This window comes from Saccoglossus kowalevskii, chromosome 22 (genome assembly GCF_978046115.1).
Source record: "Saccoglossus kowalevskii chromosome 22, keSacKowa6.1, whole genome shotgun sequence".
NCBI classification, from domain to species: Eukaryota; Metazoa; Hemichordata; class Enteropneusta; family Harrimaniidae; genus Saccoglossus; species Saccoglossus kowalevskii.
In genome coordinates, this window is record NC_140662.1 from 8511023 (window position 1) to 8583111 (window position 72089).

The following is a 72089-nucleotide window of genomic DNA, read 5'->3' on the forward strand; positions in this document are numbered from 1 at the left end:
TTACAAAAAGAATTTTGATATCCCGGCTTCATCATGATTCGGGGTTTGCTTTCTGGCAAATATCTGGTTAGCTTGACGAAGTCGCGGGAGTTGCGCCCTCCGATGTGCTCCAAACCCAACACGGTTAGTGAGGTATGATGCCGTTCGGCCGGCGAGGGTCTACTCACGCCTACATGTCTGGCAAATATCTGGTTCACACGTAACATTTACGCCGTTGTAGCACCGCCGTAAATTTAACGACGGTGTTCTTTTTACCGTGTGACCAGTTTACGCCGGTGTAAAAATGGCGGATTTTACACCGGCGAAAATTGTTTGACCAGTGTCCGCGATCGGACCTAAATTCTGAACAAAACACGTTGAAATAGCTGCACGCAACTGAATTCTGTGTACAATATATTTTACACGCCTTGTATCTTCGGGGGCGGACCCACGTCACAGACGTTCCGCGTTGCTAAGACGCGCACCACTGTACCATGCATTTCTATGGGCTCTGTGCGCGCTGCTGTAGAACGCCGGTCGAGCCGGTGAAAATTTGAGAAAACAACACAAACTCAACTTTGAAGTAATCCTGAACAACCAAATTTATATATGTTACACACGTAGGACTAATCTTGTTACACTGTTCAGGGGAGTCTCAACAACCATCCCCAAGTACCGTTTTCTGCGAGTTTTTGGCCTTTGTTTTCACCGTGAGGGTTGCCAGGCGGTGAAAATGCCCGGATGTCCGCCCCCTAGAATACAACGCACGAGATGGGAGTTTTGGGAAACCAAGTAAAATCTCGAGCAGCCATTATTTTATGTTTGATAAAATTATGGGTTCATCCGGAATTTGAACCCGAGACCTCTCGCACCCAAAGCGAGAATCATACCCCTAGACCAACGAGCCGATTTTGACTAATGAGTTAGGCGAGAAATTAAAAAAAATCAGTTTAATTCTCAGGCTGTTTTGCGACTGATTTGACAGGTTTTGAAATAGCATTTAGCAAATCTCTATTTAATTCCATTTCAGGGTAAAGATTCAGCAAACGAAATCAAGAGCTTATCTTCAAACTTTCGAGTATAATAGCAGTCCAAGAGACTGACCATAATGACATGTAAATCTCAATTGCAATGGCGTTATCGTTTATATCCCGCAATATCCCGTATGATTACGACAGTTTCTACTATTGTTTTTTCTTATTGTTTTTTCAATCGAATTTTTTAACTTGAATTAAAAAGCAGGCATAATACTTGCAATGTTTGACAAAAAATATGGGCTCGTCCGGAATTTGAATCAAAGACTTCTCGCACTCAAAACGAGAATCCCTAGACCAACGAGCTGATTTCGGAACTTGAAGCAAATGGGAATTCTTTGCGTGGCTGATCACTAAACCTATGACCGTATGACTATGTTTATTTCAAGGTAATGAAAACAAATACTCACAAGAATGTCGAAGCTATAGAATTAATCATTATCAATTCAGTTTTGCGACTCGTTTTACAAGTTACATGTCCAGCCTTAGAGTTGGAGACATGCGCAGACAACTCAGGTAAATTTATGCAAGGGCTAATCTTATTTCGAGGATTTTTGGGAAGTGTTCGGAACATGTGAAATGTTTCGCTCAATGCAAGCGGTAATTGTGTCAGAAGAAATATTTTTAATTTTTCAACACTTCGTAGAAACACTTTGAACACTTTTGAACAGCGATTGTTTCAGAGTGACAATAGCATAATTGATAGTTGTATAAACAGTGATTTATTATTAAGGTCAAGTTTTTTGCGTAAATATAGACGCCTTCTTTATAAATAATGCTATTTTTAAGACCTTTGAGTCTGAAAAAAGTATAATAATAATAATAATAATAATAATAATAATAATAATAATAATAATAATAAACATGTGTTGGAATGATTCAGTGGGTCTTGCAGCGCCCACAAGAGGAAACACGTTTCGTCAAATCTTAAAGGGCGGTAGTTGCATGCGCGAGATATATTGGTCTCATATAAACAAAGATGGCGACTTTGACTATTTCGCAGATCAACGAGTAAAAACTGGGACGTTTCCATGCTTTAATTAGGTATTTCTAGGTGATTGGAAGGTATCGAAGGAGTCACCGGCGGTATTCAGTGCAAGTCGCGCCCAGGTCAAACTCGCTTCATACTTGTGATTTCCATTTGGAGAGCGCATTCGATTGTAAGAAAATCAATGTTTATCAACACAAATTTCGCACATGCGCAGCGCGACGACCACCGCGCTTTAAGCTCGATCTACAGTCACGTGGGAGTTTCAAGGGTCAAATGTGTGTCTCTGTGTACCAATCAGATTGTAGTTAACATCACAGGCGGTATCTGCGGATATGCAGTAGTTGTATCAAAGTTTCTGATTCGATGTCCGTTTTGTTTTTGTGAATAATAGGGTCACTCACCAGGTGACATGATACAATTGATATTTGTTGTGTTACTCTTCAAGTAAAATCCCTTCGTTATGCATTACCCAAAACACTGTAATATGACGTCACCATATAATAATTTTGAATTATGCTTATGGCAAGATTGAAATTAATTAACATCAAACATATACACAAAATGGTCTAAAGGGTTACTATGGGCTAAATTGATATTCACAATGACGCAATAATAAAAATGCGATGCACGAGGTGATGTAACTATGGCGACGTCGACCCAACCCACCACCTCACTTCGACATGTAGTGCAAACTCAATGCTTTAAGGTGCTCTGCAGAATTCAGTTAAACTCTAAATGCTGTTACCTATCCACAAGTAAAAAGTGGTCGTGTTTTGGATGGCAACTACTTAGTGTGTCGCCATCCCCGAAATTGATCTAGATAGGGTAGCATAGCACGATCGCTTAAGCACCAAAGTGTTAACATATTTGTCATAGATAAAAGATTATCTTCTCATCTTGATATGAATCCCCCAGGTGAAATCAGATGCTGCTTTTGTGGATGTTGTTGGTTCATGCAAGTCCAAATCCCAACTACAATTCCTGGCCTTAGACGAAAATGGTCGCTGCGATCTCGTTGAGAGACGGCCACGAGACTTAGACGAGACCCGGGTGCACGGAACAGTAACCTCTGGACGAATCCAGGTTAGCTCTACAGGGAATATACCTCGGACAGACTTAGCTAATGAGACAAGATTAATTAACAGCATTTGGACATCAAAATATTAAATATATTGCGACTCAGATACCTGTATATTGTATGTTACCGACAGGGAAATCAATATGTAGATACGGTGTCACAGTGGAGAAGTAAGGATTATGAGTTTTCCCAGTGACTTTTTAGCTTCAGAGGCGGTGGCACGAAATATTACATGGAATGGCGAGGTCTGCTCGCCAACCTCGCGCCTTACTAAGGGGTCCGGTGGCATTCTCCCCACTAAAAAAATGAAATCTAGACCCTCTGAAACGCTATTTCCTGCATTTTGAGGGGATAATGTTGCTGACACCAAAGTTTTCAGCTTGATTTGGGAGGGACGATCCCCCATTTTTTTTTCGAGTGGCGGACCCCCCCCCCTCCTGTGCCGCCGCCACTGAGCTTAAAATGTCAACGATTATTATATGTTCCCACCCTACCCGGTCCGAGGTTTTATTAAATTATCGTATAGCTCGCAGCCCGCACAATGTAACAAACAAAATATGCGGATTTATCCGCTATGTTTTCAAGCCACCCATAATTCAATTCGTTTGTGTGATTACAGTCTAGTTCAATCGACCTTAGCACTCACTCTGGACATACCGTCGATTGTACGCTGCTTGCGGTCATATTCAGCATGGAAACGCTACACACAGTCACCTTCACTCAGCCGAGATTTTTCGTCGATGGCTGGCGGAGAATTTACCAGGCATTCGGTGAGAATGAATTTTTACTAAACACTGTCGGTAAGTGATATGTCAATCGTTTTTATTTTATTTATGTACATTTTTATGATAATACATGTATTGGAAACCACCTCTCACATAACCAAGTATTATATATACGCAGAAATCAGCACGATGGGAAAAACAGTCCCAAATAAATTGCTATGACAACATTGAGTATAGTTAATAGAGTATATAGTTATGGCTTGCATCCCCACCAGTATATTGACGTGCACGCTTTTGATGATTAAATAAATGTCACACAAAGGTCACATTCAAATGACGGGCCTTGTTTATTTCGTGCCCATGGTATGGTGTAATAATGAATCGTGTATTCGAGGTCTACCGCTTACCGTTTATTGCCGTCGCGATTGTTTCTGTGGGCACAATAACTCAACAATTTTCGTTCAATTTTTGTAAAAATTAAAATATATCAATGAGTCTGAAACTTAAGAACTCAACTATTTCCAATCATGGAGATGGCTGGAAAATTTGGAATCCAGGTATTGCAGGAAAAAATGTTGCCACTTTCAAGAAAAAATAAAATGTACTGACAAGACTGCGCAAAAAACAAAAAACAAAACAAAACAAAACAACAACCTGCATTGGTTGCACTCACAGTCAGCTGGCGCTCACGTGATAATAAAATAAATATGATATTTACTACATGGGGCCGCCATCTTGAATGACACATAAAACTAAATAAGAGACAAGTTGTGAAACGCGTTTTTCAGATTCCTACAAATCAGGACAAAAATACCAATCTTTCACAAAAATACGGTCCGTTGGGGTTATATTAAGCCAACCCATAACAAAATTCGGCCTAATTCGTCTTTTTTGTGTGGAAAAATCCCTTGCATACGAACACCTAATTACGCGAAGAACCTAGAACACTTTCCTGGGGTATTTAAAACTAAAAATTTGCATTCCAGCTCAGCGGCCAATCAGCGACGGCCTAACGCTTAGATGACAATTTCGGTTTCAAATACCCCGGCTTAGTGTTCCAGGTTCTTCGCGTAATTAGGTGTTCGTATGCAAGGGATTTTTGCACACAAAAACGACGAATTCGGCCGAATTTTGTTATCGGTTGGCTTAATATAACCCCAACGGACCGTATTTTTGTGAAAGATTTGTATTTTTGTCCTGATTTGTAGGAATCTGAAAAACGCGTTTCACAACTTGTCTCTTATTTAGTTTTATGCGTCATTCAAGATGGCGGCCCCCATGTAGTAAATATCGTATTTATTTTATTATCACGTGTGCGCCAGCTGACTGTGGTTGCACTCATCCACCCTACCCCATTGTAAATTCTTGAACCAATGTTTGAAGTACAACGGTTACACAGACAATAACTTGAATAGATGATACGGGGGTTCACATTTCCTTTTTTTCTTCTCTCAATTACTTTACGTTTTGCATGTTGTGCCATGAATGAGATATCCGCCCACCCATGAACATATTCTATAACCTAATACGATGTTGAAGCAAAAATTAGTAACAGTGCATACGACTAACTTAATATGTAATGAACATCATATACATTCTGGAAGATACTCGAAATACTTGATTTACTCATTACTTTATATAATACCCTTTGTTACAATGTTAACATACTTAGTCAATATTACATCATGTTGAATTCTTTAACTTTTTCTATAGGTACAGTATTGGTGATCAATATTACCTACTGGACCGTAGGGTTACTCTTGCTCTACATCGATTTGACAAGAAAACCAGCATTTCTATGGAAGTATAAAGTCCAGCCAGATAAAAACGCCCCGGTCAGCATTACGTTTCATTATGCATACCTTCAGACAGTCGGATATTGCCTACCATACTGCAAATGCGGTTCACGTTGAGATAAATCGAATGTTAGATTTCTTGGACACACAAAACAGCAATCACTCCGACGTCCTTCTTGGAGTCGAGTGAAATCATTTCATATTTTCGTAATGTGGACTACACATGTGTAATACTTTTTATAGATGATTTTCCGTTCATCTCCGAGTCGGGATCTCGCTTATGCGTGAAAAGCACGGATCAAACGTCTGCAACAAAGATCGAACAATTTGATACTGAATTTATGTTTCTTTTTTATAGCTCAGTGTCGTAATGGCGATCCTTGTCTATCATCAAATGTGTACAGCACATTATTAAGCATGGAAATGTCCCCAAAACATATTTTCGCGTTTGACGAACCCCACGCGATGTTCGGAAGCCCCTACGACGCTATGACCTTTGTTTGTCCTGTTTTTCCGTTCGATTTCATGCATAACGGGGATCTCGCAGCCAACGGAAACTTATCCATTGCGTAGTTTGTTATTATGTACTGCGCATGGCAAAACGTTACCTAGTGTATATGTCCGATGTCACAAATGCTGGCGATGTGTAACTTAATTGTCTTACTACTCCTCAGCTGGACCCATCAGTACTTCCTGGTGTCTTCAGGACAACTATTTTCAACATGGTAGTGGTATTTTATTTGTGTTCTGTGTTCTTCTACAAAGCCGGCCAATGGCGGGGTTATACTAGTAGTTGTTCGGTTGAAGATGTGCCAACAATACCCAGAATTCTCTTCGATTTGATAGTTGCCGTCGTTGGGGAAGAAGTGGTTTTCTATTACACACACCGGTAAATTGTGCATTAGTTTTATTGTTGATATCTTGGGGTCACATATCGTGGTACTTTCTAGAGGTGCATGAGTAAAACAATAAAGGCTTGGGTTATTTTCGCTTTTGTAGAGAACCCATACCTGGGTGCCCAAATTACAGATGTACGTTGGACCAATCAAATTTGACTAGAGTTTCTACCTACGTCGGATTTTAATCAGATTGGTGACACGCATTTTTTAATTTATGCCACAGAAATTACCAGGACGTATGTCCCAGAGGAGTCACGAATAAAACATATTTCATCCACCTGATCTAACCATAGACTATATATAGAGTATATTGAACCATATACTTTTTTCGCAATCGCCTCGAGATATCATTGAGAGCGAGACTCATACGACATGATCTTTGCCCCCAAAAGTGTTCCAATCTTTACTACCACCACACCCACTGTTCAAAATAGTAAGTTATCTCACACGGAAAATCGCAAATTTCGGAATTAAGTATGACTACCAGTATTCAAATAATATAATTAATATGCAAGTCTCGTGGTTTATCTCGCTTTCAACGAGGTCTCGACAGCCATTCACGAATAAGGTTCATTTTACAGTTTGACACCAGAATGATTAGGTTATAATGTTTAATCGCTTAAATGTTCATGGTTTTCAGGTTATTTCATCATCCGTATTTGTATAAAAGATTCCACAAGAAGCATCACGAATGGACGGCGCCGATTGGTTTAATTGCTCTTTACGCACATCCGCTTGAACACGCGCTGAATAACGCATTAGCAGCCGTTGCCGGGGCTTTCGTTGTCCAATCACATCTGCTGTCAATATGGATCTGGTTGGTGATAGCGGTGTATTCCACACAGATCACGCATTCTGGATACCACTTTCCTTTTACACTGTCACCACAATTCCACGATTTCCACCATGCAAAGTAAGTTATCTGATATTAATAAACATTGGTTATAAGTCATATTTTACAAAATTAGTTTTATTATCTTAACAAGATGATGAAGAGAAAGTGGCAACGTGAAGATCTTGTTTGCGCATCTTTAATTTATTTAATTAAAACAGGATATGATCCAGTTTATCGCGAGATAAATACGCCTCGAAATGCATATACATATATGTTAATATCCAAATTATTAGAGTATGCGCTGTCATGTTTTTCTTTACTTTTATTTCATTGAACATACTGTAAAATCATTTATTTTGACATTTTGAGCATATTCACTGGGTTTTAAGCTCAACGAATTTGTCAGAAAAACAATAAATTATATTGCCACTTTACACGTTCACATGGATTTAATTTAGTGCATTTTACCGCATTTGACACTGAATCATACACTGATATTTATTTATATGGTGCAATCATTTTGGAAAAGTGGCTCATCGTGACTAAGGAGCTTTAGATCGTATTCGCAAATGGTCGCCAAGATCTTGTTGGGGCGAGATCAACGCGACTTGAGTTTTGCAGCCATTTTCTCCCGTCATCGCGTCCTCACTGTCGCAAACTACGCCCTCTTTCGGCAAGAAGAGTTGGGCGGAAAAAATACTCTAGCGGGCGAGAATGCGCGTTCTTGGTTTTCTTGACACTTCCCTGTATTTTGATCAGTGAATGCAGTGGCGGTAGGAAACGGGACCTTATTTGGGAGGCGGTGGGCAAAAAACAACTGAAGTCACGGGATTCTCTAGCACACAGATCTCAGTGGTTATTTGCAAATAAGGTCTATTCCTACCAAGATGAAATTTATCCATATCGCCTTTTTGAAAAAAAATTGCTAATTTGTACAATGAATATTGTTTAAAGCGGGGGAGTCGTCACCTGCGCATGCGCCAGATGGCCATAGCGTGTCAATGTTTACAAACAAGCGTCTACCCATGAGCTTTTGCGTTTTCAGCGTGTGTTGTTATCGTCGCTTGGGTCTCAATTACCGCGCGTGCGCAGGTGACGACCCTCCCGCTTTAACTGGTCTAAATATGCTTCCGTAAAAATGGAAAGCTATGCCGTCACTTCTCGAATGTAACAAAAACGACGAGACAGTTGAACCGATTGATACTCATATTAAACTTCAAGTTCTGAGATTAAACTTAAAGGGCGTTGGTAATCAACGCGCGGCATTATACACGCCTGCATACGTCTTTAGGATTTTCATCTGTTCTGGTATTTCGACGTTCACTAAATTCCCGCGCGTGCGCAGGTGACGACCCTCCCGCTTTAAAAATACTGTGGTGTTTCAGGCAGTACAAGTATTTTTGTATGTTGTGTATAAGAGTGACAGGCATGATAATCTCGTTATGCTTTCACTGTTGTTTCGTTTTGTATCTTCCTGTAGGTTCAACTATTGTTACGGGGCGATTGGTGTTTTAGATTATCTCCATGGAACTGATACATTGTACCGAAAGAGCATATCCCACAGACGACATAAAACTATCTTTAATTTGACGCCGATACATGAGAGCATCCCAATTGACAATTTCAAAAAATATTGATGCAAATGTGAAGTAATATTTAATGCCCAGTATGACGCGGTGCTATTGGTTTCTGAATGTTCACTTTATTTTTGAACTTTTATCGTCCATATTTTTCAATATGCCGTGAATGGGTTGACCACTACGGGTGTCACGACGTCTCGCAAATTGCGAGTTCACACGTAATTTGCATGACGATGACAGGATATACTGTAAAATGACTAAATTTCACGGGGTTTAAATTTCACTAATTTAGCATTTCAGACATATTCAATGGGTTATAAATTCACGGTTTTATCATTTATATAATGTCAGTGTTCTATGCTCAATTTTACATATTCACTGGGTTTTTATTTAGCACATTTTCCAGTTAGCGAAATAAGCAAAATTAAACCATTTACAGTAGGATCTTTAGTTTCGCATACCCCCCCCCCAAGAATTGATTCTTCTTGAATTCAACGATTTCATGAGAACGTTTTCAATAGTGATTATTGATTCATATACTAACAATATATGAAAAGTGGTGATTCGTCCCCGAATTTGTTTCTCTGTCTCCCCTATCTCAAATACAGTCATTACATTATAACAGCTTGTTGTTTTGAAGTAGATTAGAACATACTAGTATTAGATTTAGCAGGGAAACATGATGGGTGCACTAATCAGTGCTATTTCGAAATACTTACACTAATTTTATGGCATGGCTTTTTTACCCGTTAATCATTACCTTGCTGGGCCATGAACTACAGGACATATTTACATTCCCAATTTGAGAACATATTATTAAACTGATTAAAGGGCGGTAATCGTCACGCTGCGCATGTGTGACATCTGTGTTTATAAACATTGGTTTTCCCACAATCCAATGCGCTCTTCTAATGTAAATCACGAGTATGAGGTTTGACCTGGGCAAAACTTACACTAATTACCGCCGGTGACTCTTTCGATACATTCCAATGACCTAAAAATTACCTAATTAAAGCTTGGTAACGTCTCAGTTTTTACTCGTTCAAATTGATCTGCGCCACAGTCAAAGTCGCCATCTTTTTTATATGAGACCCATATATCTTGCGCATGCGTGGCGCGACAACAGCCGCTTTTTAAATATGTAACTGTCAGTGGTCCCTTGAATCGTGGAAGGTCCGTTTGGGTCTCATGCCACTAATCAACCAATTTTCTAATCTTGGTGTTTTCCAGTGATTTCTCTAGGGGCAATCCAAATACAGTAGGTGTGTCTTGCTTTACCTGAGATTTGCAAGAGTTTGAGCTGGCCAACATGTGGTTGATTACTAGCATATTGATTTCCCATTTCCCCATGTTTTCAACTTTGTTTATCATTTTCCTATAGCAATCTCGTCATATGTTAACATTGTCGTCTATGGAAATTCAATTAGTGGTATGAGCCCTTAGTGCCTTCCATGCTTGAATGTTGCTTATTGGCATGACGCCAAAATCTCACGCACTGCATAGCGAGTCATATATCTCCATTCTGCTTATTCGTATTCACCGAATGATCTGATTACAAATCCTTATTTCGAGTCGTCACTCTAACTAAGTTAATAGTATTAACCACCACAACAATTACGAGAACAAATTATGGACGTGACTTTTGGTGAGGAAGATGCGCACACAGTGTGACAGAGCCACGCGCACTCTAATTAACATCAATATTCATAATTTAAAAAACCAGAACTAATTCCGGAAGCACGAGGCTACAAATGTCAGCGTTGACATTGACAGATAGGATATTAGATTTCAACTAACACGCACATAATTGAGATTTCTTTTTAAATAATTGCGACAATTACCTGCTGTTTAATACAATGCACACCATTTGTGTGGCAAAGTGTAATTGTTGGTTATTTTGAATTTTCGGGGTGCGCATCAGGAAGATGATTGGTGTAGCGTCCATTTATACACATATATAGCGTCCAGATTTTATCTTCTCACGCCAATATTTCTAGTAAATTCACCAATATTTTAATAGATTTGATGATCAAATGATCGACCAAATTTCGCCCGGGGAAAACAACTTGCCCATCATGGTCGTCGATATTTATTGGGTACACACCGGCGGATCACTCGAATACAAACTATAGTTGGTGAGGACGCAATAACTATCACCGACCCCCGGGTTCACCGACTATGTCCGACAAGAAAACAATTTTAATATGATCAAACCGGGATGTCATTTCAAAAGCTTGAAGTTGGTCACGTGATATTAGCCTATTATTAGATATTAATGGCTTCCGCCGGAGAAATGTATGGTCAAGCGCTTGAACCTGGGAAAACAGCATTAAAACCGATAGTTCTCCTGCTGGTGGGTGATCGTCGCGCCACACATGTGCTTCTTTAGGTATTAGAAGGTAATTAGTGCACGTCTCTCTCAGGTCAGAACTCATACCTGTAAATTCTATTAGAAGAGCGCATTGAACTGTGGAAAAATCAATGTTTATCAACACAAATGTCGAACATGCGCGGCGCGACGATCTTTCATGGATATTTTTTTTGCAATACACTAGTGTCACACGTTTGTGGACGAAGCTTGAATTCTACGAGTGGAACCATAGTTTTCATGTGTCAACAAAATCATAATATCTGAAAATATCAACTTTAAAGACACCAAATGTACCAGAAGAGACTAAATACCGCTCACGGCTAATGAAAGGAAAAACAAAACAGATTATTACACCCAATGACAATCGTAAAATACAGATAAAACACACATATTGCAATATAGAAGAACAACATCATAAATGCAGCAAAAGTACAGGACGTAATCACCACAACTATCACAGTGGTCATCAGACTCAGTTCTAAATGACGTTGCGTTCATCCATCCCCACAAAAAAAGAACATTGTCGCCAGAGAGCGCAATATGATGTTGGGAAACAAACTGAAAACACATTACCTCAGGAACAAGTAATGGAAATCGAGTATAATGAATATGATACGTTAAAGGGTCGCGGTCGTCTCATGCCGACGTACACAGCACGTGTAAAATACATTGTTTGTTTACGTGGAATTCCGGTGGGATTATACGAGTAGTGGTGTGTTTATGACTGTAAACAAACACTTTTGGTCAGTATAAAGTGTTACGAGGCCATTTTATTAAATACTCCAGAAAAAACAAGCCTTAATGTGCGAGTAGAATTTTAATATTAATGTAGAGATGCAGGTTGGGAGACTATATTTCTAATTGGCTCTGATTACTGTAATTACACGAGTAATATATAACTTTTACCCATTAAGTTATATATCATTTGAAATAGCTTAATTTAAACTTTCGAGTTGTATGGTTTACAATAATGTACTATGATACCATACTAAGTGGTGTTGATTTTGGGTTAAAATCATGCATTTTAGGTGAAAGTGCACTTAAAACTAAACTTTTGAATGCATACCCTGATTTTGATTTAAAAACACTTATTTAAAACTTCGGTTTACCAGGAACATAATGGCTTATTTCCAATTTATTAAACACAAACACATCTGTTTATGCCGTTTCCCAGATTGAATACGAAGCCAGAAGAGTTTTGATTCAATTTGAATGGAAATCAAAAGACAAATCGAGAGTGCAAACAACCCAAGCGATAATTTTTGAATAATATATTAAATATTATTATGTGACTTTCATCCTGGAAATCATCACCATTTTTTCAATAATTATGAGTGATTACCTTCTAACCTATCGGAACTGGGAGTTCTGCGTTGATATTTTTTTTTAATTCTAATTAGTGACTCGGTAAATTATGGAATAATAGGACGAGGTATGAACCACTAAGATCACAACTGTCTATGGTAAAAGAGACATTTCATGAGACATTGGCGACATAATGTGTGTAAGGGTTTACCAGTCGTTTTCTCATACATACACAAAAAAGAAAAAACTGTTGGAAAAAACTGTCATTTGTTCATTTCAATCCCACGTGAGCTTATTACTACATTTTGTGTTAACAATACGTTCCCACGTGTTGGGTAGAAGTTTCTCTTTTCCACATTACTAAAACAAAGTGACAATTGAAAACGGACAGGTTTCAAGAAAAATGACATCTATGCAAACAAGATTTTTATTTTAAATACACTAATCCACAAATATTTACAGAACAGATGAGTTCGACGTTATAGTGTTTCCATCGACATTGAAAAGGGCATGACATGATAAATAAAACTGCGATATTCCATAAAATGGGTAAGGCAGACATGAGGGGTGAAAAGTTTAAAATGATTTATAATCTTTTGTAATCTATACCTAAATAACGTGTCAACAGAATAACTAAAGAAAGTTCAACACATTACAATAACGCAAACGCGGATTCATATTAGATATGGCACGTGACTGATCAGGTGACCAGATACTGAGCTTTGTCGACATAAACACGACTAAACTCTGGTAAATACATGTAGTACGGTCGATCGCTGAATTTTGTTGTTAAAAATCTTCGCAATGGACGTTATTAACGGAGTAAACTTAACCCAGCCAAGCTTTGTTGTTGCTGGTTGGCAGAGAGTGTACCAGTTGTTTGGTGAGCAAGAGTTCTTGCTATTCACCGTCGGTAAGTACTACAGACTTTGCTACGGTAATGCTACCCGAGTGAGCCATTCATGATTTGATCCCGCCGTCAAGCTCGATAAACAGCGAGGAACGTACTGTTAATTTTAGTGTAATAATTTTTGTGAAGAAGCTGTTTATGCGTATTGTACGGGAATTACACCCGCGGCTAGCGCGATCCCATGCTCGGAGTCAATCTTATTCAACCGGCGCGCGAACTTTGTCAACTCCGAATATTCAGAGACGAGAACAAATTGAACACACGGAGGGTCTCGCACCCGCAATATAAACAGCCTCATACAAATAAAATGGACAGATTACCTAATTTAAATATCACTTCTAAAAAGCAGTGTATTTCGATGACGATATTAATTCCTACGTTTATGAAAGGTTCACGAGAGGTCATATAACGGTCAACGTCATTAGCCTACACATCTGCAGTTGGTGTAGCGTTCAAAACAAGATAATATCAAAGTTCAAAACGTTAATGTGATATTGACAATGTCCGGTAGATAGACTGGAATCCACGTCGATCATCTTGTAGAGGTCATCGAATATCAGGAATTTAACTAGGTCAAGTTCAAGTTAACCTTGACCATACAAAAGAAGTTTCAGTTTCTGGTGTATAAAGTGCATACAAATCAACGCATTTCATATTTGAAAATGTTTATATTTTAGAAATAAAATAACAATATGTTGACATATTTCCAAATGCACGTTGTATAGTGTATATTTATACAGATTAAGGGATGGCCATTAGACACTATTGGGGGGTGGTGGTGGTGGTAGGGAACTGTTTTTAAAAATATAAATCTATGCCCACAATAAATTTGAAAAAAAAGTATTACAGAAGAAAAACAAAAAAAAATGTCACAGCAGCATTATCCTGTGAAAAAATCACTATTACACTGAATAATTCCATATATTACACTGAATATTGCCTTACAAAGGGCAATACAAGTGGCCAATATTACACTGAATAATGCCATATATTACACTGAATAATGCCATACAAGAGGCAATACAAGTGACCAATATTACACTGAATAATGCCATACAAGGGGCAATACAAGTGGCCATTATTACACTGAATAATGTCATGTACATGTATTACACTCAATAATGCCATACAAGGGGCAATACAAGTGACCATTATTACATTGAATAATGCCATATATTACACTGAATAATGCCATACATGAGGCAATACAAGTGGCCAATATTACACTCAATAATGCCATATATTACACTCAATAATGCCATATAAGGGCGATACAAATTACCAATATTACACTGAAAAATGCCATATATTACACTGAATAATGCCATACAAGGGGCAATACAAGTGACCAATATTACACTGAATAATGCCATATATTACACTGAATAATGCCATACAAGGGGGCGATACAAATTACCAATATTACACTGAATAATGCCATACAAGGGGCAATACAAGTGGCCAATATTACACTGAATAATGTCATATATTACACTCAATAATGCCATATAAGGGGTGATACAAATTACCAATATTACACTGAATAATGCCATATATTACACTGAATAATGCCATATAAGGGGCAATACAAGTGGCCAATATTACACTGAATAATGCCATATATTACACTGAATAATGCCATACAAGGAGCAATATAAGTGACCAATATTACACTGAATAATGCCATACAAGAGGCAATACAAGTGAACAATATTACACTGAATAATGTCATATATTACACCCAATAATGCCATATAAGGGGTGATACAAATTACCAATATTACACTGAATAATGCCATATATTACACTGAATAATGCCATATATTACACTCAATAATGCCATACAAGGATCAATACAAGTGACCAATATTACACTGAATAATGCCATACAAGAGGCAATACAAGTGACCAATATTACACTGAATAATGTCATATATTACACTCAATAATGTCATATATTACACTCAATAATGCCATATAATGGGTGATACAAATTACCAATATTACACTGAATAATGCCATATATTACACTGAATAATGCCATATATTACACTGAATAATGCCATATATTACACTGAATAATGCCATACAAGGGGTAATACAAGTGGCCAATATTACACTCAATAATGCCATATATTACATTGAATAATGCCATATATTACACTGAATAATGCCATACAAGGGGCAATACAAGTGGCCAATATTACACTCAATAATGCCATATATTACATTGAATAATGCCATATATTACACTGAATAATGCCATACAAGGGGCAATACAAGTGGCCAATATTACACTGAATAATGTCATGTATTACACTGAATAATGCCTTACAAGGGGCAATACAAGTGACCAATATCACACTGAATAAAGTCATATATTACACTCAATAATGCCTTACAAGGGACAATACAAGTGACCAATATTTCAGTGAATAATACCATACAAGGGGCAGTACAAGTGGCCAACATTACACTCAATAATGGCATATATGGTATTATCAATTTCAATATTGCACTCTATAGTGCCAAACAAGGGGCATTACAAGTGGCCAATATTACACTCAATAATGTCATATATTACACTCAATAATGCCATACAAGGAGCAATACAAGTGACCAATATTACACTGAATAATGCCATATATTACACTGAATAATGCCATATATTACACTCAATAATGCCATACAAGGAGCAATACAAGTGACCAATATTACACTGAATAATGCCATACAAGAGGCAATACAAGTGACCAATATTACACTGAATAATGTGATATATTACACTCAATAATGTCATATATTACACTCAATAATGCCATATAATGGGTGATACAAATTACCAATATTACACTGAATAATGCCATATATTACACTGAATAATGCCATACATGAGGCAATACAAGTGACCATTATTACACTGAATAATGCCATATATTACACTGAATAATGCCATACAAGGGGCAATACAAGTGGCCAATATTACACTCAATAATGCCACATATTACATTGAATAATGCCATATATTACACTGAATAATGCCATACAAGGGGCAATACAAGTGGCCAATATTACACTGAATAATGTCATATATTACACTCAATAATGCCATATAAGGGGTGATACAAATTACCAATATTACACTGAATAATGCCATATATTACACTGAATAATGCCATATATTACACTCAATAATGCCATACAAGGAGCTATACAAGTGACCAATATTACACTGAAAAATGCCATATCTTACACTGCCATAATGCCATACAAGAGGCAATACAAGTGACCAATATTACACTGAATAATGTCATATATTACACTCAATAATGCCATATAATGGGTGATACAAATTACCAATATTACACTGAATAATGCCATATATTACACTGAATAATGCCATATATTACACTGAATAATGCCATACAAGGGGCAATACAAGTGGCCAATATTACATTGAATAATGCCATATATTACATTGAATAATGCCATATATTACACTGAATAATGCCATACAAAGGGCAATACAAGTGGCCAATATTACACTGAATAATGTCATGTATTACACTGAATAATGCCTTACAAGGGGCAATACAAGTGACCAATATCACACTGAATAAAGTCATATATTACACTCAATAATGCCTTACAAGGGACAATACAAGTGACCAATATTTCAGTGAATAATACCATACAAGGGGCAGTACAAGTGGCCAATATTACACTCAATAATGGCATATAGGGTATTATCAATTTCAATATTGCACTCTATAATGCCAAACAAGGGGCATTACAAGTGGCCAATATTACACTCAATAATGTCATATATTACACTCAATAATGCCATACAAGGGGCAATACAAGTGTCCAATATTACACTCAATAATGCCATATAGGGTATTATCAATTTCAATAATGCACTCTATAATGCCAAACAAGGGGCATTACAAGTGGCCAGTATTACACTAAATAATGGCATATAGGGTATTATCAATTTCAATATTGCACTCTATAATGCCATACAAGAGGCAATACAAGTGTCCAATATTACACTAAATAATGCCATATACGGTATTATAAATTTCAATATTGCACTCTATAATGCCATACAAGGGGAATTACAAGTGGCCAATATTACATTCAATAATGCCTTCCATTACACTCAATATCATCTATTGCAGGGTAGTATCAATGTCAAATTTTGCACTTAAAAATGCCATACAAGAGGCAATACAAGTGGCCAGTATTACACTCTATAATGCCATATTTTACCACATTATATATATACTAGTATATCACACTAAATGATGTCACTTATCACATAGCCATTATTAGAGGTCATTGATTATTGTTGCTTTTTGTTACAGGAACTGGGTTAGTTATTAATATTACTTATTGGACATTTGGTTTGTTGCTGCTATTTATGGATTTAACGACAAAACCAAAATTTCTTTGGAAATATAAAATCCAGCAAGACAAAAATGCTCCTGTAAGTATATTGAAGAGAGTTTAAGTGACTTGGTCAAAACACAAATATATACAAGTATTTGAACTATATTTATTAGTGACACTGAATATGTCTAGCAATGGTCCCAGCTTATGAAAAATTATAATACAAATTCCCACCATGCATTGCATTTGTAACAAACTTAAAATGATGACAACACTTTTTCGTCGTAATTTCGGAAAATTGTATTAACCCATAAACTTTTTGTCACCCATGAACACATTTGCAGTTACAAGGACTTGCTTAGATGTCTTAAACTTAGGGGGCTGTTTTACTCATCTCCTCAAGACTCCACTTGCCGCCATTTTGTTTTTAAAATAAAAGAACTTTAAAATAATTATTATTGATCAACAGAAAGTCTAGATGTTATCAGCATACGACTCTGGACTTTTTTATTTTATCCATCTTTGTAGTTGGACCCAGCACGGCTTCCTGGGCTATTCAAGACTACAATTTTCAATATGGTAGCATTGTTCCCGGTTATCTCTATGATTCTATATACTGGCGGTCAATTCCGTGGGAGCAGCTGCTCTGTTGAAGATTTACCATCCCTTCCCAGATTCCTGCTTGATTTTGTAGCTGCAGTCCTTGGGGAGGAAGTCTTCTTTTATTACTCACATCGGTAAGTCCAGCAAAAAAATCTCTTTTCTAATTTCTGCCTATTTGTTTTCAGTAGAAAAAACAAGTGAAATTACATTTGGCCACACGAGGGCGCAATTTATCTATCTACTTTCAGCAATTGGGTAAAATTTCAGTCCTATTTGCTTGCTGAAAGTTGTTCATAACATTTGTTCTACCAGCTCTTTATGAATTTAGCAGATTTGTGTTTTTATTGTGGTTGCATCTGCGTGGCCATAATCTAACCCAACTTCTGGTTTTAGTGAGAACTACAAGTTTCATGTAAGAAAGATAATAAAAACATGTTTGTGGGTAATTTTCAAATGTGTTTGAATACATAATTTAAAAATAATGTTTTAGTGTCAAGGGACAGATGAATGTTACTGTTGTTTCTGCTGACTTTTTATGCATAAGTGCAGACCCAACAAACTGCATTACCACGGTATATCGTTTAAAGAGCAGTTGTCATTGCATATCGATTGTTTAAATTTTGTATCAGCTAAGAGTAAAACGATGGGATCATCATCTATACATGCTTGAGAATTGAGTCCCATGCAATGATAACAACGCACGCTAAAACGCAAAGGCTTATGGGTAGATGCCTGTTTGTAAACAAAAACACACTATGGCCGTCTGCCATATGATGCAGGACTGAGAACTGAATGACAGAATTTGAGTCAATGAGAAAAAATTCTTACTTATGTGGGTTGAACATTAGATACTTGGTGGAGGAGATGGTGGATTCTGAAGAAAAAAAATCAGCAATTTAAAAAAAAATATAAAGGTATGAAAAAACTTGACACAAAAAATAAAAAAAGCCATAAAATATTCACACCAATATCATCATAAAATATTGCTCAAATAATGGTGTATTGTACAAACAAGTGAAATAAAAAGACAAGTCAAGTTCTGTCAATTCCATAGAAACTGTGTGTCAAAACATTCCAATTTTGTCTGTGTGGGGTGGGGGCTGGGGGGGAGGGGGGTGCGCTGCATAAAAGATTGATAGCTCATCAGAATGTCAGAAAGCAGGAAACCCCGTGGGTAGTTTGCGTGAGCTGGAAATCAATCCCATTCCCACACCAACAATCCATTGTTGTTTCAACACTTTTTCTGTCACCTTTACATATATCTCAGTATTTATTTTATCCACAATGCATTCTTATATCATATTCAGGTTGTTCCATAATCCGTATTTCTACAAAAGATTCCACAAAAAACATCATGAATGGACAGCACCTATTGGTTTAGTTGCAATCTATGCACATCCAGTGGAACACCTACTCAGTAATACATTACCTCTTTTTGCTGGACCTTTCATCATGGGATCCCATCTGTTGTCCGTATGGGTATGGGTGATTGTTGCTCTGATAACGACCACGATAACTCACTCTGGATACCACTTTCCATTCATGGCTTCTCCCCAATTCCATGATTTCCACCATGCGAAGTAAGTATACTCAATTTAATATATATGTATTTAAATATACTTCAAGGGTGGATAAATACAAGGGCAATGTAGTAGGTACACACTAGTGTTGTTTTCTTGTATCACATCTTAAGGATTCAATGACTTCCACCGAGCGAAGTAAGTATACTCAATTCAATATACATGTATATGTATTTAAATATATTTCAAGAGTGGATAAAAACAAGAGAAATATACCATGCACCATGTACTTAAGATAAATATTAAATGTGCAATCTCATTTTATGGTAACCACAATTCTATGACTTTTTTTATGTGATAAAGAAAGCCAATGCAATAAATGTACTTACTAATCAAGGATGGATAAATACAAGGGCATAGTGTCTGCCTAATTTCATGATTTTTCCCAGTGCAGTGTATGAGCTTAAAGGGTAAGTAAGTGATACACACTTAAATTAAAAAAAAAAATGTTCGCAGACATCAAATTGCTAAAAAATTCACTCATTTTATATTTGCAGGTTCAACTACTGTTTTGGCGTACTTGGAATATGTGATTATATCCATGGAACGGATTCATTGTTTCGTAAGAGCAAAGCGTCAGAACGAAATATGACATTCTTTAGTTTGAAACCGATCCATGAAAGAATTCCTGATGATAATGCTTTAAAAAAAGACTGAGATTTCAATTTACAGGTGGATGATGTTTTGAGACTGAGAATTGAAAGACGCTTAAAGATGAATGCGGCTGAAACTTTTACCGCACGAATTTCGAAAAATGTTCAACTTGCTTCTTGTGACTGCCTAATTCAAATCCAAAGCAACAACTTGGGATTATCGGTAACAGTTTTTGCATAATGAAACTCAATTGCATGTAATTTGACTCATTTGCAATTCAAAATGGCTACCTGATTCAAGGTAGAAGCCTAGTCATAATTTTTGACAAAATTGGTCATAAATCGCATGACAATGTTCTTTAGTTTATTATGTACAATTATGAAGCTAATGTCCCATGGTACAATTAAATAGCATTATTTTGTGTGTCACAGTTATGGTTTTTGAGAAACGTGTCCTACTATGTTTGAAAATTGCTATTTTTAGAACAATTCCATAGAACACAATGTTGAAGAAAAATTGCATTTTTTGACACTTTTTAAAACCCAGATTTTTAAAATAATCCAGAACAACAAAAAGTACTCCATCATTAACAATATATGATTTTTTCAACCTATGTCACCAGGCTAGATTTTGAGATATTGCATAATATCTCTGCCATAGGAACCTGTGGTAAAAATGTTATAATAGTGTCAAAATGGCGATTGCAAACGGGCAATCAGGACTCATTCACAGTTGCACATTTGGAAGATTTGAATAATCAAATATATCAATATATCCTTCTGACCATCAAAGTATTTGTAGATTATCTGATCATTCTTGTCAATCCAAACCAAACACTGAAAATTAACAATTAGGGATGGACCATTAGAAACCCAGGAGCGATTGCAGAATTGAAAAAAAAAATGGTCAGATAAAAATCATGGAAAAGGGATCCATAATAAAAAACAAATCTGCCTTTCTTATGGAAAAAATAATACAGAGGAAATTGCAGCGAATGTTGTAACAATAATAATTTTTGTCACTAAAATTATGGTGCACCATTATGAGCCTTTTTATGTAGTTTTTTACAATTCCTTTTTATTTTCGCTATTTTCACTAAAGTGAAAATAAAATCCAGTGAATATACTCCTTTTGCTATATTTTACATCCAACTTGTCAAAAATCAGTGAAAATAAATTTCATACAAAATATCAAAAAAGTCATTTCAGTGAAAATGAATTCCAGTTAAAATATAAAGTATTTTATAGTAACACAAAACTAAGAGAAAAAATAATTTGTATAGTTTTTTGGCATCACCCCTGGGTTCCTAATGGTCCACCCCTTAACTGGAAATGAGTGCCTGATATTATTGCAGTTGATGATGACTATTATTTACATTAATAACATTTTTCGTTGCTTTTTCATAGATAAAACATGAAATATATTTTTAGCATTGAAATTAAAGACTGTGTAGTGTAGAAATTCTTGAAATGTATGGAGACTTTTCAGGAAGTGTGTTGTTAACATGTATCATTTGATCAACTTTCAGTGTGTTAAAGTACTTGAATTACGGATATTGTACAATAATTGTATTGAAGTTTTTATAAATATGAATATAATATATTGTAATGATATTTACCAAAGTTTTTAAATTTTGAAAAAGATCAAATGAAGAATGAAAGAAATTTGCACTCATCAATGCACAGTATGTTTGTACGGACAACAAATTTTTTGAGAATATAGTCCTGTTCACTTGAATGAAATACATTTACAATATTATATGAAAAATAGATGATTTATTTTATGATTATTATAAGATTACTACCGGTAATATCTTTTTTTCAAACCATTCAGAAAATTGACATTTTTAATTTGGTTATTTTTGAAATAAATTTATTAATGAAAATAGATACAAATATTTACTGGTATAGATGTGTAAATAGATGATATTGAAAAGTGCAAGGATTTTTTTGTTTCAAATAATGTCAAAGAGTTGAAGGTCCCATAAATGTAGAGACATCAACCACAGGCCGACACTGGTAACACTGGAAAGTTTTACCAATCTGAGTATATCTTACCAAAACACATACACATATATTGTTTTTCATGTTGTGGTAAGTATACTTCAAGTATCAGATGCTTAAAGCATACTTCAAGTACTTATTAATTTTGTTAAGGGTGACTCCGGAGGGTGGGGAGTCTCACATTGATTTTGTGTGGGAGTGCTCCACAACCAGTTGAAAACTGGAGCTAACAGATAGATGTTGAGGGCACTGTTCGGTGCAAAAATGCTCGAAATTTGGCTAAATTGGCCAGAAATCATAAATTTGGGGTCAAAATGATCAGCTGGACCCTATGATTAGTTTTAAAATTATGGTGCAACATTTTGCTTTCCCAATTACCTACAGTCCTTGAACAAAGAAATGTGGAAAAAATGATGGGGGATTGACTCACATAAGTTAAAAATCTCTTGCACTTTGGTATAAACCACTAGGTCATCGAGGTAATGCACGTTACAGATCAATGTTTAATTTTTGAATTATGTGTTGGTTTTACGAATCACTGGACTGTTTTCAAAAAGGGAATATGAATATCAGTCACAACAACGATATTATGTTGATCTTACTGTCATTCTCAACTCCGGTGTATTTTAACAGATTTGTTAGTGTACTTTGTGACCAATATGTCACCTAGATATTTTTGGTGATGTGATGTGATGTGATTTGATTTGGTATTATGTAACTGACAATAAAATTGACATTAAATGTATCTAGTTGTTGTCTAGTATCAAGATATGTTTCTCATATAAACAAAGATGGCGAATTTAACAGTTGGGCAGACATACGAGTACAAACTGAGGCGTTACCGCGCTTCAATTAGTTCATTTTTTCGGTGATTGGAAGGTGTCCAAGGAGTCGTCAGCTATAATTATTGCAAATCACACACATGTCAAAACTTGTACCCGTGATTTCTTTGAGAGCGCATTGTATTGTGGGGAAAATCAATGTGTATCAACACATAATGTCGCACATGTGCGACGCGGTGACTATCGCCCTTTGATCATGTTTGCATATGTACATGTTGTACAATTAATGCCATCAAAATCCAACATGGCGGGTAATTCACACAATTAAAACGATATATTTTTCTTTTGAAATTGGCGTTGTGTTTAATGAGTGGGTTGAGTATAAATTTGTCTCTGCCAAAATTCAGGTAGTAGGTAGTTATATACAAGACTGAATTGGTAAATGAGCTTGACAAATTATACATTCAAAAGTATGGTAATGATGTATTACATATGTGTAAATGCGCGCTACACAAAGACCGTAAATTAAACGAGGTTTAAATATACCATTGATACCACTACCCCAATTATTTGCTCAGTGTCGTGCAATCTTCTTATTATAATCAATGTTTACATCCATACTTCAAACAGAGTTGGCACAAGCCCGACAACTGAATGTTTAATTCGATATCACTTATTTCAAACCTACATTGAATTAAATATGACCCATTTATTCACATTTTTATGAGGTCATTTGCATTTAAATATTTGCACAACAGTTTTAAATAATGGGACACTGTACTGTTTCAGGTAGAATAAGAAATGGCCACCAAATTAATTTGAAGGCTGATATTATATCGCAAATACCAGTGACATTGTTTTGATCTGAGAACATCTCATAAAATCAAACATATTTAATCTGAACTGAGTTCCACTCATCCAAAGACAAATATGATACTTCAGGAAAAAGGCGTGTTTTAATAAAGCACTATTGTCGTTGTGAACACGTGTTTAAATTTTAAAGAAACCATATTGTATACAACAACTGTGATGCTTGTGTTTGACATCTGTGCTTAGTAAAACAATTGTTCAAACTTAATATTTTTGAGTTGCTATGGCAACAAGTGTTTGTATTAATACAATGTCATCTGACACACAGCAACAATTCATATCCATTCCATTTGAGTAGGTATGTCAAAACTATCAAATGTCGGATTCCAGAAGTGTGTTCAAGTACATGACGAGAAATAAAACAAATTTAAGCACCAAGCGAAAAAATAATGCACGATGTATTTATTTACATAATACTGAATTCCAGCCTTAAGGTATTGGTACCATATTATGAATTTGAAAATGCACCCTCTAACGCAGCACAATGGAAATACAGTGGCAAGAATAGACCACTTTCCCATGGTGTTTTGGGATGTAACATGAACTTGCATGCATGATATTGTGCTTCTGAGTGTACCAATCAACGTTACAAAAATAAAATTCGCTTCTATCGACTATAAGCAAACTGACATGTTTGTATTTTCCGCCATTACAAAGCAGGTATAATTCAGCATCTCAGTTTTGCTACTTCCCGAGAAAGTGGTCTATATACATTTTAGTTTTAAAAGTGGTCAATCGAATATGACATATAAATATAAAAACAGTCTTAAAAAGAATGACTTTATAAGTTATCAATAATATTACAGTTGTTGAATGTTTAAAAGATTATTAAGAAAATTGTTACGTTTAAAATGTAAAAAAAATAATTTCAGTACACCATACTTTCAATTTAAATTATGGCAACATAAAGATGCAATAATATTTTTTATGGACTGGATAGGGCATTTGCAACCTGAGTTCTTGCGACAGAAGCACCCGGGCTTGCAAGGTCACGTAAGCCATACAACCAAGTTTAGTAAAAGCTGTATCCAGTCCATAAAGGTTTCATCATATACCTTATAGGTATAATTACAATTTTACCATGGTGTGACCTCAAACACACGACGTAATTTAGAATGATGTGTTTAGTTTTGTTTGATGAAAGTGCACTGGTCCAGGTGTGATACGAAGAATAATTGTCTTGATGTGAGGACGCACTTCCCATAGCGCTACGAGGCCGGGCAAAACGAGGCATTTGATAATACTTTGCAACACACACTGAGGCCTTATACTTCTTCCGGGTCATAAGGATCAAAGAAACCTGGCCCACTATCATCAGGATCCACTGTGCCGCCATCTAAAATTACAAGTAGAAATATCATTTTAAAAAGTGAGCATTAACATCACATTTGAATATATCAAACAAAGTGAGTATATTAACTGTATACTGCTAAGTTAAATATAAATAAAGCATCAAATTCATCACACTGCATCATTTTTGATCAGTCCCACATGACGTATACAACGCATTTGCAATACATGTTTTGGTTTAAACATAATTTGAATACGTGATGAATGACGTATAAACCAAACAACAGGTTTCCTGAAATATTAAAATGGTTATTAATATACCCAAATAGATTGAATTGACACTCACATGTTATCGTCCAGTTGCTATCCATGGTTTTTCTCATGGACCAATTAGTTCCCAGTGGCTTCTCTTTTATATGTTGTTGAATTGCATAGTAGAGGAATTCATACTGACCCTGTGAACAAATTATCAACACTCAGTCAATGTAAGATGTGTGGTACATCAATGTAAAATATCAACACTCAGTCAGTCAGTCAGTCAGTCACTCACTCACTCACTCAGTCAGTCAGTCAGTCAGTCAGTCAGTCAGTCACTCACTCAGTCAGTCAGTCAGTCAGTCAGTCAGTCAGTCAGTCACTCACTCAGTCAGTCAGTCAGTCAGTCAGTCAGTCAGTCAGTCGTTTGTTTAGTGCTCTTGGACTGGTAAACTCCCCGTTAACAGTTATGAAATAACATATCATTTAGACATGTTATTTCTATTTTTATACATTTGTCATTGCTTCTTCTTCTTGCTTTTATTCAGCAGGAATACTATGATGTATGTGTCATTCCATGACATATCACACAACGTACATTGACGCACCACACATCATACATTGACGCACCACACATCTTACATTGACGTACCACACATCTTACATTGACGTACCACACATCTTACATTGACGTACCACACATCATACATTGACGTACCACACATCATACATTGACGTATCACACATCTTACATTGACGTACCACACATCATACATTGACGTACCACACATCTTACATTGACGTACCACACATCATACATTGACGTATCACACATCTTACATTGACGTACCACACATCATACATTGACGTACCACACATCTTACATTGACGTATCACACATCTTACATTGATGTACCGCACATCTTACATTGATGTACCGCACATCTTACATTGACGTACCACACATCTTACATTGACATACCACGCATCTTACATTGATGTATGTGTCATTCCATGACGTACCACACATCATACATTGACGTACCACACATCATACATTGACATACAAACGTCATACATTGACATACCACGCATTTTACATTGACGTACCAAACATCTTACATTGATGTACCATGCATCATACATTGACGTACAAACGTCTTACATTGACGTACCACGCATTTTACATTGATGTACCACACATTTTACATTGATGTACCACGCATCATACATTGACGTACAAACGTCTTACACTGACGTACCACGCATTTTACATTGACGTACCAAACATCTTACACTGACGTACCATGCATCACACATTGACGTACTACACATCATACATTGACGTACCACACATCTTACATTGACGTACCACACATCATACATTGACGTACCACACATCATACATTGACGTACAAACGTCTTACATTGACGTACCACGCATTTTACATTGATGTACCACACATTTTACATTGATGTACCACGCATCATACATTGACGTACAAACGTCTTACATTGACGTACCACGCATTTTACATTGACGTACCAAACATCTTACACTGACGTACCATGCATCACACATTGACGTACTACACATCATACATCGACGTACCACACATCTTACATTGACGTACCACACATCATACATTGACGTACCACACATCTTACATTGACGTACCACACATCATACATTGACGTACCACACATCTTACATTGACGTACCACACATCATACATTGACGTACCACACATCTTACATTGACGTATCACACATCTTACATTGACGTACCACACATCTTACATTGACGTACCACACATCATACATTGACGTACCACACATCATACATTGACGTATCACACATCTTACATTGACGTACCACACATCATACATTGACGTACCACACATCTTACATTGACGTACCACACATCATACATTGACGTATCACACATCTTACATTGACGTACCACACATCATACATTGACGTACCACACATCATACATTGACGTACCACACATCTTACATTGACGTACCACACATCATACATTGACGTACCACACATCTTACATTGACGTACCACACATCATACATTGACGTACCACACATCTCACATTGACGTACCACACATCATACATTGACGCACCACACATCTCACATTGACGTACCACACATCATACATTGACGTATCACACAACGTACATTGATGTACCACGCATCATACACTGACGTACCACACAGAGTAACATGACATATATCACACAACGCACATTGACGCACCACAAATCTTATATTGACGTAGCACATATCATACATTGACGTACCACACATCATACATTGACGTACCACACATCATACATTGACATACCACACAGAGTAACATGACATCACACAACGTAAAATGCCAAACAGTTAAGTGTGATGTACTTACTATACCCAAACCCAAACCCAATCAACTCAATCTTCTTACCTGTGTCTGAACCATAAATGGTCTTTGTTTCCTCATTTTTATGACTTTACCAAATATATCAACCTGGATCATAGTGTAGAAATATTCTAGAAGGTGATACAATGCAATAAAGACACCTGTTCGACCAACACCAGCACTGAAAGTAAAAGGAAAGAACATAGTATGAAATCATTTTTACACAAATCGTTCACTGAATAATGGCCTAGTTTTAAGTAAAATTGAAATTAAGTTTCAAAATTCAAAATATCATGTCATAATATCAGTGCATGTGTGTACTCTTTTATTCTGTATAGGTTATAGAATGACAAGCGTTTTTTGCGAGGTCACTGTTGATCTCTCATGGATACTTATAGCCAGCCATGTTAGAAATATTATTGATTCTTACTACTACATTGTGGACTATCAAGCGCAGGTGGTGTCGTGATAAGATTAGGATTTATCCAGTCTACATATAGCTTGCATACCAGCGTTTTAAAGTCCTAGTAAAATTGGTTGCTATGTAAAACTGTTTTGGTGGGCTCGACCCTGTCGCAGATGCGTAGTAATGGTGAAATTGTACCTTTAACTTGCTGATAATTCTCAAGTGTGTCAGACTTTCAACGTAAATATTGATAAGTCGTTATAAATTGTTCTTTTTACCTGCAGTGTACTAGTATTGGTCCGCTATTTGGCAAGACTTGAATTCGAATAGCTTCAATAAATCGGATCAATGGGTCAGCATCGTACGGCGTCCCTGTGATTGGCCACGATGTAAAGTGAAACTGGCGTAATGCACGAATTTCACCATTCTGTTAAAAATAAGGCAGTACAAGAGAATTAGACATATCAACAACAGTAAACATTTCATTGAGATACACAAATTAATATCATAAGTTTCGCTTTGCACATTTCTAGTAACAATTTGTTTGTTATACAAAGAAATGGTATGTCAATTTTGAAACAGGTTAATTGGAGACTCACTATACTTACTTAAATTTAAAGGGAAGTGGTCGTCGCGCCACGTCCTGTTCGATGTGGGACTCATAGCGACGTATACAAAGCGTGTAAGATGCATTGTTTATGTACCTGTGATTCGAACACTCGCCCTTCAAACACTTAAAAATTTCTTCAGTGTTGCACATCATTTCAAAATAAGTTTGAATTATGTTGAACAGTGCTCAGTTGATATAAATACTTACAGATTCTATTGAAAAGTCTCGTATTATCCAATCGGGAAGCCTGGTTTCAGATGTTAGTCTTATTGTGAGATCACTGTGCGAAATCTGTGTCTGGGTATCTCGTGGCCAGTAGTGGTGACATTTACTCTGTACAATTTAAAAATGAAAAGCAGTATTATTATTGCTACAGTCTGACATAACTGAAAACCGATGCATGCGCTTTACCGAATTGTTCATGCTGGTCATATTCTTACCAGCCCGTTTTAAGACATGACAAGAATAGACAACTTTTATGCAATAATTTATCGTTTCTTGTGCTGACTGCAAGTTTGTTGTTATGCTTTGTTAGTCACTTCTGTGTAAACTATGGTTGCCTTGTATGGTGATTTTTATAATGCACATAAAATTAGAAAACATTGTTGCCGAAATGAGGCATGAATAACAAAACATAAAGTCAAACTTATATTACACACATTTATATTACACACATTCTACACACTTGCAGCATACTTGCAATAAACATGCTATTCTGTCCTTGGTTGTGAAGAATGATTACATGTGTACATATTCGAATGTCAAACATTTGTTATGGTATTTTGAACGAATCTTTGCAGGGCAAGATATCGCGACAACTTCATTTAACGCACATGTACTGAGCATTCAACAATAGACTCATAATACTGACCTTTCCAAGTTCGTTGCATTGCGTCATCATGACGACAGTGGTCACGCGTTGTTGCCAAATCATTTTCCAGAAATCGCCACAAGTGCTTTCCAGTGGTCCTTGTGTTGCAATATACGATCGTGAGCCTTTGGAACCCTGGGAAAAATCATTAATGCACTTGTTTTTTTGTTTTAGTAAACCAAATACTACGAGGAATAGGCAGAAAATGGAATAATACAACTATAGTGACCACTTAAGATATTTATAGAAATGTTAATTCAATAATATTTGTTAGCAGATACTGTATATTTAAATATGAAATAAATACATATTCTTATTTGTCTTGAAAACATTGAAAAAGACAATCTACAGATTTCTGTAAAACACTAAACATTCAATCGTCTCCATTGTTTTTAGGTTTTACACAAATGGTCATTCAACAAAGTACCAAAAGGTCGATTTTAGAAACTCGTCTAGGTTAGCCCGAGATAGTTCTGATTACAAGATAATTTTAACACAAACAATATGGTTTATTAGGTAAACCAATGACGACAAGATGAAATTTCTGACAAATAAATGCAGAATTGACTTGACCTTATTGCTAGTAAGTGGAGAAAACAATATGCAACACATGGTGTATGTGTGTGTAACTTACCGAAATATAACTGGCATTAATGTAACTATTCCCACTGCCTGACAATATAACTCTGTTATTATCATCTATACCGGGAAAAAATAAATGAAAATTTATTATGAAATAAGTTTTTTCTCGTGCCATGAGATATTATCGCATAACTATTGAGACACAGCTGCAAGTTTCAGAATTTCAATAATGTTGCATTTTGGGAAGAGGAAGAATATGCAATAACAAATTTAAGTGACGTCATATACATTGTAGGAGTCAACCAATTATCAAACTCACAGGGTACAATGTTAGTGTATCTGTTCTTTGATCTGTGTTCCATTCGCTGTCCCACCGATGTTGGCTGTCTCACTACTAGTTTTCGGAGATCCTACATTAAACAAACACATAGTGGAGAATGTTACATAGTGAATTAACTGTGGACTCATTTACATTTTTTTTGAAATTCATATTCTAACTAGAATTGCATGAGCTTACTCTGACTAATAACAACATGTACAGAGGGCATTTTTATATGTACCAGTAGACTCAACACATTCTGTATTATATATTGGCAGAATGTTTTTAATCAGTAACAACTATTCCTACACGAACTTAGAGTCGATATAATAACCATTGCGAGCTTATATAGTATGTGTAAGTTAGTGTTGAGTTAGTGTTTTTATTCAAGCTAGGCAATCCAGAAACCCATTTGCCGGGACTTTGATTAATACTCTGGGTCTTTTTGAAAAGATACATAGATTCCAGTAATGTCTGCCACACTTACGTCATATTCCTCTTCAAATCCTTTCCTGTCGTCTTCGTCTAATTCATTCACATAATCACGAAAACCTTTCAACGGTACTGGTCTGTAAAACATAGTATGAATATTTATGTAATTTTCAAATATCATATAATTTGTCCTATAAGATGGCGACCTATACAATAATTGCATCATACCTTGATTTTCGTTTCCTCCTCAGTGACAGGGTATACAATTTCTCTGTTTTCTCAAGGGTGGGTTCATTCCCATTAAAAAACACACCATTCTCGCACGCATAGGGCGTATATGACGGGGGTTCCGATAACCTGAAAGCAGTATACGTTTGCAAATAATAAAAGACTGATAGATAAGATGTATTTAAAGATGCGAGTAACTGCAGAGAGTTTCTACAAATTAGTGGATTCCATGAATTCAAATTCATCAAAATTAGTAAACAAGCTTCACAACTTTAACCTATCAGCCGTAACGTTGCCGCTTCTGAAATATTTTTTCACAAGTTGTATACCAATGATCATTTCATGTCAGTATTCGCAATAATGTAATAATATATGCCAATACTTACTTGTCTGAGTCTTGCGTCGATGATCGTCTTCTTCTACAACAGCAACAATAACATATACATATCAGTATAATGATGCCAATTAATATTAATCCTGCTATGACACCATACAGAATCCAGAATGGATCTAAATCTACAAAATAATTAAACAAAATTAAGAATCATATATGAAATCATAATAGTTATATTTACTGAACCTCTATATTTCTCTCACATTACAATTTTCTCGTGTAAGCATTCATGAATTTTGTAGTTTGGTTTATAAACGTATATTCGTTCATTGTTTACCTGTTTTTTGTGGAAGTGACCAGTCCGTATCGGTGTAGTTACCAAGTTCATTGTAGCCACGAATGACATACCTAGAATAAACATATGACATAGATTGTACTTATTAAGTGGAGGAGAATAAACAGGGGCAAACAGGAATTGCGGGAAACGCTAGATATTTTAGGCGAGCAATTTGAATCCAAAAACGTGTTTCCTTATTGCAAACTCTCTATCAACTTGCATATCATGTGACGCACAAGTCTAACCAAAATACGTACCGTAAGATTTTGTTGTACCCGAGACTAGACGATTTTGAAAAATCTATGAAAAATGGACTAGTGAATCTGTCTGAAGTGTATGCGAGTTCCCATGATAACATACTGAGATATACATGAAGACGGCCAATCAGTGATGACACAGAACTTCCGAATACATAGTAATATAGCAATTCACTAGACCATTCGTGAGTGTACTCAAAATAACTAGATTCATGGCTACCGGGAAACTGTAAGTTTTGATATTTTGCTAAGACCCCAAAACGTGAGGGTTGTGAGACGAGAGTTCAAATTTGGTGTAGGTATATGAAACAAATAAATGACAATATTAACATAACATATTGAAACATTAAAGACACAGTCACACACCCTCACCTGTAGTCTGTAACTGGTCTTAAGGCCCCATTACAGTAAACAAGACTGACATCACAATTCTCCTTGGCGCCTATGATGTAATTAACAGTCTGCAGTGTATTGCGTCGCCGTCTACCAATCGATAAAGTCTCAAATGGATTGAATGGCTGACTGGTTTGGTATGGTGGCCACGGCGAGCTGTCAATGACTTCATCATATGATGGAAGAACCTCTGGCAATGGTGAATACTCACCTGCAAAGTATTCAGGAAAAAAAAACATTGATGATTTCATGAAATCAAAAATACTTTTGACATTTAACTAGAAATCAAAATGGCAACAGAAATCTGACTAGAAATCAAAATGGTGGCAGATATCTGACTAGAAATAAAAATGGAAACAGAAATCTGATTAAAAATAAGAATAGAAATCAAATGGCTTCAGCAATCTGACTAGAAATCAAAATATTGGCAGATATCTGACAATAAATAAAATGGCAACAGAAATCTGACTAAAAATAAGAATAGAAATCAAATGGCTTCAGAAATCTGACTAAAAATAAGAATAGAAATATGATGAGAAATCAAAATGGTGACAGAAATCTGACGAGAAATCAAAATGCAGATGGAAATATGATGAGAAATCTAAATGGCAACAGAAATCTGACTAGAAGTTCAAATGGTGACAGAAATCTGACGAGAAATCTAAATGGTAACACAAATCTGACTAGAAATCTAAATGGCAACAGAAATCTGACTAGAAGTTCAAATGGTGACAGAAATCTGTCGAGAAATCAAAATGGTAACAGAAAGCTGACTAGAAATTCAAATGGTGACAGAAATCTGATGAGAAATCTAAATGGCAACAGAAATCTGACTTGAATTCAAAATGCTGACAGAAATCTGATGAGAAATCAAAATGGTAACAGAAATCTGATTAGAAACCAAAATGGCGACAGAAATCTGACTTGAATTCAAAATGCCGACAGAAATCTGATGAGAAATCAAAATGGTAACAGAAAGCTGACTAGAAATTCAAATGGTGACAGAAATCTGTCGAGAAATCAAAATGGTAACAGAAAGCTGACTAGAAATTCAAATGGTGACAGAAATCTGATGAGAAATCTAAATGGCAACAGAAATCTGACTTGAATTCAAAATGCGGACAGAAATCTGATGAGAAATCAAAATGGTAACATAAATCTGATTAGAAACCAAAATGGCGACAGAAATCTGACTTGAATTCAAAATGCCGACAGAAATCTGATGAGAAATCAAAATGGTAACAGAAAGCTGACTAGGAATTCAAATGGTGACAGAAATCAGATGAGAAATCTAAATGGCAACAGAAATCTGACTAGAAGTTCAAATGGTGACAGAAATCTGACGAGAAATGAAAATGGTGACAGATATCTGACGAGAAATCAAAATGGCGACAGAAATCTGACTCGAATTCAAAATGGCGACAGAAATCTGATGAGAAATCAAATTTGTGACAGAAATATGACTAGAAATTCAAGTGGTGACAGAAATTTGACGAGAAATCTAAATGGCAACAGAAATCTGACTAGAAATCAAAATGGCGACAGAAATCTGATGAGAAATCAAAATGGTAACAGAAATCTGACGAGAAATCTAAATGGCAACAGAAATCTGACTAGAAACAAGAATGGCAACAAAAATCTGACTAGAAATCAAAATGGCAACAGAAATCTGTCTAGAAATCTAAATGGCAACAAAAATCTACCTAGAAATCAAAATGGTAACAGAAATCTGACTCGAAATCAAAATGGTGACAGAAATTTGAATTGAAATCAGAAAAGTGATTATAAAAATCAAAATGGCAACAGAAATATGACAAGAAATAAAAATGGTGGCAAAGATCTGACTAGAAATAAAAATGGCAACAGAAATCTGACTAAAAATAAGAATAGAAATCAAATGGCTCCAGAAATCTGACTAGAAATCAAAATACAGACAGAAATATGATGAGAAATCAAAATGGTGACAGAAATCTGATGAGAAATCAAAATGCAGACGGAAATATGATGAGAAATCTAAATGGCAACAGAAATCTGACTAGAAGTTCAAATGGTGACAAAAATCTGACGAGAAATCAAAATGGTAACACAAATCTGACTAGAAATCTAAATGGCAACAGAAATCTGACTAGAAGTTCAAATGGTGACAGAAATCTGACGAGAAATCAAAATGGTAACAGAAAGCTGACTAGAAATTCAAATGGTGACAGAAATCAGATGAGAAATCTAAATGGCAACAGAAATCTGACTAGAAGTTCAAATGGTGACAGAAATCTGACGAGAAATCAAAATGGTAACACAAATCTGACTAGAAATCTAAATGGCAACAGAAATCTGACTAGAAGTTCAAATGGTGACAGAAATCTGACGAGAAATCAAAATGGTAACAGAAAGCTGACTAGAAATTCAAAATACCGACAGAAATCTGATGAGAAATCAAAATGGTAACAGAAATCTGACTAGAAATCTAAATGGCAACAGAAATTTGACTAGAAGTTCAAATGGTGACAGAAATCTGATGAGAAATCAAAATGGTAACAGAAAGCTGACTAGAAATTCAAATGGTGACAGAAATCAGATGAGAAATCTAAATTGCAACAGAAATCTGACTAGAAGTTCAAATGGTGACAGAAATCTGACGAGAAATCAAAATGGTAACAGAAATCTGATGAGAAACCAAAATGGCGACAGAAATCTGACTTGAATTCAAAATGGCGACAGAAATCTGATGAGAAATCAAAATGCCGACAGAAATCTGATGAGAAATCAAATTTGTGACAGAAATCTGACTAGAAATTCAAGTCGTGACAGAAATTTGTAGAGAAATCTAAATGGCAACAGAAATCTGACTAGAAATCAAAATGGCGACAGAAATCTGATGAGAAATCAAAATGGTAACAGAAATCTGACGAGAAATCTAAATGGTAACAGAAATCTGACGAGAAATCTAAATGGCATCAGAAATCTGACTAGAAACAAAAATGGCGACAAAAATCCTAACCAATTATATGTTGTTCAAACAAGTAATTGTTGAAACTCTTCATTCATATGCTTATTATTTCCACTTCTTCTGTAACTGAAATTAAATATTAGTGAGCATGGAAATCGCACTCACCTCCGTCCTCAGCAATGATAACTAAGTAAGCAACAATTATTCCAAATCTGTCATCAAATAAATTATTACTTAGGTGAATACGCAATGTGTAGGCGGTGGTCTCAACAAACCGAACATTTGCCGTAATACGTGAAGCAGTTGGTTTCGGTGGAGCTATTGAAAAATTAGAACAGTCGTTTTAAATATTATGCGGACTATACTTATTTTCATGATGAGTTTCAAGTTATAACACCATCTGTCGTTTTCCATGCTAGAATGGGGCGGTTAATTTTTAGCTTACGCAATATATCGGGAGTGGAAATCCCCATATCGAACATATCGAAGGATATACGCAGACAAAGATGATATCACGTGACATAAGAAGTCACAAATGATGGATTAATATTTGTGATTATTCTCCAAATAGTGGGATGGCGATCTGAAACATAGACATCACTCACAATTTATCCTAATACAAGCCTGTCAACTTGAAATTGAAATGATCACAACGTCACTTTTCAATAAAGTATATTCTAATGAAACTTACGATAGATTGGCATGATAACTTGACCAGCTGTTCGCAGAGGTCCGATGCCTAAAGAGTTTTGTGGTTTCACCTGTGAAGTAAAAAACTTATATTATAATCGAAAAAAAATTACCAGATGAAATTAGTACGCTGAGAGACAGTGGTTTGTGGACCGCCATCACTATCAGACTAGTCAAATAAACACTGCCGCCGTAACGGCAGATTCGCTTATAAAAGTGAGGTGCTTAATGCCCTGTACAAATTTGTAGACAAGCTAGTAAATACAGAAAATGCAGTATTTCCCAAAACTCAGACACCCATTGTACTCACTGTAAACGTATACGTGTACCCGGCTATCACATCTTCCAGTAAATATTCTGTGATGTCATCAGTCTCGTCTGGTGGTATTTCAAAGTCGAGGATATGTGGAGGGAATCCCTGTCAAAAAAGCAATAAAATTATTGAGAAAAACACAATCATGTAGGATAAGAAGATTTAGATGTGTCACATTTGTCTTGATTTCAATTTACAGTGCGTAATATACCCATATATATTGCGCCCTCTAGCAGCCCCGTAACGTCAAAATTGCGTATTTCCTGTGTTTGGCTGCGTACTTTCTCAAAAACTGTATATATTTTTGGCGGGTAACTACAATTTTGCCCTGAATGGTCTATTTTTCAGCGCCACAGAAGCACGTTTTCGCTCATTGTACAACCTAGAGAAAATAGTGTTTTATGTTGTGTATTTCAATTTGATCAACCTTTTGGTTACCATGGATACTTACCTCCTTGTAGCCAACAACGTTGACAATATATGACTCCAATATGCCATTGGCGAATGACGGCTGTTGAATGGTTAGCGTTACTTGGTAGGGCGACTCTACAGTTACGTTAAAACCTTTAACTGAAGACGGCACTGAAATAAAATAAACTTGACGTTTTATTCAACCATGGCAAATAACGCAATATCTGAAGACAGGTGTTTGACATAAAAGGCACACTAGTTAGGTACATTTGTGTATAGTGTTCCCGGAATAGTGTTGTGGTTCACACGATAAACCATATGTCTGATGCCTCTGCCTAGTGAGCACGAGTAATTCTGATGTAATATAGGCGGGCGCTTGAGTAACCAATGGGAATGGAGTACTTACAGTCAGGATAAGTTGTTGCTGTGATGCCCCTTTCTCTGCTATACATATCGTCAATTCTAGTTTGTACTGTGACCGTGTATATGGTAAATGGATAGAGATTGGTTATGTTCACAGAGGTGCCATTCAACGTAAACGGCGATGCTGGTGTCGCCCCCTCTACGAATGGCGCATACGTCACGTAGTACTCCACAGCCAATCCACTGATTGCTGGCAACCATGATATTTGAACACTAGACGACGTCACTCCGTTCACAGACAGACGGCCGGGTGGCGCAAGCACTGAAATTAAAAAAAATTGAAATGTATTTTTTAGTCAGGTAATTGCCACACAATCCACTAGAAAATCACCCATTTAATAGCGCTGCATGAGTTTGAAATCTCAATCACAAACGGAATGCTCGGCTATGTCCAGAAGCTTTTGGTTGTTCATTTGTCTGTTTGTTATGACACAAAACTTTCCACACAATTAAAAAGACAATATAGCTTCAATAGCGTGCTTGACAAAGCGCGAACCCATCCAATAATGTTTTCCTTTCACTTTTATTAAAGGAAACTAATTTTATATTCACTTACGTGTATTAAATGTTGTTGAAACTGACTGACTTGTAAGTTCACCACTCCGTGTACTGACGTGGACAGTATAGACAGTCGCAGGGCTTAAACCGGACAATGACAGCTGTGGCGTTTGACCATGGTTCACACGTATTGGTAACGCAGTGTTGACACTAGCTGAAGAATACGTGACAAGGTAAAAGTTGAAATCACCAGATGATGGTTCCCAGTTCACAATTGCTCCGAATTCTGTAATCCTGGATACGACAATGCTTCCGGGTGGACTCGGTTCTAGATAAGATAATGAGAAGAAAAGTTAGTAGTAATTAATTATTTAATTATCATTAGCAGATTTCAATCTGTGTATCCAACACTGAATTTGTTTTTAACAAATCAACTTGAAATATTATAAATATAAGTTATTCTTAAAATCAACTAAAAATTTTAAAAAATAAACTAAAATTTTAAAATCAATTGAATTTCCAAATAATATTGTCCAATATCATGCAATCTAGCTACTCTCTTTGTCCAAAATTCTATAATTGTTCAACTGCAGGGAAAATGTTGGGGGGACAATTTGATACTGAATAAGTATATGGGACTCGGTCGTTAAACTTGGTCCCCATGCTAGGTTTGAAACATTTAACTTGGGTTTCACCGGGAGTACTGCCGCAATGGACAGTTCGCGGGTGGACAGAAGCATGATCACAGCAATAACACTAAACTCGAACACTTTATTATTGCAGAATTCCTGAAGGAACTGAACACTAACACAATGTAACACAATGTCCAGTAGCACGTACAAAACTATGTAGGTTTACAATGCAAAGTTCCACTACAAAACTTACAGCAGACAGCTCACTGGTAACAACAACACAACTAGAAAATTCTACTTTTTTGAATAGGGGGGTCCCCTATTGAGAGTAAAAGCCTGCAAACAGTTCTGATTGGTCAAACAGCGATCACTCTCACATCATGAATAAATGGAACAGTAAAACGAAATAATCGATGTACTATGTAAAGATACAATAAATGATAACGAAAGAAATAATATATTATTGATTGCAAATATTCTCGATGTATTATTGATAGTCTCAATGACAGAAAATATCTGGTATCCTAGACTTTTTTTTTCAGTAATATAAGATTTTCGCTTTATAAATCAAGTCTTTTTTTCAATATATTTTGCAATGTTGAATCTACTACTCTTGACATCACTTTATGTATGCCATCATGTCCATATGTCAGTCACTTACACATTTGACTATTAACTGTGGTGTATTCGTTGGTTGTTTTGTGTTATTGGACTTGTAAAATCTGCTTCAATGACTATGAATTTGAATATTGTTTGGATATATTGTTATTTCTGTTCAAAATAAGAAACTCCTCAATTTTTGAAGCAAGATTATTAAAATTGAGAGAATGGCCAATATTGCAATTTTACACTGGTCATTTTATTGACAACTTAGTTACGCCACCGAAATGTCGTCATCATCTGACTGCGATCCGACATTTTATTCACGATTGACGTCACAATATTGACGTAATTTTTCCAGCAACAATGGATTACTAATATGATAGTATACCTGTTTGTTGGTATTTTCTGTCCGAATTGCTGGTAATTCTTCCACCGTCAATATCAGCGACAATTTTTACTTCTAAAGTATACAGTCTCCCGGGCACCAGGTCGGTGATGACGTAACTAGTCTTATTTAAATCTAGCTCTATTGGTATTGGTTCAGCGTCCGTTGGAAAATACGATAAATGTAACATCCCGTGTGATAGTCTGTTGTCCACATAGGTTGCCACGGTGATGGTATCCATGGTGAAGCTGGTGACTTCCAACACGGGTGGAATAGTTCCTGTCCAAAACAAAAATGTTATATCCGTGAACGTATTATTATAAACATACATTGTATATTAAATCAACTTCATTTCTCGCTTGAGAATTTTGTTTGAAAGTTTAAATTCTGGGAACATCTTCGTGCCTGTTGACCTTAGCCTGTATGCCTTCTCATTGCCTCCTGTAGTACTGTAAAATCTGTATTAAAAGCCACAGCTTCTATTAAAATGGTACAATGCAACAGAGGGGGTGCGGCTTCCATTAGAGTATCTACACATATGAGAAATGGTGAATTTTTGGGTCTCAATAGTTAAAAAAAAATGGGTGCGGCTTCTATAAAGGATGCTGCTTTTAATACAAATTTTACAGTACTGGTCTCAGTTGCATAGTACATTGCTGGTTGTTACATTACCCATTGAGGCGACAAACCATTAGTTCACAGTAAATCATTCAAAACTTGTTGTGTGATGATTCACATACATGCAAGTCACTATTTTCTAAAAGTTTTACGAAGAAACAAATATTTATTCTCAAGAAATCATATGCAAAATTATCCAAAAGTTATCCAAATTGCTTTTTATTCCAGAATTTTGAACAGTAACCCAACCCCTTTTGCGGGATTTCGAGGATTTCTGAGTATGTTGTTTAATGATAGCAAACTACCTGCACCTTATCTGGTAGACGAAATAGTAACTGAAATAATTAATTAATGCACTTGTTTAAATAATTAATGGGAATACTACATTGCAGGATGCTGCGATAGCGACACGGAAATATTGCTCTTACCGGTAATGACTTTGACGGGTACCTCCTTACTTTGTAAACTACCGGCGTACGTCACGATTGTGATGACGTACTGTGACATCGGTGATAGACCAGAGAATGACGCGGTCGTTGAATCACTCGGTAGTGTGATCGGTAAGGTTGCTGTCCCCTCAGAAGGTTGTATGGATATCACGTATGTAGAAACAACTCCATCTGGTCTGTCCCAAACTACGTGAATTTCAGTTTCAGTTACCATGGATACACGCAATGAATCAACTTTCTCAGGAACTGAAAAAAGAAAAGAATTATGAAATAAAGCTTCATCGTAGTTTTGTTACGATGAAATATGGTAAAACCTATCTTCAGATGAGACATGAACACACTACATTTTGAGGTGAGTTTCCGCATTTTTCACTTTTACAGTACAAAATGCAAATTTTCATTCTATATATCGTCAAACATAGTTATTGGAGTGGCAAATGAGTCACGCAATAGAATAGAATAGAATAGAATAGAATAGAATAGAATAGAATAGAATAGAATAGAATAGAATAGAATAGAATAGAATAGAATAGAATGTCCACCTCATAAACGTGGCAGAGATCCAGATTTCTTGATCACGCCACCAGTGACAAACTACGTTGATGCATGTAGAACGATTTTCTTCCTGTTAAAGACGGTGGTCGCTGCTCTGCGCATATGCAACATTTGTGCATTTCTAATGAAAATCACAGTACAAGTTTTGACCTGAGTGCAACGTTCATTAATTACTGCTGATGACTCCCTAGATGCCTTCGAATCACCAAACAAATTATCTAGTTAAAACTTGCAAACGCCCACGTCTCAGTTTATATTTGTTGGTCTGCACAACAGTCAAAGTCGCCATCTTTGTTCATCTGAGTCCAATATCTCGCGCATGCGGGGTGCGACGACCACGCCCCTTAAAGTCAAAACAAAGTTTAACTAACTTACATGTTCTTTGTGTGTACTGCGTAACACCTGTACTTTTGGGGAAACCATTTTTGGCAATACCGACACTGATAACATATTCCTGTCCAGACTCCAAATCAAAGAAGCTTGCTTCACGCGGTTCATCTCTCTCAGTGATAAATGAGGAGGAAAGACCTGTCAGCGCTGGTGATACGTCAATGTAGTAGCCATCAAAGTCGCCGACAGCTTCGTCCCATCGTATCGTGAATGATGACGTTGTTACATTAATAGCGGAAATATTGAAGGCAACACCTAAACAACAGAAGATGGAATTAATATGAATTAGCTTCATAATAATACACGTACCAGTTCTACTTTGCTGTGAAGGCAAAAATGCACGTATTAATTTCATAATTTAAAAATAAAAATAGTAAAAAAGTTACTTACGTTGACAGCTCAAGTGAGCACATCCAGGTAAAGCATTTTCGTCTTGCAGGACACCTAACGTGAAATCTGGTTCAGCATTGTCTCCCTTGTGTAGTACAACACATAACTGAGTGAATTCACTACATTGTAAAGCCGACACGTCCAGCTCTACTTCAATATTGGACAAAACAGAGGGTATCCCGCCGATCAACTCGGTATCCTGTTGCGCTGCAGTAAGTGTCGCATACAGATTAACGAGTTTGGGCATTCTGACGTCATCGCTGGTGACGAATACCTCGAGTGCCCAACTGCCCGCTCCTGTTCTGTTCGTCCCGTATATGGATGACGTCATGCCAACGTTTATGCTAACTGCGTGTGCGTCATCTGCCTCGGCTACAATGTCTCCGTTCATGATAGTTGGCGCGACTTCAATTATTTCAACACCTAGGTATATTAAGCAATTTAGCATTTGTCATTCAAGTGTTACAATTTACGCACATGAATCTCATTAGATATATAAGAACTGTTGATCATGCACGAAGGTAACCGAACGAAACGAGATGAGAGTCAGATTTATTTCCAAACAACCAAATGTCGACGAACTCATTAATTTTAATACAACCCTGAATATAAATTTGGCTACGTGTACGTGCACACGAGATGTTCTCTATTTTGCCAGCAACTTTTTATAATACTTACCTTTACAAGAAACAGATCTACAACTAACTAACGTAGACCTGTCATATTCTATCGTGTACTCCGTATTGGCATTGCTGTTTTTATTTAGAATGGCGCATATGTTAAAAAACTGATGACACAGGACGCCTTCTAACGACAGGACCGATTTCACATTTGACATAAGTAAAACGCCACCAGCGTTCAGTGTAGTGTTTACTTCTTGTATAGTTCCATTACTCGTGTCGACAATGGCGTCTTCTATGCTTCGTAATTGTGTCCTTATATCCCAAAGGTTCATTCCACTGACGCCTGCCCCTGCTGATGACGCAAATAACGTCATAGTGTAGGAGATGTGCTGGTTATCTACCCCCTCCAATAAGTAGAAATCATCCGAGAGCTGCAAATCTGTTCTGATAATCACTCCTGGCGAGAAATATACAATTATATTACTTAATGGGTAAATTGAGAATACAAAGCAACATCTGTATCAACTAAGTTTGAGTATTAATTAGCATAATCACAATTAATCAATCAACCCTTTTCCATTCATGGATGGGCGTTTGCGCAGGATTGCCACTCAATTAACAATCTGCGTTGATTATTGAAAACACTCAAATACGCAATGAAAACAAAAGCAATTACTGTCACTACCACAGGTTGGCGCACTGCAAAAATAAAACGAAGAGCGCCGCCTATGGTGACAGAAAGAAAGATTTGTGTCGCCACATTTTAGTAATTGAAACAACAGTATAAATATTGACATACTTAATGACAATGCATGCTGGGAGTTGCAAAAAGTGCAGCTCAAAAAAACAAACAAAAAAACCCACCCGATATATTTTCGATCGTATGAACGACATATAATCGATTGTGTTAAAGCGCGGTGGTCGTCGCGCAGCGCGTGTTCGAATTTCATGTAAATAAACAATGTATTTTACACGCGTTGTATACGTCGCTATGAGTCCCATATCGAATAGGACGCGGCGCGACGACTGCAGCCCTTTAATCGCTTGAACACCAAAGACAATTTTAATCATCCCTTCACGAAACAAAAAGGATATTTTTCCTTAAATTTTGTTTTCAGTTCTGTATTGGATATTATATTCGTTTGGTCCAACATAACAAAGAAATTAAGGGGAAAATGCATAAAATGGCCTTTTTGAGAGAAGGAATGATGGCATTCACTTGATTAACCAGAAATAATTTTGTATTGTCTAAGACACAATGGCCGGAGAGTTCTCGTTGAGAGAGAGAGAGAGAAAGAACCACGAGACTTTGCTCAAATGTGTCCCACCCCGGCCTCTTACGTCATCGCGTCCCTGACCTACATGTATGTATGGAGCAATGATAGTTGGAACAGTGAACTCGATGACGGGAGAAAGAATCATTATTTGAGGGGCAATAAATTCTCAAGGTTTTCTCGCTCCCAACGGGATCTATCAAATGATGAACCCTGCTAATGCGCGTGCGCTTTTTAATTTATGGTACGTAATATCAAAGTAATAAAAGACAGTCTTCAACATTGTACAGCACTGCTCCTTTACTTAGTATCACTCATATTTGAATGTCGCCACTCGTTTGTATTTACCTTGTATTAGCACTATTACCTTAATATTTGTAAATATTCTAAATAAATCGCCTTAGAGTCACGTGATACTCACCAGTGCACGTTACGGGTTGACAGGCAGTGAGAATATTCTGGTCTGGTACACCAGTCAAAGTGTACTCTGGACTGGAATACCTTCCTTTGAAGACGGTGACGCAAATATACCGCATCTGGTCACACGTCAGGCTGTCTATATCCAGAAACGCCTCAATGCCCAGGAGAGCCAGCGTCACGCCTGCAGTGAGATCGGTATCCTCCACCGAGCTCAACACTGGGTACGTTGCCGCAAACGAATGGGTGTCGTCAAACTCAACATCGCTTAAGTAGACGTACATCTCCCACAGGCGATCACCTGATATGCTAGCTGCTGCCGGATTGGACGACAATAAGACGTCGAATGTCACGGAATGGTTCCCCGATCTTTCGACGATCGATGTACCGCTTTTTACGATCAGTTCCGTGTCAGTGATCTCAACACCTGAGAAAAATGATACAAGTAAAAAAGTAGTATGGTTAGTAATGATGAATCATGGGATTGCAAATATTTACACCATAGTTTGGTCGATATAATGTTGAACCGTTATCCCGAATTTCTGACCAAGTAAAGTTAATTTTTCGAAAGGATTTTGCAATTTCAAGATTTTCTAGAAACTGACATTATTCTTGAATAAAAGGCTCATTCCAATATCGGAGAAGATACAGTACTGTTGCGGTATCCATGGCAACACACACTGTATACTGATATGTGCGAAAAATAATTATCCTATTTTCATTAAGGCCAGTATTTGTTGCACCCTTCGACCGAATCGTTAACACATACGCTAATACGTTACAAGTGTACTTTTAAATTGTTTTACAACATTTCATATAACGGGATTAGATGTGTCTGGCTAATTTCCATATCAAGTACATATTTATGTACTCAAGTTATGTAACAATATTCTTCATTCTTCAAGTTGATATAATTTGAAATAACCGAACTATTCAACATCGTATATACAAACACGCGGATAAAATGTTATGAAACAGGAAAAACTGGTAACGGGGGGGGGGGGGGGTACGACAATTCTCACAACAATTTTTATCATAGTTTAAGCAGCCTCACCTCGGCAGGTTATTTCTGCGCATGTCTGTAATTTACCAGTCAATGTGAACGCAGGCACTGACGTCTGATCACGTGACACATCGACACACAGATACCTTATCTGTCTACAGTTCAGCTCAGCCAAGTCCATAAACGCTTCGACCCCTTCCAAAATAGCATTGCTGCCAGCTAACAAACTCAGATCTCGCATATCCCGCGGTATATCAGCAACCGCGAGAGCACTGACGTCCCCGACATTAGCATTCCCTTGTGTGTTAACGTACATCGTGACGTTCCATAGACTGGCGCCCTCAATGTCTCCAAAATCCGGACTAGATAACAATGTAACGAAAACGTTGAAATACTGGGAAGATTCATGCTCTTTCACAACGATGCCGCTTACAATTGACAACCTGGTGTCAACGACATCCACACCTGTAATACAAGAAAACACTCGTAACTATCGTTACTGAAAATATGTTCCTCTTTTTTTCAGGCGCATTTAAATGCATCTTGTAAAACAAAAGCAGTGATTACGTGAGAACTTTTTCCACTTGAAATGTAGATGTTATAATGCATGTTTAGTATAAACACACACATTTAGAGTATTTCTCTTATGGTGATAAACTTTCATACACTCTCTTGTTTATTTGTTGGTTTATTTTTAATAAAATACATTATTATTGGAGTGTGTAAATGGTTAAACCGGGTTACGGCGAATCTCGGGTTACCGCAAAATACTAGTAAACAATTATTTCGCGGTAACCTGGCTTTTTCCATTTATACACCAATACTTTATTTTATTGAAGAAAACACCAACAAATAAACATAATGTATATTGGTCACGTGGTACGTCGGCCATTTTGAATTTAAGGCGAAAAATGGCATGCTCATTTGAACACCTTTCTGAGGGTCTAGGAGTCTCAAACTTTCACATTATATTGTGTGCAATTCTATTATATCATTAAAACATTGAGAAGTGGAAAACCGAAGGTTTAATAGCGAGATACAAAGAAAGTTAACAATGTGTAGAATTTGCAAGAAATATAGACCCACCTGTACATGGGGTTGGGGTGCAGGTCATTACGGGGTTTCCAAACGTAAAATCGGGATTAGAGAGACTACTCTTGCTGATATTAACGCAGAAATACTTGGATACATCTGAGCAAAGCTTATCAGTGATATTTATTGCAGACGAACGAAAACCAGTCCACGAAGCTGGAATACCACTATATAAGGACATTCCCGATTGGTCAGTTGTCAGACTGTGTACAGTTCCTGCATCTGTATTTCCATATCCGTCATTTGATTGGCTGAAGAATGATGTTAGTGTCCATAGATATTCCCCTTCAATGCTTCCAGCCTCAGGATCCGGATACAAAATAAGGTTAAATTGAAAGCTTTGGTCGTCCATACCTTCACGTAATTTGCTCCCAGTTACCACATCTACGAATGGAGCTATTTCCACACCTGTACCAAGAAGAACATAGCACTGGATTCATAAGTAAGTTGTATAAAATCTACTTAAACCAAAGGCAAAATTCTCTTTTCTATTGTTTTGATTAAACATTGTAAACTAATATTCATGTTATATTTTAACTTTTGGGGGGGAACATATTTTCTCAAATATAAAAAAATCAGAAGAAATTGTTATGTCTCTTTGTGTACGTGTAATATTTCTTGGTGTCAATGCCACTTAATCAAACTCGTATTTAATGACTCGAACTGGCATATGAGGTCAGGGAAACACCTGGCATCCCACGACTTGACTAAATATACTTTGCTATTTCTGATTTTAACGGCAGTCCCATGTCTATTGCCTCGCATTACGGGCTCATGGATTTATAATTGGGTGCAAGATGTCATTACTGGATTACTCATCTTATATATACTGAATACATATATTACAATAGATTAACAACTTTACTACATATACCAATATAATAGCAAGTTTGGATGTACTGGTACTGATTGGTACTGTATGAATTGATGTGAATAGTTATAATTCATAAAACAAGAACAATATTATTTACCTCTACAAAGTATTGAAACACAATCAACTGGTTCTCTGATGAAAACAAGATCAGTACCATTGCCATCATAGGCTATTAACTCAATACATATGTATGTCATTTCGGAACATAGGAGACCAGACAAGTTCATGTTGACAATTATATCATTAAACACTAAGTCTGATCCGGAGATTTGGAAGTTGTCAACCTCAACTTCATATGGACGCAATCTTTCATTTACGGTTTCATTTGTGGATGAAACATCTCTAATGTAAATGATTAACTTCCAGTCATTGTTCAAGCTCACTGATTGTAAACTTTCATTAGTTGATAATTTCAGATCAAATGTCAGTGCAACTGAATCAGACCATTCCCGGAGATAGGAATCATCTGCCATCTGTACTTCTGTCGAGGTGACATAGACAGCTGAAATAAAGATAATACAACCACGATTTAATAAAGGTACAAAAAGACATAAAAGCATAAAATACTGTACCATACCATACATGGCTACATTTAATAATGAAGCACCATAATTATACATACCTAGAATAGTTGGTAGGGTCGATAATACAACAGTTGTAGATTCAGTATCTTCTTCAGTTGGTCTCACCATTGTTGTACTATGTAGAGTTGAACGAGTAGCCACTTTTACTGTACTAGCAAATCTCGAACTATCTATAACCCCTGTTCCATCCTCTACTGTTGGCATCAAACCACTAGTCACCACTTCTGTACCATCTACTTTAGAACTACCGACAATCTCTGTTTCTTGCTTTTCTGTTTGTGTTACACCAGTAGTCATCACTCCTGTACCCATAACTGTGGAACTACCTACAACCTCTGTTTCTTGCTCTTCTGTTGGTGTTCCACCAGTAGTCACCATTTCTGTATGTACCACTGTAGAAATATCTACAACCTCTGTTTCTGGCCCTTCTGTTTGTGCTCCACCAGTAGACCCCACATCTGTACCCACCACTACAGAACTGCCTACAGACTCTGTTTCCTGCTCTTCTGTTGGTGTAAAACCAGTAGTCGTCACCTCTGTACCAGCTAATGTCGAACTACCTACAAACTCTGTTTCTTGCTCTTCTGTTGGTGTAAAATCAGTAGTCATTGTTTCTGTACCAACCAATGTAGAACTACCTACAAACTCTGTTTCTTGTTTTTCTGTTGGTGTAAAATCAGTAGTCAATATTTCAGTACCAACCACTGTAGAACTATCTACAACCCCTGTTTCTAATTCTTCTGTTGGTGTAAAATCAGTAGTCACTATTTCTGTACCAACCACTGTAGAACTATCTACAACCTCTGTTTCTTGTTCTTCTGTTGGTGCAAAACCAGTAGTCACTATTTCTGTACCAACCAATGTAGAACTACCTACAACCTCTGTTTCTTGCTCTTCTGTTGGTGTTCCACCAGTAGTCACCATTTCTGTATGTACCACTGTAGAAATATCTACAACCTCTGTTTCTGGCCCTTCTGTTTGTGCTCCACCAGTAGACCCCACATCTGTACCCACCACTACAGAACTGCCTACAGACTCTGTTTCTTGCTCTTCTGTTGGTGTAAAATCAGTAGTCATTGTTTCTGTACCAACCAATGTAGAACTACCTACAAACTCTGTTTCTTGTTTTTCTGTTGGTGTAAAATCAGTAGTCACTATTTCAGTACCAACCAATGTAGAACTCCCTACAACCTCTGTTTCTCGTTCTTCTGTTGGTGTAAAACCAGTGGTCAATGTTTCTGTACCAACCAATGTAGAACTATCTACAACCTCTGTTTCTTGTTCTTCTGTTGGTGTAAAATCAGTAGTCACTATTTCTGTACCAACCAATGTAGAACTTTCTACAACCTCTGTTTCTAGTTCTTCTGTTGGTGTAAAATCAGTAGTCACTATTTCTGTACCAACCACTGTAGAACTATCTACAACCTCTGTTTCTTGTTCTTCTGTTGGTGTAAAATCAGTAGTCAGTGTTTCTGTACCAACAAATATAGAACTATCTACAACCTCTGTTTCTTGTTCTTCTGTTGGTGTAAAATCAGTAGTCGCTATTTCTGTACCAACCACTGTAGAACTATCTACAACCTCTGTTTCTTGTTCTTCTGTTGGTGTAAAATCAGTAGTCGCTATTTCTGTACCAACCACTGTAGAACTATCTACAACCTCTGTTTCTCGTTCTTCTGTTGGTGTAAAATCAGTAGTCATTGTTTCTGTACCAACCAATGTAGAACTATCTACAACCTCTGTTTTTTGTTCTTCTGTTGGTGTAAAATCAGTAGTCATCGTTTCTGTACCAACCAATGTAGAACTATCTACAACCTCTGTTTCTTGTTCTTCTGTTGGTGTAAAATCAGTAGTCACTATTTCTTTACCAACCAATGTAGAACTATCTACAACCTCTGTTTCTTGTTCTTCTGTTGGTGTAAAGTCAGTAGTCACCATTTCTGTACCAACCAATGTAGAACTTTCTACAACCTCTGTTTCTAGTTCTTCTGGTGGTGTAAAATCTGTAGTCACTATTTCTGTACCAACCACTGTAGAACTATGTACAACATCTGTTTCTTGTTCTTCTGTTGGTGTAAAATCAGTAGTCACAATTTCTGTACCAACCAATGTAGAACTTTCTACAACCTCTGTTTCTAGTTCTTCTGTTGGTGTAAAATCAGTAGTCGCTATTTCTGTACCAACCACTGTAGAACTATATACAACCTCTGGTTCTTGTTCTTCTGTTGGTGTAAAATCAGTAGTCAATATTTCAGTACCAACCACTGTAGAACTATCTACAACCCTTGTTTCTAATTCTTCTGTTGGTGTAAAATCAGTAGTCACTATTTCTGTACCAACCACTGTAGAACTATCTACAACCTCTGTTTCTTGTTCTTCTGTTGGTGTAAAATCAGTAGTCGCTATTTCTGTACCAACCACTGTAGAACTATCTACAACCTCTGTTTCTTGTTCTTCTGTTGGTGTAAAATCAGTAGTCGCTATTTCTGTACCAACCACTGTAGAACTATCTACAACCTCTGTTTCTCGTTCTTCTGTTGGTGTAAAATCAGTAGTCATTGTTTCTGTACCAACCAATGTAGGACTTTCTACAACCTCTGTTTTTTGTTCTTCTGTTGGTGTAAAATCAGTAGTCATCGTTTCTGTACCAACCAATGTAGAACTATCTACAACCTCTGTTTCTTGTTCTTCTGTTGGTGTAAAATCAGTAGTCACTATTTCTTTACCAACCAATGTAGAACTATCTACAACCTCTGTTTCTTGTTCTTCTGTTGGTGTAAAGTCAGTAGTCACCATTTCTGTACCAACCAATGTAGAACTTTCTACAACCTCTGTTTCTAGTTCTTCTGGTGGTGTAAAATCTGTAGTCACTATTTCTGTACCAACCACTGTAGAACTATGTACAACATCTGTTTCTTGTTCTTCTGTTGGTGTAAATTCAGTAGTCACTATTTCTGTACCAACCACTGTAGAACTATCTACAACCTCTGTTTCTTGTTCTTCTGTTGGTGTAAAATCAGTAGTCAATATTTCAGTACCAACCACTGTAGAACTATCTACAACCTCTGTTTCTTGTTCTTCTGTTGGTGTAAAATCAGTAGTCAGTGTTTCTGTACCAACAAATATAGAACTATCTACAACCTCTGTTTCTTGTTCTTCTGTTGGTGTAAAATCAGTAGTCGCTATTTCTGTACCAACCACTGTAGAACTATCTACAACCTCTGTTTCTTGTTCTTCTGTTGGTGTAAAATCAGTAGTCGCTATTTCCGTAACAACCAATGTAGAACTATCTACAACCTCTGTTTCTTGTTCTTCTGTTGGTGCAAAACCAGTAGTCACTATTTCTGTACCAACCAATGTAGAACTATCTACAACCTCTGTTTCTTGTTCTTCTGTTGGTGTAAAACTAATAATCACTATTTCTGTACCAACCACTGTAGAACTATCTATAACCTCTGTTTCTTGTTCTTCTGTTGGTGTAAAATCAGTAGTCATTGTTTCTGTACCAATCAATGTAGAACTATCTACAAACTCTGTTTCTTGCCCTTCTGTTTGTGTTCCACCAGTAGTCAATGTTTCTGTACCAACCAATGTAGAACTCCCTACAGCCTCTGTTTCTTGCTCTTCTGTTGGTGTAAAATCAGTAGTCACTATTTCTTTACCAACCAATGTAGAACTATCGCCAACCTCTGTTTCTTGTTCTTCTGTTGGTGTAAAACCAGTATTCACTATTTCTGTACCAACCAATGTAGAACTATCTACAACCTCTGTTTCTTGTTCTTCTGTTGGTTTAAAACCAGTAGTCGCTATTTCTGTACTAACCAATGTGGAACTATCTACAAACTCTGTTTCTTGTTCTTCTGTTGGTGTAAAATCAGTAGTTACTATTTCTGTACCAACCACTTTAGAACTATCTACAACCTCTGTCTCTTGTTCTTCTGTTGGTGTAAAATCAGTAGTCACTATTTCTGTACCAACCAATGTAGAACTATGTACAACCTCTGTTTCTTGTTCTTCTGTTGGTGTAAAATCAGTAGTCACTATTTCTGTAGCAACCAATGTAGAACTATCTACAACCTCTGTTTCTTGTTCTTCTGTTGGTACAAAACCAGTAGTCGCTATTTCTGTAACAACCAATGTAGAACTATCTACAACCTCTGTTTCTTGTTCTTCTGTTGGTGCAAAACCAGTAGTCACTATTTCTGTACCAACCAATTTAGAACTATCTACAACCTCTGTTTCTTGTTCTTCTGTTGGTGTAAAACTAATAATCACTATTTCTGTACCAACCACTGTAGAACTATCTATAACCTCTGTTTCTTGTTCTTCTGTTGGTGTAAAATCAGTAGTCATTGTTTCTGTACCAATCAATGTAGAACTATCTACAACCTCTGTTTCTTGTTCTTCTGTTGGTTTAAAACCATTAGTCGCTATTTCTGTACTAACCAATGTGGAACTATCTACACACTCTGTTTCTTGTTCTTCTGTTGGTGTAAAATCAGTAGTTACTATTTCTGTACCAACCAATTTAGAACTATCTACAACCTCTGTTTCTTGTTCTTCTGTTGGTGTAAAACTAATAATCACTATTTCTGTACCAACCAATGTAGAACTCCCTACAGCCTCTGTTTCTTGCTCTTCTGTTGGTGTAAAATCAGTAGTCACTCTTTCTGTACCAACCACTGTAGAACTATCTACAACCTCTGTTTCTTGTTCTTCTGTTGGTGTAAAATCAGTAGTCACTATTTCTGTACCAACCAATATAGAACTATCTACAACCTCTGTTTCTTGTTCTTCTGTTGGTGTAAAATCAGTAGTCACTATTTCTGTACCAACCAATGTAGAACTATCTACAACCTCTGTTTCTTGTTCTTCTGTTGGTGTAAAACCAGTAATCACTATTTCTGTACCAACCAATGTAGAACTATCTACAACCTCTGTTTCTTGTTCTTCTGTTCTTATATTGTACATTGTTACATTGTTCTCTTCATTTTCATTGGTTGTCATCATTGACATCACTTCATACTCTGTTCTGGAGCTGTGTATAACATCTGTGACAATTTCTGGGGTGTGAGTGGATTCTGCTCCTGATGTTTCATGTCCCTCTGTCTGAAGATCTGCAGATAGATATAGAAGAAGGGCGCCACAGAATTATACACTGCAATTCTCTTATTTGTTACATGTGATCACTTAATTATTATGTATTCAAGTAGTGGCCATCAGTAAAATATCAATCAATATTCACAGGCTTCCCACAATATATATTTTATTTTATTTTATGGAAGAAAGGTCAATGATAAAATAAATAATCACAATGCAGCTTTCAGTCATGTGATTTGAATAACCAAGAAAAGCGACTAATTTTCGTAAATGTTGGCTTATACCTGTTGTTTTGCTGGCATCTGTACTAGTGTTCAGCGTTGTGTGGGCATGTTCAGCTTCAGATGCTGCAGTGGTTGTATGCACAAATGTCGTCTGCATAGCATGCATTGCAGTTGTTCTTGTTGTTGAACTTGGTGTTGTTGGTGTTGTTGGTGTTGTTGGCGGTGCAACTGTGGTTGTGTCAGGAACTGCAAAATCAAGAACAATGAGCATAATACATACATTATGTTATTAATACATGTATGTCATGAATATGTGGATTATGTTATGAACATGTAGATTGTGTCATAAATGCGCGAATTATGTTATGAGTATGTGGATTATGTCTTGAATACCTGGATTATGTCATGAATATGTGGATTACGTTATGAATATCTAGATTATGTTATGAGTATGTAGATAATATCATAAATAGGCGAAGTATGTCATGAATACGTAGATAATGTCATGAATATGTAGATTATGTCATGAATACGTTGATAATGTCATGAATATGTGGATTATGTTATGGATATCTAGATTATGTCATTAGTATGTAGATAATGTCATGAATACATGGAATAGACCATGATTGCGTTGATTACGTCATGAATACATGGATTATGTCCTGAATATGTGGATGATGTCATGTAAATGTGGATTGTGTCTTAAATAGCTGGATTTTTATGATATGAATATGCGGATTAAGTTATGGATATCTAGATTATGTCACGAATATATTGATTATGTCATGAATACGTGGATTATACATTATGTAATGTACATTGTTAACATATTGAGTGAGTGCATCTTATAATTAGTATGTGCATTACGTATGTTGAGTATTATGAAATTATTATGTATTATGAAATGAATACTAGATTATGTAATGAGAAAATTCATTATGAAATGAGCACGTGCATTATGTAATGAAAGCGTGCATTATGTAACGCGTATGTGCATTTACCTTCTCTGGGTCCGCAGTCATCGCAGTCACTTCCCAGGTAACAATAATTACTGTATGAATCCACTCCTCCATCATCGCACAAATTGTCATGCGAGTATGCACAATCATCCGTACATTTGTACCCTGAAATTAAAATCAGATTCACATTTATGAACTTTGTATATGAATTCATTTATCACATTAGTAACACGAAATTACCTGAAAAATTCACAGAATAAGAATACAAAACGTGGTGTACAAGGATGGCCAATGGTACGGTGATGCGTTCCCCTTGTTGCTCACGTGAGACTTCGTAATGTTGTTGTATTAGCAAATAAACAATTCTGTATTTCATTCTAAACAATGATGAACAACAACAAACATTTAATTATTGTAGCTTTCTTGGATTGTCTTGATCATATAAAGTTCGTTTAAGGCCATATATTCACTTACCGGCATTGGAGAAACCAATAAATATGAAAACCTGGTAATGAAAGAAAAGACGTTGAACGAAACATTTCAGTAAAATTATTATGGCCGTTGGGTGGTCATGGAAGCGTTTTTGTCAGTATATATGTTTGAAGTGTTGTGGTGTAACGATTCAATTATTATTAAAGAAATCGACGGGGCAAATATTTTGGTAATTACACTATTTATGACAATGTAAAATCGATATACATCTATAGCAAAGTACAACCTTGGACAAAATAACGGTGCATCTCGCAAGCTGCTTTGCAAAATGTAAATAAATAACGTCACGGTGTGAGAAGTACAAAAGAAAATTGTGTTTTTAAATCGACGAATTTTGACCCCCCCCCCAAAAAAAAAACGTAAAAAGTAATCTGCAACTTACAGCTATCGGCAACATAAATGCTTTGAAGGTGGATAAGCATGCAGGTGAATACCAATTATAAGAACGATACTTGGGTTTCTCACGAGGAGACAGTGCATGACCCTTTGAACTTTTGCGTGTATGTGCACTTAACACATGATGAATGCATGTCAATTTTATGGGATGGAAATAACGCGTATGTGGAAGAAAACAGAATGACAACAACAAAAAAGAAACATAAAAACATACAAGGTAAAAAAAACACAATGCACTTAGTAACGTCGTTTATTGTGTGGAACGCAAGGTGCGGTTCAATACCGGCGCGGGTTTCTTAAAGCCACGGTCAATACCGGAACGTCCCAGAGAATGGACAAATCTACTATGTAGGATGGTTGTGATAATAAAAAGTACGAGTTATATTTTTGTATTGTTGGTAGTTTACATGAATTCAACTTGCCAGGCAAATACTGTTCAGTTGCAATAGTGTTCGAGTAGTGCTTATCCAAGACCAAAAGACCAAATCAAACCAAAAACCGAGACCAAAACGCCAGAGTCGTGACATCGTGTCGTTTTCGATATCATGGGTTCCATGTGACGTGTACACCGCGTGTAAAATACGTGTATTCAAACTGTTGAACGGCTACCTTGGCGCTATAAGTCTCTAGGTCGCTATACCCTTTCACGACAACAATTTTGTTTAAAATTTTGTTTATTTTTAATTATTGCTATATATAATAGACATTATTTCTATTGGCTACAGGTTTGTAACAATTTGAGAAAAAAAAATATGAAACAAATTATGCTCGTTTTATTTTCTGTAAAGTGACAACATTTGACCTTACGCTCGAAAGGTTAATCTACCATTCCTTCTTATACCAGTCTACGATATATGCGTCTCAGTGATCAAAGATTGGCTTGGAAATGTTTATAAAATACGGTTAAATGATGGATTGGTCGTGAAGTCGTGTTTCTCCCAATCACTTAATTTTATCTAGGTTGATTTCTCACCTGTTTGCACTTGAGTTTGCTTGCTAATCGTGACGCACTTTTTCATATAGGTTGGTCGGCCAAGCTGAGAACACGATATTCTATGGGATGGGCGCGTACACTGGCGATATGGCCGTCATTGACCGTCACCGTACTTGTAGTATAGGGAAAGGTCTGTTAGGGCACTTCGCGCAACAAAGCTAACATATGTTTTGTCGTTCTATGCAGTATTAAATCAAATACAGACACTGAGGCTTTCATATGCAATTTCGTGACAATGATGCATTATATACTGCGGTAATTACATGTATATCAGGTTATACAAACTGTTGTTCAGCAGACGCAGGAATGTTTTAACTTAGACGTAAGGACGTTACTAACGAACTGGTGTCCGCAGTACATCACATATATGTACACACCTAATCCACGGTTACTAAAAGAGAATCCGACCACATTTTATTCACTAAACATTACGGATTTTACATTCACTAGTTATTAGCCGAGTTATCCTCGGCGATCCACATTCTTAAACACAATACAAATTAACATGACAATGATGACCAGTTAACTGAATATCAACATAACAATAACTTAATGATTTTCATTCAGGTCGAAGAATGAAACCTTGACCCCAGCCCTAAATGCCTCTCTATACAGATACAGGGACAGTTCATGAAGTAAGACTTGCAGCAGTGTAAACGTGTTTTCACTGGCTTACAATTTCGCCATTTCGCTATTAAGTAGAACCCGCTAAATGAAATCCAAAACTCATTGTTTCCATGGCAAATTTGCGAATTTAGAAATATGCGCCAAATAAGTGAAGTTAAATCCCAGTGAAAAATAATGCTTTTACAAAATTCTCGCCATACTCGATGATCTACAGTACGCCAATGTACACAGTATGTACTATACATATATTCACCTCTGCACTACCGGGAGTGTTTTGCCGAGATTTGATCGCGTTTAATGTTAGTGTTGCGCTGTATGGCGTAACCCTCACCAAACTCGGACTGTGTGTACGTGGCGACGATGTACATGTATATCCGATATATTTATCGGAAATCAAAGCCACACGTATTAATAATAATATATATTGTAATAATTCAGATTTACTGTCACATAATGCAAACTAATTTTATAATCCGTGTCAAACCCATTATGCATAATTCATTATAAACGTACTATCATCACAGTGTGGAATTATGTGACACTGAAATAGTATCATTGTATAAACGATAGACTCTAAAAAAACGTATATGTACGACCCCCCTCAATTGCCTGACCTATATTTCCAATCGATCATCGACCGGCTTTGTTAACAATCGAGTATGAAAGTGTATCGTTGAGTGGTATGTCCCGTCCGCGCGTTTGACGAGTTCCAGACTGACGCACTCTACTGTACTAACCTGTATTATAATCAGTACGCGGCCAGTTAGTGTATCGTCTTGCGTTCCCATGGTTGTCAATCAATCAATCGAACGGTACATGCCCTGGTATTGATATGTGTAGGTGAATCAGTTCCAATCACGTTCAACAAGTGTTTCGACCAACGCCCATACTATATCCTCCGAGTTCGTTGAAGTCTGCAATCAACTTTTAGAGTTAACAGCTGAGAGAGTTTCGAGTAATTCGTAAACAAGTGTTGAAGTTTCCCTGAGGTTTCTACTCTCGACCTTAAGACACGTATGTACCCAGAGTGTTACTATGTGAATGGTGTCGAATAGGATATTTCAACGCATGAATAGGCATCGTGAATCGGGTCACGTGACCTCCATTGAGTGAATCTTCAAGTTGCTTTTGTCTTCGTGTGAAACAATGGTGAAATTAGCGACTTAGGTCGTTGCGTAATAGGCATCCATTCTTCTTTGAGCGACTTAATTTTTTAAACATGCCTGGGCACAGTTAAATATTTTTTTCAGTTATAGTGCTACCATACTAATATTTGTACTTTTTTGGTTTTTATATTTTTTCTTATTTGGTTTTGTATTGACCACAAAATGGTCGATACATTTGCTGTGTACATCCAGTTTGAGAGAGGAACTGTGGTGTATCACATGTGTCAGCATGAGTGGGATAGACTGTACTCCATAAACTCTTCTATTGGAACCTTTATTTTAAAGCGAATATTTACCGTTAGCGGAAATTTCACGTGTTTACTAAAAGAGAAATGTGAGTGAAAGCTCTTTGTCGGGTCAGATACACGGTAGACAGGTGAATTTACTTTTCAGTATATAATTCGACTGTCAAGTAAAAGTCGTTTCGCATGACAGAAATTAATAAACCGCAGCCACGCACGAAATTTGCAAGCACATCAGCTGTTAATATATAAAGAAACTGATAGAAATTCAATGTTTAATTGTTCAATTGTTAAAGCAAACAATTACTCATTGTCAGGTTCAGTCTGTAGGAGATCAATGTCAATTTCATTGGGTGTGATAGGTGTGGCGTCACGTGTGTATTAAAGCATACTGAGGCCGTAGAAAGAGGTCACTTTTTAGAGTCCGTGATTGAACAGTGATCATATGAATATACAGAATAAAAGTGTAAAGGGATTCTGTTTAGATATTCTTACAGTCGGAGCTACGTTACGATCATGGAGGTAATGCTAGGACCAATCACAAACAGAAAAAGACAATGAATTCTCGGATTAACACCTCTGTTTTCCCCACGCTAACCAAATTTCCCCCACGCTAACGAAGAAATCGTTTGGCTTCTACTGACTTCCTGTTCCGGTCCGTCTGTGACGCCGGTCGACGTTCCCGGTGCACTGGCCGTGGGATAGGCTGAAATGTGGCGGCAAGTTAAAGGGCGGTCGTCCTTCTTTTCAATATGGGACTCATAGCGATGTGTACAACTCGTGTAATATAATTGGTTTCTTTACAAGTAAATCAACCAGGCGCTGCGCCACGACCACGGCCATTTAAGGATAGACGTAAATTGTCACCGAAAGTCACAAAATTTTATTTTTACCCATCAAATAGCGTTCCATTCTCTCACGTCACCGCATCTACTATTCTACTGACCTATATAACCATATAGCATATCGCAGTTCCGAATCAATGTGGGTGCTAAGCAATTCGATAAGCATGGTCGAACATAGTTCCGCCAATCACAAAGCGCGACAGCTCGCGCAACCCGACGTAGCAATCTCGCAATGCACTACAATAATTTGAAATAATTTGAGGTATACTACTTTGGGCAGTGGATGGACTGGAGAGGGAAGTGAACACTATAATGAAGACAGGCAAAAACAAGTTCTCCCCTCTGAACGAGACTATTTGCATCTCTGCGTTTTTAAAAAAAGTAATCAATACGAACTCAGAGTCCCTTTTTAATGGTGTAAGTAAAAGCATGAAATTGTTGAAATTCCGTCAACCCAGCTTTATTTATTTATTTATTTATTTATTTATTTATTTATTTATTTATTTATTTATTTATTTATTTATTTATTTATTTATTTATTTATTTATTTATTTTCTCCGACAATAGAGGGATATACAACGCCAGTATTTCTTTTGATGTACGGTGGTTTTCTATTGCAGGATATCATATAATTTACAATTACATGTACAAACATAATTACGTATAATATTTTCAGGTTTTCTACTATCGTCCTGATAACCTTGTCCTTTCTGGAAAGTGGGACAATTTAGCTAATAGTTAATAGAAATAAGAAAATTGGACGGGTGTTTGACCTAATGTCATACCAGTTATACTTACGATGTAGCGAAATAGTTGAGAACTCAGAAATCAGCAAAAGAACCCAGACACATTTTTGCGGCTCTAATAGGTGTGATTATAGTCATGCAAACATAGAGGTTGTTCTTGGCGAATGCGGAAGACAATCATTATGTTGCGTATATTTCAAGAAAAATATTTACTATTCGCCATATAGAAAATATCATCATCCGCAAGCGTGTTACATTTTAGTAAAAAGAAATATCTGACTAATCAAAACAACACTGACCTCCATTCAGGTACGATTTCTGTATAGTCTGGGTAGATCAGCAGCACGGTGACTTTATAAGTTTCTGCATTATTCTTTATAATAAAACATTGCGATGTTCAGGAACGATACGATACTAACACGATTGTAAGTCTACACCGTGTAGACATTATATTTATGTTACGATAAGTTCGGCTCCTAGGCGGGGAATTGGTTATCATGTTTATCCAACAAAAACGTTAAACATGTATTAGCCAGTTTTCGATGCTTCGGACACATACATAAGAAAGAGATTGAGAATATTTTACATATACTAGTAATGTTTACGTCGTTGGGGAGTTAATTCCACCTATTACTGGAATGTCCTTTGTCATGGATTGTTTACATCTTTCTTCGTGCTTATTTCCGAACACAGTGATATCAGTAACGTTGTTATCCTCAAACAATCCATATCATACATAATGTAGTATTATTCCTTTAGAATGCATTTAGAGGAGGAAAAACTTCGTAATGGGGTTATGAATTTGTAGTGCGTACTTTATTCAATGACTTCATTTCAATAATCACATATCACCTCAGCGCTACGAGGAGGATGGGTGTTGGGCGAGAAGACTTTATGCAAGATAATGTTTGAGGCGAATTCAATATATCGCTGTGTGGGATTCAGTACTGTTGTTATAAATCATCACCGCCAAACTTAGTTACTTTTTGTCGAAAGGAATTTACATTATCGTGTGATCGTAAAAACCTGATAGTGACCTGATAATTCTCATAGTGATGATTTATAATACCCAATATTTTACAGTTGTATTGCGGGGGGGGGGGCAATATTCTTTATTTCAAATAAGTAATTAAGAAGTAAAATTTCTAAAAGGGCGAACTAATTACATAAGCCACGTGAGCGTACCCAATTGGAGTTGCAGAAATGTCATTGATGGACGGGATAAATAATATAACACGGTAGGTATAGTTCGAACAGTCATCCATCGACAGAGCCTGACATCTTCGCCAGCCAAGGTTTTGCCATTGCCTCATCACTATATCTTGGCAGTTCTTTTCACCCATCGTGTGTTTAAGTGCGCCCTCTTTTGCAATTCGACATCACGCCATTTTCTTTTATGTGCATTACCAAATGCTAGTGCAACATTGATTGAAAGCATAATTTTGACGCGTTTCCAATAAGAACTTTAGTTTACTGAAGTCACTTACGCTTTCAATGAAAACTATGGTTTACTAGGGTCAAATACACGTCCTCTTGGTACAATCATGCACGGTTTTGTTATGTTTGAGACACCCAGTCTCCAAAATCGTGCGATTCGGACTGTGCGTTATCGTTGGTGTATTTTCATCAAGTTTATACAACTTTTTTAGTGGGCGCGATAGTCACATAATGACCGGCTTCGTGACGAGCATGAATTCCAACATGACTAACTCACTAGCTTCTCTCTACATTAAATATAATGAATTAACACACATTCCATTGCCTATTCAAATATTTCCATATCAAAGCCTGCTTTGCTCCAGTGCTGCATTCCACTTTGAGCTAACAATGCCGTTATTGTCCTTCAAATCATCTTGCCTCTCACGCCCACACACCCCTGTCCAGTTCACTCACCAGCACAATGACGCGACTTTACTGGTATTATACGTATATCAGCTAACACGACACGCCACTAAGGCATTATTTACAGATGACTCAACTTTTGTTTACTCTAGTTCTAAAATCATATTCTTCATACACAAACTTCATTCCCTTCGGCTACTCGTATCGCGTGACCATGGGATATTGACAGAGACTAAGACAGTTGTTCAAGTTGTTACCATACTAGACAACATAAAAAACAAAACACTAATTGAATCTCCACCTTTTCCCATTATTTGGCATTGTTTCAGAGCTCAGACTCTACGCGATAACACATGTACTGGTATTCACGCAAAATTGCGAACTCAGCTTTCCGGTCAGAAATTGAGAATTCCTTCACCGTGTCATGGAGTGCTGGGTGTCGTCTATGAAAGTTCGCAATTTACGGACTTTCTCGATTACGTGGCTTTTTTGTTTGTGATTTATGTCTCTAACTTTTTATTTTATTGGGTATCAACGTACATTGTTATTCCTTTTATTTTAAATGGACAATGGCTCCAACCATTGACCACGGGATAAAGTTAATGACCCAATGATATATATTTGTTTTGTGACATACACAGGATTTCTGGCACACAGTCTTTGCAGTGAAATGAAAAAGTATTTTGCAAGGATGTTTGTGGGAAAGGGTCTACAATACTTCATTGATGATTTGCATTGGCCAAAGAGGGCGCCATATGACGTATGTTTTACTTTTCGAACTCACGGGGGCGCTTAAAAATTGCCAGACCAGGCCTCTTTAATAAGTGTCTCTCGACACTGTTACCATGTAAGACGATTTGGCAAAGTGCCACAAGCGGCAAGTTTGTATTTTATTGCACCAAATATTATATGAGCTGCAATAAAAACAAGAGAAACACTTACTGTACGGGATTGAATTGAGTGGCGTACTTGCAGTAATTGGCGATGATCATCATTGAAGCGCGTTCAAATTGCTCCACTGTTGCTAAATGTAGCATGGCAACCGAAGGCACATGGTTAGGACGATTGTTGTTCTTTAGTTTATTATTTACTGTTCATGGGCACTGGAATTATGACCGTCCCTCTTGTCTGGACATGACGTCACATGTGTGGTTTTACCGGGAATCACTCGACACCAGATTGAGGTGGCTGTTTATGTCGATGGACCGTCATAATAATAATAGAGTAGCGATTAATATTGTTAACCACGTTTCGCAGTATAGCGGTTAACTATTTTCTGTTCGAGATGGTAAACAAACGGGTATGGTATGTGGGGGTCATGTGACAAGGGGGTATTTAAGGGCAAGACGGGTTGTAGGCAGCAAGCCAAGGTAGTATATAATGCTGATAAAAAGATTAGATGGCAACTTCGTGTTACAAGCAAACAGACTAGCCAGTCTCACTCTACATATATCACCTGATATCATTAGGGTGGATGACAATTTTAGTTTTGCCCTTAAATGGTACTATGACGTCATTCAAAATGGCCGCTATAACGGTACAGACCCATTTCAAGAAAATGGCCATATCTCTGATAATATATGAGCAAAAGAGCTATAAATTTGCACGAATGATACTCAAACCACAGTTGCCAAGCTGTGGAAACATTATCGCCGATGGTTCACAATTTGTAGTTTTAAATAAGAAAGAGTGTTTCAACAACCTGCTGCATGTCATTAACATACTGACCCATTTATGGTTTCTCATAAGATCTATTTGTTTATTTATTTATTTTAGATCAATGGTGCATAAAAAATGAACAAACAATATAAACATTTCAGGGAAAAATTACAAAAACATCTATTTTCGGTTTTGTGCATTCAATATTTTTTCTATATAATAGGTTGATATATTAGTATCGTTAACGTGGATTAGATATTAGCACACATGTTTTGGTATCGTTTAAAGGTGAAAGATAATTGTTATTGAATATTAGCCAGTAATATCTCGGTTGTACGATTGTATTTCTACATTAATGCGTTCTATGAATTTAATTAGTATGTTTATGTCAAAATATAGTCATAATTCAATTTACATGTCATGCAGCTATACCTTAGATATGGATGGCTGGTGGGATCCTGTTGAAAATGGGATATCATCACAGCTGGATCACCTGAAATGTCAGGAGGATGGAGATCTAGTGAAAAAGGACTTGGAGTAATGTGAGATGACTCTACCTGCAGTGACTACATCCTGTATGGAGTTAATTGAATGTGGTTGTCAAACCAAATGCAAATACGCTAGCGCTGCATGGAAATGCAGCAAAGCAGGGCAAATTTGTAAACTTACATGTTCCTGTAATGCCGAAAACTGTTGCAACCCGACTGAAAACCGTGAGCTTGAGTAAACATACTTCATATTAGTACAATGCTGTGAACCACCTATACTAAAATCTATTTAGTTGAATATACACAGCCGTTTATATTAATACTTTGAATGCAGATCTACAAATGTACACTAAGTGTTATGAACTCAATATTAGTGCTGATTATGTTATAATGAGTTTAGAATATAACTATAAATCTTGTATATGTGATTTTATCTATTTGTATCTCTTTTCTAATATGGAAGGTATTTTTTTAATTTGTGGCAATAAACCCCAAATAGTCTGTTAATGACATGCATCAGGTTGTTGAAAAACTGTTTCTTATTTAAAACCACAAATTGTAAACCACCGACGATGATGTTTACGGAGCTTAGCAACTGTGGTTTGAGTATCATTCATGCCAATTTATAGCTTTTTTACTCATATATTTTCAAAGATATGGCCATTTTCTTGAAATGGGTACCCTTATGGCGGCCATTTTGAATGACGTCATAATACAATATAATGGCAAAATTAAAATTGTCATCCACCCTAGTGATACAAGGTGATATATGTAGAGTGAGATTGGCTAGTCTGTTTGCTTGCAACACGAAGATGCCATCTATCTAAACACTACACTATATTGGTTGGCTGCCTAATATGTAAAAGTCTAAAAAAAGTTATTTATGTTCGCAGATTGTACCACTACCTAAGCGTAAGAGGTTAAACAAAGTGCTTACAAAGTTGTAAAAAGCAAGTGCAAAGTTGTCAGATTTACATGGAAATGTTACCTATGTTGTTACATGATCGACAACTGTTGTTAAAAGTTCAGAAAAGTGAAGAAATATATCGTAAAAAGCCGTTTGAATATCGTAGTGGTTGCCGGAGGACGTAGAATTTTGAAACATTTCCAAACATTAAATGGTCTACAATTTCAATAATTTTCAAATGATTCTCATAGGTTAGTGGTCAAGTGATCGAGCGAACAGAAATATAAATATCAATCTGTCGTGGTTAGTACTTTCATGGGAGGCCATCTGTGAAAACCAGGGGTAGTATTTTTTTAGGTTTTGCCATACACATTGAAAAGACTATTACGCAATGTTTGTGCATTATTTCTTACTCTAGGCGAAATATACACGCGTATGTACCAACTTTTCAATCGCTTTTCACATTCTAGGCTGTTTTTTTACATTTTACGGCTGGCTCATATGGCAGGCTGCTAACATCGAAGGCTTCAAATGGATTTTATTCATTTTTCATACTTTGTAGCGGCAGGGTTCGCAATTGTCTTTTCCATATGTAAGAGAAAACCTTAAACAAATTATACCGCTGGTTTTCTCAGATGGTCTCCGTTGCAAGTACTAACCACGACCGATTGATATTTACTTTTGAGATCGGTCGATCACCTGACCACTCTTCTATGAGAATCATTTGAAACTTATTGAAATTGGAGACCATTTAATGTTTGAAAATGTTTCAAAATTCTACGTCCTTCGGGAGCCACTACGATATTCAAATGGCATTTCACGATATATTTCTTCAGTTTTCCGAACTTTTAACAACAGGTTTCGATAATGTAACAACATAGGTAACATTTCCATGTAAATCTGACCAATTTGCACTAGCTTTTAACAACTTTGTGAGCATTTTGTTTAACCTTATACGCTTGGGTAGTGGTGCAATCTGCGAACATAAATGATTTTTTTAGACTTTTACATATTTTTTTCTATATTTAACTGCGGGGTTCTATATGAAATTACTAATAATTTCCACAAATTTCCACAATAAATGTTTGACATTAAAGTAGGAAATAATGCAAAAAAATGCGTAATTGTCTTTTCAATGTGTAAGACAAAACCTAAGAAAATTCTACCGCTGATTTTCTCATTTCATATCGAGCACCGCAGTTGAATTTAGAACAAACAACATATACAAGTTGAAAAATCCATTTGTGTTAGCAGATTGTATCACTTCGCAAGCGTAAAATGATACACAGTGCTTGCAAAGTTGTGAAAAAATAGTGCAAAGTTGTCAGATGTACATGGAAATGTTCCCTATGTTGTTACATTATCGAGACCTATATTTAAAAGTTCGGAAAAGTGAATAAATATCTCGTAAAAGACCATTTGAATATCGTAGTTTCACCCGAAGAATGTAAAATTTTGCACCATTTCCAAACATTAAATGGTCGCCAATTTGAATTAATTTCAACTGACTCTCATATTTCATTGATCAGGTGATTGAACGACTACAAAAAGTAAGCTCATTCGGTCGTGGTTAGTACTTGCATGGGAGACTACCTGGAAAAAACAGCGGGCGATTTTTTTCCGGGTTTTGAAACACCCCTTGAAAGGACAATAAAGCAATTTTTTGTAATATTTGTTACTCTGATGTCGACCATTTATTGCAGAACGTCGTGGAATTTATTTTAATTTTTTTTAAAGTTCATAGCAGTTTTAAAATACGCTCATATTTTCAGTGAACAAACAGTTTTTTTAGTCTGCAGCTAACTGTTCTAAGCTGTTAAACAGCGTGCCAAGTTGTAAAAAGCGATTGCAAAGTTGGTAGATTTGCGTGTTCATTTAATTAAAGTTGTTGTTATATCGAAAGAATGAATACAACCTATTTGAAGCCTTCTATGTTTTCAGACTGTCATATGAGACGGCTGTAAAATGTAAAATAAAAACAACCTAAACATGTGAAAAGCGATTGTAAAGTTTGAGAATTTGGGTGCATATTTCCCCCTAAGTCATTTGATATCGAGTCCTGCAGTTAAATTTAGAAGAAAAATATATGTAAAAGTAAAAAAAAACATTTATTTTATTTTTCCATTACCCAAGCGTAAAATGATAAACAAAGTACTTACTAATTTGTGAAAAGCTCGTGTAAAGTTGTCAGATTTACATGGAAATGTTACATATGTTGTTATATTATCGAGACCTATAGTTGATAGTGAATAAAGATCTCGTAAAAGACCGTTTGAATATTGTATACAGTAGATAATATTTTGTAATCGTTTTTCTTAGTAACTAATTTGCATTGGCCAAAGTTGGCGCCATAGGACGTCTGTTTTACTTATCGAACTCACGAGGGCGCTCAAAAATCGCCAGGCCACGCTTCGCTCGAGAGACGGGTTATGCGCACGCCACATTGGGTCGTATCTGTGAGCTCTCAAATAGGACCTCACGAATACGACCTACTCTACATATTATCCATACTGCATTATACAAAATGGCTGGTAGGTTAGTTGTTGCTCGTTTTTTCGATTTCTTCGCAGTGTGTACTCGATGTTTTACGTTTTCCTGACGCAGTATTTGAACCAATATCGCCTATTGGCATCGGACTCGTTGACCTGAATCCCGACAGCTTGTTGAACGGAGGACTAAAACAGAGGAGTAAAACAGAGCTGTAACTTAAACCCAACATTATTTAATCGTTTTTATTTAATAAATGCTCTCTAGACATTTTTGCCATGAACACTTGTGACCCTCCAACTATAATCAACTGTACGCAATCCCTATGAGCGAGGGGTATCGGCTGGTATCTAGTGTAAGAAATAAACAAGGGATGAAGGCTCCAGCCAGCTCATATTTTTTAAACTCGAAAAAACAGTCAAACGGAATGAAAAATAAAATCTAAAAAAATACCAGCTTGAAGAATATTGATTCCTGTTTAAAATTGCAAATTTGATCATAGTTCCTGTGCTCCAACACAGGGGGGGGTCCTCTTGTACCAAAACCACCACCCAATACCACTCCATCCCTATCCCTACCCCATTAGCCAATTTAATTGCGTATGTCCCTCCTAAGGACACATAGTTATCTAGAGAGGGTACATGGAAATTACAAATTATTTATTTATTTATTTATTAGACATTAAAACAAACATACACTAGTACAAGTTCGTACTAAATCAAACACTCAATTCTGTCTCAAACCTCAAAATAAGCATAGCTCTAAACCTATTTGATAAATTGATAGCACCCATCATTAGCTATGGGTGTGAAGTATGGGGAGAGGAAGTCACTAAAAATAGCGATATTATTGAAACTGTTAACTATGCGTTCTGCAGATTACTCTTGGGGTTAAAAAGAATGCTACTAAGCATGCAATCTTAGGGGAATTGGGAAGATACCCTCTTGCCATAAACATTAATACACAAATAATTAAATTCTGGCTCAGATCAAAACTCCCATAGACGCCCAAGTTAATAAAAAGCACCTTTGATATGAGGTCAATACAGTAAAAACTGGGTGGACAAAAAATGTCGACAACAATCTTGATAATGCAATATGTGGCTGTCTATCGCACACATTCGAACACACACGTGGATAAGCATCCACGATACAAGAATATCTCTGCTTTACTGAAATAGAATTATATGATAAAATGGAAAGAAGCTCTATTTGATGACAACAGAGCAAATGGTGTAACAAATAAATTGGAAAATTATAGAACATTCAAAACACAGTTTAAAATGGAATTTTTTTTAATAACAATGAGTAATATTAAACTGAGACACACCCTATGCCAGTTCAGAATCTCTGATCACAAACTTCATATTGAAACTGACAGGCATTGCAGAACTCCAAGGAATGAAAGGGTCTGTAAATACTGTGATAAAAAGCAGATTGAAGATGAGATACATTTCCTTATGGACTGCAGTCTGTACAATACACACAGAATTGAATTATTCGAGTACTGTAAGGAAATTATACTAAATTATTATTATGATCTTTTGCGTGTTTGTAATATTATTTAGCTTTATTTAGCATTCTGTGTAGTTGATTAACATTACTGTATCTTAGTGTAGTTTAGTTTAGTTTAGTTTATCTTATTCTATTTTATTTTATCTTTATTTTATTGTTATATGACCATAGAACAACTCAATGTAATTCGTTTTAGTGTTGAATAAATAAATTATTTGACAAATTAATTTATTTTTTAATTCAGCTAATCCTTGTTTCAGGTAGTGATGTCTGGGGGCATGAAGCATATACTGTTCCAATGTACTATTTACAGCAAACATCTAGTATGTTAGCTTGTAGCATTTGACTAGTATAATTGTATACAACCATTTTAATTCCTCTCCAAGAATTTGACATGTTTCAATAAATGTAAGGTTATCCGGATATTACTTGTTTTAGGCCTGGGTGTTTTGAGGTAATTCAAGTTTATGCAAACATTAACACCCAGGCTAGTTGTCTGTACGATTGTTGTAACACTGTTCAACCAAAAACAATGCTCCGGCGGAGTTCTAAGATAAACACATTGTCAATCATTTGTAAAAATTTCAAAAGCAAAAGTCAAAGCATCTAGGGGCTATTTTTTTTAAATTACTAATTTGCATATTTTATAGTTAAGTAAATATACATGCTGATTTACATCACCATTGGATTTAACAGAGTTCCATTAAAGATTTTAATTTAAAATTTTCACAGAATACAAATGTTCATACAATGCCATAAAAAAAAGTGAAATTTGTCCAAATTTGCAAAATAAACCTTAAGGTAGCGAGACTATTATTTGTGTTGAAAATTACGATTTTCACATTTATTTATTAATTGATGAAATGCACTATAAACTTTCATGTGATAAAGTCAACATAACATAGAATGTCATGTAAGTTGGTTAAAATGTAGATTTTCTGAAGGGAAGCAAGGCAGCCTCAGTAGTGTTTTCCAAAATCAACAACACAGGTTTAATCTGTATGCCTATAAGTTTCAAAGATAAACTCAAGACAAAGCAATGTTAGGATGTGTTATCAGTAGCTATCTGACACACAATGAGTGTTTCCATACATTTGAGTGGTTTGTCACCGCCTCTGTTTGTTTCACAGATTAGTCATTTGCATATGAATGTTTCAGACACAAGGTCACACAGCCACTGAAAAAAAATCATTGATTTTGGTGTTTTCATATGCCGAATTTATCCAATTATAGCTATCCCATTCCTTTATATTTTTGGTTTCCAATAGCCTTACACATTTGGATGTCCCTACACATGTTAAAGCAGACCTTGATGGGAAAACAAATTGATTGTGCCGATAAACAAGCTTGAAAATCTTTGCTGTTACTTCATGGACGTTTTCTAGGAGTTTATGTTTTTCAAAATACAAGGTCTTTAACAAAAAATAACGTATACTTATTGTCGTCGGATTAACACCAAATTTTCACAGCTTTAAGGTGACAGTGAGAGGAACTTGAATGTGTCCAGACAAACTATTTCATCGATTATTTACCAACGAGTTGTGGTTTGAGTTGGGGGCAATGCGACTAAAACAGTAATTGAAATTCGGCACACTGTTTTTTAAAACGCGTTGCTTGCATAAAACTGACCAGACACATTCAATTTACCAGACTATTGAACACCTAGAAAAAGTGAAAAAAATACTTCTTATCGCCAGCATAAATGCGTAATTATTTTTTTTACAGAAAAAGTAATTTTCACCTTTGATTAAGTAGCGGGTCATAGAATGCAGATACGGGCATGGCAAACACACCTTTGTAAAGCTTGAAGTCTGGCGATTCTAAAAATATATACTTTCCTGGGTCTATTTGTAGTCATTTGGTCACAATTAGGAGATGAAAACAAGTATGCAAATAATAGTCCCGCTACCTTAAGAGGTGTCAGAATTGAAAAAAATTGCTCGGCACTATGTGTAAAAAATTTATATATATATATATATATATATATTTATATATTTATATATATCTGTTTAATTTGTTTAAAAGATTCCTCTCAGTAAATAGCGCCCTCACTCAACAATATTTAGAATGAGTGGTTGGTCAAAAGTTTGATGAGTCAGGTCCATCTATTGGCTAAGCTTGTAATAATTTTAATAATTTAATTTAATTTCAGAACTAAATCTCAACCACTACTTAAGAAATCATATATCGCACAACTATTCACTACGCCTAGGCTATAAAATCTATAGGAACAAGTTAAAAGTCATCCCATAGTATGTTTTCAGGTGAGTGAATTGTATACCTTCTCTAATTAAAGCATAACTAGATACTCACTGCTTGTAATATTAGATCTGTTTAATTCGTTTAAAAGATTCCTTTCATTAGTAAATAGCGCCCTCACTCAACCATATTTAGAATGAGTGGTTGGTCAAAAGTTTGATGGCAGTGTCGTCTAAAAACCACGCATCAAAATGATTTCTGTTTATTTATTTACTGTTGTAGATCCTGAGAACTAGCCATTGAATATGATGTCGGGAATAAATGGTTTTCTGAACAAGCTTTATTAATTATTGCTGGCAATATTCCAGTATGATTTGGGAGCAAACTGTGACACCAAATCTAGTCGTTGTATTGTTATGCTTCTAAAATATTTTTTTTTTAAATAAAAGAAATTAAATAGAAATATTATGTGTATTTTTGTATGTGGAAACATGGCTGGCCCACTCAAAAATATGAAGAAGTGTGGTCTGCAGTTCTTTTTTTTAGTTTTTTTATTTGTGAAAAAACTGGTATTTTACAGAGTGTAAACAATAAAACACTCACAGTGCAAGGCTAGTTCACCAACATGTCTATTCTCTTGCTTGAGTGTGAAAGTACATGGTTTATTGACTACCTCTTATATTTTTAAATTTTAGAATTTCTTTTATTTGGGAAGGTTCTTCTATAAAAATAGAACAGATATATATCACTTGTTATTATAATATTCAATGTTACAAACTGAATTGTGGTATCATTTTCAAACGTGAATGTGTACATCAGTGGGGGAAACGTATATTGCATAACACCATTAATTGATGACTTCCTTATTATATGGCTTAAGCATTAGAATAATGCAACACGGAGCTTATGCTTTAGTGTGTGACAGAAATGCAAATTATTGTGAGTATGTGTGGTAATGTAATGTAATG

At 36.4% G+C, this 72089-nt stretch overlaps 2 protein-coding genes and 1 long non-coding RNA gene across 3 annotated transcripts; 2 read left to right on the forward strand and 1 right to left on the reverse strand.

Moving 5' to 3' along the window:
* The first annotated feature begins 7142 nt into the window (after positions 1-7142).
* On the forward strand, positions 7143-9050 carry LOC100372784 (uncharacterized). The gene is made up of 2 exons (XR_014928266.1): positions 7143-7415; positions 8818-9050. It is a non-coding gene; the product is annotated as an uncharacterized LOC100372784 (long non-coding RNA).
* A 4310-nt stretch (positions 9051-13360) lies between these two features.
* LOC100372633 (fatty acid hydroxylase domain-containing protein 2-like) lies at positions 13361-23420 on the forward strand. The gene is made up of 5 exons (XM_002737709.3): positions 13361-13506; positions 17871-17992; positions 18424-18632; positions 19806-20078; positions 20576-23420. Exons 1-5 carry the CDS (start codon positions 13398-13400, stop codon positions 20733-20735), a joined length of 873 nt encoding a protein of 290 aa, XP_002737755.3. The 5' UTR covers positions 13361-13397; the 3' UTR covers positions 20736-23420.
* Positions 23421-24714: 1294 nt separating this feature from the next.
* On the reverse strand, positions 24715-53202 carry LOC100372485 (uncharacterized). The gene is made up of 28 exons (XM_085495713.1): positions 47745-53202; positions 46768-47181; positions 45733-46146; positions 44683-45105; positions 43043-43444; positions 42365-42787; positions 41960-42229; positions 41009-41275; positions 39966-40241; positions 38401-38670; positions 37828-38106; positions 37462-37592; positions 37008-37115; positions 36699-36768; positions 36173-36325; positions 33040-33271; positions 32411-32481; positions 32126-32255; positions 31740-31868; positions 31567-31648; positions 31080-31170; positions 30813-30877; positions 30179-30313; positions 29515-29640; positions 28976-29124; positions 28337-28472; positions 25964-26072; positions 24715-25663 (listed from the first exon to the last, which is right to left on the reverse strand). Exons 1-28 carry the CDS (start codon positions 53200-53202, stop codon positions 25593-25595), a joined length of 10884 nt encoding a protein of 3627 aa, XP_085351839.1. The 3' UTR covers positions 24715-25592.
* Positions 53203-72089: the final 18887 nt, after the last annotated feature.

What these genes read in the sequence shown, in the direction of transcription:
- LOC100372485 (XM_085495713.1), bottom strand. Translation starts at nt 53,202, where the DNA reads ATGTACAATATAAGAACAGAAGAACAAGAAACAGAGGTTGTAGATAGT. An exon ending in AGTTATCATGCCAATCTATC is followed by an intron (nt 36,326 to 36,698) that starts GTAAGTTTCATT and finishes ATTTTTCAATAG; the next exon opens with CTCCACCGAAACCAACTGCT. An exon ending in TATCATTGCTGAGGACGGAG is followed by an intron (nt 33,272 to 36,172) that starts GTGAGTGCGATT and finishes AATACTTTGCAG; the next exon opens with GTGAGTATTCACCATTGCCA.
- LOC100372633 (XM_002737709.3), top strand. Translation starts at nt 13,398, where the DNA reads ATGGACGTTATTAACGGAGTAAACTTAACCCAGCCAAGCTTTGTTGTT. An exon ending in AGCAAGACAAAAATGCTCCT is followed by an intron (nt 17,993 to 18,423) that starts GTAAGTATATTG and finishes CCATCTTTGTAG; the next exon opens with TTGGACCCAGCACGGCTTCC. An exon ending in TTCTTTTATTACTCACATCG is followed by an intron (nt 18,633 to 19,805) that starts GTAAGTCCAGCA and finishes TATCATATTCAG; the next exon opens with GTTGTTCCATAATCCGTATT.